Source organism: Talpa europaea (genome assembly GCF_964194135.1).
Source record: "Talpa europaea genome assembly, chromosome: 10".
Taxonomy (NCBI): domain Eukaryota; kingdom Metazoa; phylum Chordata; class Mammalia; order Eulipotyphla; family Talpidae; genus Talpa; species Talpa europaea.
Genome location: NC_140077.1, coordinates 10422747 through 10494835, shown reverse-complemented (window position 1 = coordinate 10494835; position 72089 = coordinate 10422747). Strand labels below are relative to the sequence as shown.

Here is a 72089-nt window from a genome sequence, read left to right as displayed (position 1 = left end):
ATATTTTCATAAAAGATTAATCACTCTATCAGTGCCAGTGGTTGACTATCCAGCCATTCCCTTACATGCTGTTGAGATAAACAGAATGAATCAAATAAGCTTCACAAGAATCTTCAAAAGCTATTAAAAACAATTGCATCCAACTTAAATAGGCTGCAAAAATGGATGGCAAAGTCCACTGTGTATTGTTGTAAATTTTATTAATAAAAAAAAGAAACAAGATTTTGGTCAATGCGGAAATTTGTTGAATAGGTCAACTTTCATATATCCCAGTTGCTTCTTTTTGCCTTAAAAAAATCTGAACTCTGTGGAGTAAATGGAACCCATATACACTGGGAATGTGAGTTGGTATAGTCATTATGGAAAGCAGTATAGCTATTCCTCAAAAAAAAAAAAGAAGAAAAACAGAATTTCAAATATTCCAGTTACCCCACTTCTACTATTTACCTCCGAAATACAAAAACACTAAGAGATATTTGCACTCCTATGCTTATTGACACATTAGTTCTAATTGTCAAGAGCTGGAAGCAATCTAAGTGTCCATCACCTGATGAATGGACAAAGAAGATGTGGGATAGATACCCAATGGAATATTACTCAACTATGAAAAACAGATGAAATCTTGCCCCTGTACCGTATGGGGGGACTGGAAGGTGTTGCGCTTTGTCAAACAAGACAGACAGAGAAAGACAAACACCATGTGATTTCACTCATAAGCAGTATACAGAGAAAACAAGCAGTCGAACTAAATAAAAAATAAAACTTTAGACTATAAGCTGTAGACTATGATTACCCTATATAAAGATTTTTTCCCCAGTCACCCTCCAATTATCCTATTTATTTCTTTCAAACAAAACCTTGCACTACTGGAAACTACTGGGTTGGTTTGAGTCTTTGTTTGCTTATTATCTCTTCCTCACTAGAATGCAAATTCTATAATAGAAGTTACACCTTAGACCTAATACCTTTTCCTGTCACAGTAGACAGAATTAAATATTTGTTGAATATTTAATTGTATATTAAATAAATTTTTCTTTGAGAACAAACTTATTTCAAAAAAAAAAAAAATCACTTGACTGGCGCCTCCCCCTTAAGTCTCAGCACTATGAAACTATCAGCAGCCACTGCTGCACTAGTTTGATCCCAGACAGGAGCAACCCACATTGCACAGCAGACCTCTCCTGTCTCACCCGCTGCTCCCCTCAGCAGTGTATTTCAGTAGATCTGCCTGTTCTGCTCCCCACTCTGTCTCTGGTGAATCCTATCACCCTCATGCACCTCTGGCCTGCACCCCAGCTCTTGTATGCATAAATAAAATAAATCTTTTTTAAAAAATCCCTTGGCTGGATCTTTTAGTAATATGAAAATAGAAGAGAGAACTTCTTTTGGAATGGAGACTTCTGAGATACTTTGTCTTTTACCAGTCATCCTTATCTTGTGTTCCAGTGACTATAAGATTCCCTTCCCACCTGAGGAATGTTTCCTCACCCAATGGAAAAGTATTTGACTTCAGAATACACTGACTGCAGGGATTTGGAAGAATCAATCATAGGTTGTCTATGAAGAGTCCGTGTAAGAGTACTCATCTTGTAAGGGTTGTCATCGAAGATAAATCCGCGAGCAGGTAGATGCCTGGATCAGCATAAATCAAGCAATGGCCCATCTGGGAATTTCATTTGCTTGTATTTATCAATACCTTCTTGGGGAGACTTGGTTCAGAAAGATACTTTAAAGACAACAATAGTAATCCCTGGAATTGATTCAGACAAAGAGATGAAAGGCGTCCCATTACTTTTGCAACCTGTGTGCCCCAAGGCAACCTCTCCACATTCCACTTTTCACTGAACTCTTGTTATTGAAGAAAAGCTAATTAGAAGTTAGAAGGAGGTTAAAGTTCCCCCAAAGACAGAATTTCAGACACAAGATGGGGAAAAGTTTTCCAAGCTTGACAATAAGGTTTTGATAGCTATTAAGGTGACCTCAAGTTCACCTTCAAGTAAAATTTTGAGGAAACTGGTGTAAGCCTTGATCTATTTTTATTCAATGAACTGAAAGGAAAAGGGAAAGAATCTAGACATCATATTGCCTGTCCTGGGTAAATCAATAAGTAGCTCTTTTTGGAAGGCTTGGGTTTAATGATCCCCAAATTCTGAGTAAAGAATGCAAAATATGGAGGTATATAATTATTGCAAATCTCACTCAGGAATACTAGTTTAAAATAAAAGACTCAATGAAAATGCATGTGGAATGCTGATTATAAATTATCATACACATTATCATCATCTATTCAAATATTTATCTTTTCTGGGTACTATATGCCTAGGGGGATTGGTAATGAGATATTGAGCCTTTTGTCATTAATATTCTGATTCAAATTGAGCCCAGCTTTACAAGGAAAAAAGCCCATCCTTGTCATCTCAGTTTTCACTGGCTGCTCTTTGTAAAGGGGTAGGAGGAAACTGTCAGAATTGGCTCCAGGGGAAAGTTGCAAAGTTGAGGTTGGCTTTCAATCTAGTTTGTCTCTCATTTCCATGGGGTCTTCCTCTTAACTGTCTCCCCCCCCAACCCCCCCACACACACACCCCAACCCCCCCACCACCACATTGGGACTTTTACCTTCTTCATTTTGATCCATCAGAAAATACTTTACTTTTTTGAAGGCAAAGAAGTTAAAGAAAAACAGTCTCTAGTGTGGCTGTTGTTGTGTCCCTCAAAACCGTGGAAATGAAGTTGCTTTCATAGGGTGAAACTATAAATGAGACCCTAATGATAGAGCAGATTTTAAGTACCTTAAAGGGACCAAATAGTTCCCAAGGCAGTAAGAATGGACATGAATCAGACTGAAAATAGTCAAGTGTATCTGAATACTGAGGACTGGCGAGGGTTTGGTCAGCCAAGGAGGTAGAAATCATTTGCCAGAGATGAAATGAGCAGTGGCCATCGCAACACTGACCACAGATGGGGGCCTTCTAACTGCCTTCTTATTGTCATCCTGGGTGGATGCCACTAACTGTCCAAGTTGTAGAACTCCTGTCCCCCACTCCCCCACTTCCAGCTTGTTCCATTCTTTCTAAAGAAATGTCTGAAAACTTGCTTATATGGGAAAAATGCATTGATCAAGTCAACACAAACATTCAGCAAGTCTAATGATTGTTTTTCATATTGAAAAATTCATCAACAGGTGCATAAGCAGGTGACTATATGGCAGTATGGAGTAATCTGCCAAGGTTTATCACTTCTGGATCCCCACAAAATTTCTCAGGCTAAGACTAGTATGGAATGAATGCTCCAGTGGGACCAGTCCACCATGATCCACTGTGGGTGGCAGCTAGAAAAATTCCAGAGATGTCACAGGGTCTACAGTGAAAAGAAATGCAAAAATTGAACACTATTATGGGTTGAATTATGTCCCCCCCTGAAAAGGACCTCAAAATGTGATCTTATTTGGAAATAAGAACCACTGCAGATATAGTTACAGTGAACTCTGGAAAAATGTGGGTTAGAACTTCTTGGGTCTACTTTGACATAGATTGTTTTTCTATCTAAATGTTCCCCATTTGCAGATTCAACTAATGTTACATGTTGGTTTTAGTATCCAAGATGGGGAGGTAAGGAGGTGGGAGTGGCCCAGAAACCAGTGCCCTATAGATACCAAGGCACAACTATAGTTACACTTGACTGTGCATGGGTCTGCACTTCTAACCCATGAATTGTTTAAGGGTTTCACGGAGAAAAAACTCCCATCTTTACACAATGGCTTAGTTGCCGCTCTCTCCACTGTTCCCTTGGTTCCAGTTACACTATTCTTCCTTCAATTGTCTCTACCTGGCACTTTTTCCACCACAGGGCCTTTGCACTTGCTATTTCATTTAGTTGGAATATTCTACCCACAGTAGCATGAGTAATTACTTTCTATCCTTAGTTTCATACTAACGAACTCCTTGGAGAGGCCTTCCTTGGTGGACCACCCATGTCTAGTAATATTTCAGCACCTCATTTATTCCTTCATAATTGGTATTATAATTTCCACTTTCTTGATCTCTCTAAAATGTAAAAACCATAAAATTAGTGAACCATGATGGTTTTATCCACAACTATGTGCACAGAACCATACTGGATGCTCAATAAATATTGTTGGAATGAATAAATATTTGGTGTAGGCACAGTTAAACGACATCTCAGGGCAGATGGTCTGGGGGTTAGAACCAGTTGCTGAAAAGAGAATTTTTTGAATGTGCATGTGATAATTAACTGTATGTATCAACTTGAGTAGATCAGGGGATACTTAGTTATCTGGTTAAATATTATTTCTGGATGTGTTTGTGAGAATGTTTCTGGATATTAGTGAACTCAGTAAAGTAGATGGCCCTCCCAATGCACCTGGGCGCTGTCCAGTTGTTACAGGGCAGGGAGAGGGGCAGCCCAGACCCCGCAAACCTGCCTGGGTCTATGTGCCTCCTCCAGGTCTCTTTCTGGCTCTCCATCCTGCTTCCTTCCTTCCTCAGTCTCCTCTGCAGCTTCTCCTCTCCTGCTCAGTTCCACCCTCCCTTGGGTGGGGCAGGGAATCTGGGACCTCCCCCTTTTCTGGGTCCCAGCCTGTTATAATCCCCCCTTTTAATTTTTATTCCCCCATATCTATGGTGGCACAGATCTCAGGGAGTAGTCTTAGCAGACAGTCTTTTTTCAGGGTTACAATGTGTGTAAGAGAAGCAACAATTAGTCAGCAGCATTGTCCATGAATGTCCAGTATGACAGTTTTCCATTACTGGAAAATAGTCCATTATCCAAGCCAAAAGAAAAAAAAAAAAGTCTGGAGCGTTAGCTAAAACAAGACAGTAAATATATCAAAACCACAGGAAAAAAAATCTTAAAATTGGTTCAACTTACATAAAAACAAGTTCTCTCAACCTTGATCCCAAATTGTTTTAACAGCATAGCAAAAGTTTGCAAACTAAATCTACTTTTAAACCATTTTACCTATTTTTGCATACAATCACAGGGCAGAATAACTAAAAGCAATTTTAGCTGGCTTTGTTGGAATACTCCTTATAGGATCAGAATGAACTCTTGACATCCGGTCCACGTAGGCTTCAAGAACAAAGTTGGTCTCATCAGACTCCACCTGGGCTTTCCTCTTCTCGAGGGTACTTTTTCGTTTGCTGGGTTGTCCAGTCCTGCCAATGGAGGCAAGCTTCCTCACCTTCTTTGGAGGTCTCTGGAACATTACGAACCGAGCAACAGGGTCTCCTCTTCTTGGTTCAGCTCTGTTTCAATTTCCTGGAAGATTCCATTCACAGCCACACAATGACACTCATGTCCAATTTTTAGTTTAAGCAGACAAAATCCCTATGGAAGTTATGCAAAAACAGGCTCTGAGATAAGTAGTAAAAAAATTACTACCACTATTTTTATGCTGTGTTGGTAATAAGGAGAGAGAAAATGTGAACCCAAGTTAGCGCTGCTGAGAAAAAAAATTCAACATTGCTGCAGGTCCTAGTCAGTCGAAACAAGAAAATTTTGTGGATTCAGAACAAAGTGCAAAAAAAAAAAAAAATTACCAGTATTATGTCAAAGAAAACTTAGTAAAAATCAGGTGTATTTTCAGGTCTATTCAGTCCTTTGTAGGAAATTTTTACTCTCAACAGTTCCATTAATAGGAATCTGTTGAGGCCTTTTCCCCCCATTTTCTCCAGAAACAATTTCTATAGATATTAAACAATTGAAGCATATAATATTACAAGGTGACAATCACCATTGACAATTTACATACATATCAGGTCAAGGTGTTACCCGTTTTCCCAAGTGACAATGCTTCCCTTCTGGTTTTACTCTACTAGGTGAGCCAAATAGGACAAATTCATCCAATGCCTTTTCCATGAAGAAAGGGAGAAACTTTGTGGAGTGTCTCAGGAGCTCTACTGAGGTTCCACAGAATTTCCTTGCATCAGCCAAATGACAGGCTATCAAATTTTTACTTGAATTTAGATTTCTGGGAAGCTTTGCCATAAATATAAAAAAAACAGCAGAAACATCAATATTCAATCTCTATGAAGGTACCAGCTTAGTTCATTATTGCAATGTTGGCAATCAAACCATAACCTTTATTTTTTTTCAATGTCTATAGGCACCATGTATACCATTTTGTCAACCTCTAGAGGCCAAGACAGACACAAGGACACACAGACATACAAAGACAGTTTTTTTAGTTATGCCACATGGAATATCTTATGTAACTACAGTTTAACACCATAGGCTCAGAAAAAAATCTCAAGCTCCAAAAAAAATGTCGAGTGTTGATGGCAGAAATCAGTTTCCAGTTGTCATCCTACAAAACTAAGGCTTTGGAAATAGGAAGAAAAAGTTTTATTAATTACAAGAGTTACATGACCTTGTTTATCACTTCAGGGTTTTCAGTGTTCAAGCCTTTTTATTAGAAACCAATCCTGGGGTATCCTGTACAGAAGCTGAAAGAGCAAAATCAACAGTTAACTTTTAAGCAAAAGGAGTCATCTCTTGTTAGCTACCAAGCAGGCAATCCTTGGGTTTCCTGGAATAGAACCTGAAAAAGCAAAATCAAAATACCGGCAATTAGGGCCTCCCTGGTGGCGCAGCGGTTGAGCGCTGGGTTGCGAAGCTGCCCGCGGCCTCTGCAGCAGCGGTTCGATCCCCGGCTGCTCCCCGGCCACCAGAGGAGGGTCCCACATGGCGCGCGGACCTCTCCTGCCGCCTGCTGCTCCCCTCAGCAGTGTACTTTGGTCCTTCTGCCTGCTCTGCTCCCCGCTCTGGCTCTGGTGAATTCTCTCACCCTCCCGCACTTCTGACTGTACCCAGTGCTTGTATAAATAAATAAATAAATCTTTAAAAAAAAATACCGGCAATTAACTTTCAATAAAAAGGAATCATCTCCTTACTTCTGTTAGCCACTCTGAGACAGAAGCTGAAAGAGCACATTTAACATCAAAGCACAGATTACACCTCCCCCACACTAGGGAGGGCAACAATAGCAACAACCAACAACACAGGTATGAAAATCTGGTACAGTTACATGATGCACCATAAAGAGTGCTTTCCACAACAGACCTTCCTCAGTAGGAAGCAGAAACTTAGAATTTTGTCTTACACCAGCAATTAAATCTAGAATTCAAATGGCAAACATGCCCAAAACAAGTTGTGTAGACAAAATTCACAGCAGCAAATCCTTTCAGACTCAGACAAAATCTTCTTAATTTTTCTGATGCAGACTTTGCAAAAATTCAAGTTACCTCCAAGAATCCATCAAGGCTACCAGCAATTACCAGTTACTGCTTAAGGCTACTCTTTTCTTAACACCCAGGCAAATATTTGCTAATTTAAACACCACTGCTCCACAGTTGGCTTGCAAAACCTCTCAGGCAGAGGTCAGGAAGTAGTCCAAGACAAAGCTGAAGAATCATTATTGCCTTTAGAAATGCTAATGAGACAGCAGAGATCACAAAAAGAAAAAAGGTCCAAAGTCCTAGCAACAAGAACCTGAGTTTTACAAGAGCCTGCCAAGTGGCCTCAGACGCCATCTTTGATCTGGCCACATGGCCCAAACTACTACCTAATCTTTTGAGTAAAACTCTTGTACAGAACAATTTCCACAAAATCAAATCTCTTAGCAAGTCACTATAAACAAATTACACACAGACACACAGAATCTTCACAAAGCCCAAGCCAGTTTTCCAACAGCAAATCTACATATGAAACAAACACACTAGAGGAAACGAAAAATCACATTTGGGCTATGGTAACCATTGCCATAGGGAAGTCCAATTTCCCCATGGGGCTGACTAACCACGGATGGCTCTGTCCTCAATCACGTTGGGCGCCAAATCTGTTATAGGGCAGGGAGAGGGGCAGCCCAGACTCCACAAACCTGCCTGCTCTATGTGCCTCCTCCAGGTCTCCTTCTGGCTCCATCCTGCTTCCTTCCTTCCTCAGTCTCCTCAGCAGCTTCTTCTCTCCTGCTCAGCTCCACCCTCCCTTGGGTGGGGCAGGGAGCCTGGAAATTCCCCCTTTCCTGGGGACCACCCTGTTACACAATCTGTTGAGAAACTGATAGAACAAAAGTTGGAGGAAGGACAGCTTTGTCCCTTTATTCTGTCTCACTGCTAGAGCTGGCTCTCTCACCTCCTTCCTCACAGATAGGATTTACACCACTCCCTTGGTTTTCAAGCCCTCAGACTCAGGCTGAATTACTCACTGGAGTTCCTGCCTTTCCATGTTTACAGATGGTAGATGGTGAGACTTTGCCACGATAGCATGAACTAATTCCTTATAACAAATCTTTTCTTTTATAATTTTTTCCAACTTTTTACATCAAGGTAACTTTGGTGTACAACACTGTATATGATTAAGGAAAATAGGTCTATAGCTCTTCAGGCTCATATTGTCCTGTGTTTTTTACACTTGATTGTTTCTGTTTCTCTGGAGAACACAAGCTAATACAGTACATGAAGGATAATTTCACTCAGTATAACATTAGTTGTATTTGCAATTCAAATTCTGGAATAAAATAAACTTAAATATGTTCATTGAAGCATTATTTATGATGGAAAAACTTACTCTCTTGAGTCAAGTGGTGAAAAGGGCATATTTACTAATTGTCACCATATGTAACTTTTAAAACTGTCAAAGAAGATATGCACAAGCAACTCTCAATGTTAATTTGTCAAATAAAGGGGTCAAGTTTTTTGTGGTTGTTTTTGTTGGTTGTAGTTGAATGGAATGACAAATTAATCTTTGGTTAACAACAATGTACAAAAATCCTGGTGAAACCTCGAGTGTGGAAGTATCTTTCACAAAAATTCAAGTGAATTTGGAGTTTTTAGAAAACTGGTAGTGTCCAAAAGCTTTGCATTCTAAATGAGAGGATACAGTAGTTTTTCTAAGACGGCCTGAAGCGGGTTTTCAAAATGTGCCTCTCAAATGAACAGCAGCAGTAAATTCTCAGACCCCTCCTCAGATCTATTAACTCAGAAATTCGGGAGGTGGGAGAGTGGAGGCCTGCAGTCTGCTTTTGAACAGTCCCTCTAAGTCATTGTGATGCAAGCTACCTTTCCAGAACAGTCCAGTCACCAGTTCTGTGCTTACTGAGACCTGCTAAGAGAACAAAACTCTGCTTCAAGGAAAGAAGGAAACAGTTTCCTCATAGATCCGATAACAGCACAGCCCACACCTCTTCACCTTGAGCATGTCCCTGACCCTGCCAAGTGGATGGAGATTCTGTACCCCTAAACCTTCTCCCTGGTCAAGGATTTACTCCTTTCTTCCCCACTGGGTCTTTGTTTTGCTGATCCCCCTTCTGTGAATTTGTGCCTCTGGGTAAAAAGATACTTATTTAGGGTGTGAAGGTTTTTAACATCTGCTCTGGAACTCAGAAACTAGTTCTAATCTAATACTCCCCACACACATACTTGGATGAGACTGCACAAAACCAGCTCCGGAATTACCCAGAGGTGAGAAAGGCTCAACACACACGGTGAGAGGAATAACCCTGAGGCAAAACGGGAAGTGTTCCAGACTCCACCCATTGCCTTCTGAACTGGGGCAGAGAGAGAGGAGCTACCCTGGGTACCTTAAAAGAGCACAGGCTCACTATGCTTTTCTACTGGCTTCCAATTGTGCCCTGGTCGTTTTGTTAGGGGGAAAAGGCTGTCCTAAAACTAATTCCATACAGGCTTTGTGGACTCCACCCCCACCCCAGGCCAAAGCCAAAGACACTGGGAACTCCACATCCCATCCCCACCAAAGGGAAGGTAGCTGGGACCTGAGGGTGGGGTTAAGCAGCCAGGTTGATATAAAAGGCAGACACGTGGGCTTTGGGGGTCCCCCATTTTGGCTCTCCGCCAGCTCGCAGCGTCTGGCCAGCTCTGAGAGTGACTTTGGGTTTCCAGGTCGGCGGATCGGGTAGGACGCATTAAAGACTTTATTTCCCTATTTTCTCCCTGAGTTGTACATTTTCCTTATTTCCTTTTCCCTTGTAAATAAACCTTTTATTAACCTTTTGTGTGTGCCTGTAGTGGAGTATTCATAAGTCCCTTTTAAGCGCGCGGGTGAGGACCCACAGCCAGGAACCCGTTCAATATCGGGGCTGCCCAATAACAGGTTCACACCCCATGTGGGTAGGACAGACAGCACCTGCCACACAAGGACCAATTTGCTTGCTTCTTTTCTCCCTTTCTCTCTTATCTATATGTAAATAAACCCTTGGAAATAAATATTTATTTATTTATGCATACAAGAACTGGGGTACAGGCCAGAGGTGCAGAGGGGTGAGAGGATTCACCAGAACATACGTCTGCTTTTGACTCCTGTCCTGTATTCTCAAGGGCGTGAGAACTCAAACCGCGTCATCTCTCTTACTCTCTCCCTCCTCCCCACTTTCTGACCCTAGCCTGCTTTTGCCCTGTAACATTACCCAATATGCTTTTTAATAAACGGGGTGCAGAGAGATCAAACATGAGTCACTCTATTTGTTAATGACAGCTCAAACTAAGAACCCATTGGCTGCTTCTAATTCAGTACGTTAGTGGTTCTAGCTGATTCAGTTCCCCTCCTACTTCCAGACTGGGTCTAAGGTTCTCTTCCCACACAGATGGGTAGGTCCTTGAGGACAGGGTCACTGTGAATACTCAAGCAGTTTTGTAGTGATCAAAACAGCCCTGCTGTGGGGCGGGGTGGGCAGAGCACAGCCTGAGCCAAACCTGACGCCTGGCTTGGGGCTGCTTCTGCCAGCAGGAGAGACCCCTTTACAAAACTGGAGAATTGCCTGGAAGAATCTTCAAACGCTGACATCTGAGCCACACAGAGACCAATTAGATCAAAACCTCTGGGGACTAGCATTTATATTTTTTCTTTATTTTTATGTTTTTAATGCTCATCAGTTGCTTTGAAAATGCAGCCAGATTGAGAACCACCAAAATGAGTCCCAAGTTTGCTTTGCCACACTTTTATTTAAGTGTCTATTCTTAACCTTATCAGCAAGAAACACTGGAGATTTAATTAGTAATTTAAATAAATATAATCTGGCCCTCTACACACACACACACACACACACGTAGTGGTTGATGACGTTAAATACTTTATCCAACCCTGTCTGAACTATCAATATGATAGTGTACCTCAAAGGGCTTAAAAGCAAACTATTTTAAGGGTAAAGTGTGTTCTCTTCCTAGGTCTAAAGACTGATACTGAAAACTGAAGTCATGTCCCTTGTTTTGCAAAGCAATGGGAAGCATGGGTGGGGGCAGTGGGTCATTTTCTCCCCCTGGTTTTCCAGCCTTGACTCATAAAGTAGAAACTTCTAGTCCCTTTGTTACAGAGCAGGGAGAGGGGCAGCCCAGACCTTGCAAACCTGCCTGCTCTAAATAGGTTCTGCCATCCGCCGCATCAACACAAAACATATGAGACTTTACTGGGAAGGAACTTTAATACAATTAGGAAACAATACAGGAAAGGCAAAGAATCTAGTTTCTAAATGAAGCACCCAAAGTTACCCATCCCCTCGTGGGTAAAAGTCCATCCAAATGGGATTGGCCCAGAGCAAGGCCCCAAAGTCTGCCACAAGTCTAAAGCATCTTCCAGTGGGGACCCTCAAAAAAGGATCAGAAACGGCCAGGCAAGTCTGGAAGGAAAAGAGCAAAATCACAATCAAGACAAAAACCACATTGTCACCTCCCTGCGGGTCTCTCACCCACATCTCTGTCACCCAGTCCATGACCACAAGGCAGTGCAGCTTCTCCACGTCTCTCTGCTCTACGCACCTCCTCCAGGTCTCCTTCTGGCTCCATTCTGCTTCCTTCCTTCCTCAGTCTCCCCTGCAGCTTCTCTCCCTGCTTAGCTCCATCCTCCCTTGGGTGGGGCAGGAAACCTGGAACCTCCCCCTTTCCTGGGGACCACCCTGTTACACCTTGAAAGTGAGTATTTTTTTTTTTTTTTATAGAGGCATGTTTTTATTTATTTATTTGCTTGCTTGTTTTGTTTATACATGCACTGGGTACAGTCAGAAGCGCGGGAGAGTGAGAGAATTCACCAGAGCCAGAGCGGGGAGCAGAACAGGCAGAAGGACCGAAGTACACTGCTGAGGGGAGCAGCGGGCGGCAGGAGAGGTCTGCGCGCCATGTGGGACCCTCCTCCGGTGGCCGGGGAGCAGCCGGGGATCGAACCGGCGCCGCCGAGGCCGCAGGCAGCTTCGCAACCCAGCGCTCAACCGCTGCGCCACCGGGGAGGCCCGAAAGTGAGTATTCAATCGAAGCTTCTACTTCCTTCTTTGGATGGTTCCTTCCTGTAGTGGAATTTCTAGAGGAGTATTGTGCTGTTGGCATCTCACTTTTCTAAATAGCCTGTCCACACACACACACATCCAGCCTACCTTGGAGGGCCTCAGCCTGCATTTCAGGAAAGAACAGAGCCATGGTTCAAGCAACTTATTCTTGTCCAGATCTCCTAGTAAATTCCACTTTTTGGTCTCCATTTAACATTTGGGTCTATTGCTCAACTAATTCAGCAGATTCAGGCTGATCAGCCCAGACTCATTAGCTGATGACTTAATCTACATGCCCCAAATGACTGGTTTGTCCACGAGCGCCATGCTACAAACACTCACTGCAGCTTCTTTACTCCAGCTTTCAGTCAGACCAATTGGTTTTGGCTGGGAGAAAGGATGACGGGGTGAGGAGAGCCGGGGAAGTATTGATCACCCTCACCGTGCCCCTGGGCTCTGGAGTGAGGCTGATTAACTCAGTAGAACACTTCTTTTGTATGATTCTAGGCTGAACGCATGAACACAGTCTGAATTGATTTTTAGCTCCCATAAATTGACAGAAATTAGTTTGTTGGGTTTGGTATGGGGTGGTTTTAATATCTGACTGGTAGAGTCAGGATTATATACGAGTCTTCACAACTTTTACAGTCTGATTTTTTTGTGACTATTCTTGCTCTACTGAAAATAGCTAGTTTTTAAAAATAGCCATTTTAAAATGAGGACTGGAAACAGAGGTTTTAGGTTCATTGACTAGAACAATGAATTTAATCATTTTTGAACTGAGATGTTTCCAATTATAAAAAAAACTTTCACTGGCCGGGTAATCCTATAATCATTGCTACCACGGGACTGAGATTACTCAATAGCTGCATACCTAGTAAATTGTTCATGAAAATCCATAAGATGAGAATCTACAAACAATACATGTCAAGCTTAGATGATCCAGGTACAGAAATGGCTTGGATTAAAGATATTACACCTTGATTCCTGAAGCCACAAATTGATATACAAAATAATGATTCACTTTATTTCTTAGGCAACTGATGTGATTATAGTGCTGCTTAACAGTAGGATCAAGTTTGAATCTTATAATGAGGCTCCCTTTCTCAGAATTTTTGAATTCTGAGAACTTCACCGAAGAAAATTGCATGTTTTCAGCCACAAGAATTGGTTAAAAGAAATTTCTGGGCAGAGGATGTATTGGTAGAAATTATGTAGTAAAAGATTTAGGTAAATTTATGGGCAAAAGACTCTTGAATGTTCTCAGCCTACATGATTAATAATTTAGAGCCAAATTTAGGGGCACTCCACCCAGAAAGAATTACATTATCCAATTTCTGTTATGTTATCTTGAAGTGTAAGCGGCAAGCTCATTAAAAATTAATGAGGTAATCAGACAAATTCTATGACTATGCGTGAGCTTCTCATTAATGTTTCACTAGACAGCATTAAGAAAGACTAAATAGACTGCACTAGATTTAGAAGTAATAAATTGACTTCAAAAGCAAAGCAACTTAATGACCTTCCAGTAAACACAAAGACTTGAACACAAAGGATGAAGGATGCTGTACTTTCTGGTTGTATCTACAATGGAAAAAGTGAAATAGAGTGTGATCAATTACCTGCTTAATTTGATGAATCAAGAGGCAAGTTTAAATGTTACTTTGCAGCTTGGAGTAACAGATTGGACTGTCATTCACAGGTTAAAGTGCCTCATTCTCTCTTGACTAAGCACTGTTTGACTAGAGCATGGTTTCTCAAAAACCACACCATTGACATTGTGGCCTGAATAAGTCTGTGCATTGCAGACTATCTGCCAGCATCCTTGGCCTCCACACAGTAGGTGCCTGTAACAAAGCCCAGTTGTGACAACCGAAAAGGTCTCCAGATATTGCCAGATATCTCCACACTGGTGAAAAGGGGTGACATAGAAGCTGAGAACTCCAAGAAAACAAATAGCACATTTCCAATCTGAGCGAGAGGATCTACACAGCGTTAATGAAAGGATTAACTTGCAATTATTTGGTCAATTTGTATTTCGCAGACAATTAAACTAGTTAATTCAGATCAAAATTTCTACTTTGGGATTTGACTTATCAGGATTGGCATCTACATTAACTCAATTAGTGTTCTAACACTGGGCATATTTTCTATCTTGACTTCAGGTTTCAAGCTTAGAAATACATCAAATACAATGATTAGTGCTAAAATGTGATGACACAGTACTCATCAGTATGGTTATATTTCCTGGGCCTTGTGATTGTGTGCACACACACTCTTTCACACACACTCCTCCAACTGTTCTTCCTACTGGTTTCTGGTTACCTGGCTCTTGTGTTGTCATCTACATTGCCCCTCCACCACCTCTCCTAAGCTGGTCTTTGCTAGCCTGACTTACTAGATAGCTTGATATTTTAAAATATGTGCATAGAGCCAGATGAAACTGTTTGAATTCTGACTCCCTGACTCATGGGTCCCTCATTAGGTATAAAAATGGGGCCATTAATAATAATGCATCAAAGTTTGTTGTGAAAATTAATTGAATTGGCTAGGAAGGTAATGTTTTGCTAACAAGAGATCAACTACAATGCTAAAATAAACAAGGGCTCATTTCTCTTGTAGAATTCTGATGGAAGAGCCGGTATGGATGTTCCAGGAAGTCTTTGGGAATAGACAAAATTCCTTTATTCCTGCGCTGCAATTGTTGGCTAGTGGTTTCCATCCTGCAGGTTAAAAGAGGGCTGTTGTTTCTCCAGATATGATCCCTCATTCCCCAAAGGGAGAAGGGACAAACTAAAAGTGTTTCTCAATGATTTCTTATTATTTTCATTGGCCACACATTTGAGAAAGACTAGCTACCATAGTTGCTAACAGGAACAACTGCCACCAATAACATAGCATAGCAGTTTCGTTAGGTAGAAAGAATGGATATTGGAGGTAGATACTAGCTGTATCTGTCACTGTGAGACTTCACTCCTGTCTCCACTGGATCACAAATATCTAAGAAATTGCTTGGCTCTAGGAAAATGAAGTGGTCTCTAATGCCATGATGCAGGCAAGTGATTTAATCAGGCTTTTTACACCACTAGCCTCTGTGGCTATCACTTGTTGCCTTGATCATGTTAACATAGAGGCACATGGTTGTGGGACACGCGTGCCTGATTATGGACACCTGGAGTATGGTGTGGACATGCGGAAGCGAGCACATCTGAGCCTAGAGGCCAGGGATAAAAGGGCTTTGTCACTCAGAGACGGGCAGGGGGCTATGGGAGGACAGCTACAGGAAGATGAGTGACTACAGAAGAGGTAAGACCACAAAAGAGAGCCCAGAGAAAGAGCAAAAAGATTCTGGGGGAAGAGGGGGCTTGGTTGCTGCCAGCCTTCTGGCCACTGCACCCCCCCACCCCTGCCCGCTCTAAGCCTGGTTGTCCCACTACACATGATGATTGTCATCTTTTCTGATGCTTCAACTACAAACTCTGCTACTAGGCACCAGTATTTCAGGTGGGCTCTAAGAATAGAGCCGTGGAAATCCAAGGACCAGAGGCTGCTCTCAAGCAGAGGTGCTACAGGTTTAGTCTCTATAGCAGCATCCGTGCTGACATTCCATCAGGTGACCAGTCACCTGCAGAGTACTGAGTGGGAGTGAATTGCACACCTGTACAACTTGCCTCCATGCCATACCATCCTGCTCAGTTCAAAGAATTAAACTCTCCCACATGGGTTTACTCATATCTCCCTTAATGCCCAGAAACACCTTCCCCCTAATCCATGTCTGAAATCCAGTGGGTCTAGGTTTTGAATTCAGATCAAGTATTTTTTTCTAGGAGCTAAGGAAATTCAACTCTTCCACATACAAGATTGGGTTACTTTATTTGAGGCAGACACATAGAATAGGGCCCAGAAACAAAGCTAGTGTTAGGGTAACACAAAATAGAACTTTACATTGATCAGTTAATGTCTTTAGCAGTTTAAGCAGGACAGCCAATAAAAATATTTTTTCACTTATGTGGGAGAAATGCAAATCATTTGATTATTATTTTAATTTTAGAATATTTGTTGCTTTTTTTTTCAACTTCCCCGATGCTATAGTAACGTTAGAAGTCTAACTCTTAATGAGTTCTGATTCTCTTCCTCAAAGGGTAACTTTCTTTTATGTTTCCACAACTACAGAAAGCGAAGTCTGTGCCTGTGTGTTATGCTTAATGTTTTGTCATCTGAGCTCAGGTTTGTATTTTGCCTTTTTGAAAGAAAATGCTATTTAAGTAGTGAGAGAGGTATTGTGGGATTTCCTAAGTACATACTACCCTGGATAACAGTTGTAAATCTGTGTTTTATAAAACTTAAAATGTAAAGACATGAGTGATTATCTACTGTAGGGTAAATAGATTCAGGCTTTTCTGCCCACCCCCCACCCCCATTAGGATTGATGATGGATCCCTGCGGTCCTGAATGCATGCCTCATGCATGCACCTGGAGTGGGGTGTGGGCATGCATAAGTGGGTACACCTGGGCTGAGAGACAGCGCTTACAAGGGTGGCGTCATGGGGATGTCAGTAGAGCAGAGAGCAGAACCATGAGAGAAGCAGAGAGAACACAAGAGAAGGCCGGAGAGCCCAGAAAGAGTGAAGACTTGCTGGGGGCTGGGAGGCCTGCCAGTCTCCTGTCCCCCAGCACCCCTGCCTGCTGTATACCTGGTAAATCCCAATAAAAGCCTGAAAAGCCACTGAGGGCTCCGGGACTCCTCTTTCACCCGTCTGCTCGGGTCATAGAAAACCTGCACTGTCCCTTCCTGCCCATTACATCTACCCAAAAGCCTTTCTCCCCTCAGCGCTGACCACCCCGTTTTCCCTTGGTGACTGAGTCCTGATTTCATTCAAGTGTTTGCTTTTCCAGATACTCAGCTCTAGGAGGGGATCACTGATTAGTCGCTGTAAACCAATTATAGTTCCATTACTCCTGGCAATGATTAGATTAAGTGTGGACATGTGAGGCCCAATGAGTCAGTGGGAAGAACTTCGGGGAAGGTTTCTTCCCTGAAGGAACACGTCTGAGAACTTGACCTTTCCAATATTTGGGCCATGTGACATGAAGGAACATTGTAGCCATTTTTTGTCTATAAGGAAAGATGTTGATATATTATGAATGGCAGAGCAAAAAGAAGGTTCCTGAGGCTTTACAACATCCCTGATTTCAGAACCAGCCCTGAACCACCCTGACTTTATTGAGTGCAATTTACCATGTACAGCACTCATTAGTAGATGTTTTGTTATTTTCAGTCAAAAAAAATCTTAACAAATGAAATAAGAGAATTTGCTGTGGAAGAAGAGAGTGTTAATATATCCGTTGCCCTTTTTTTTCTTATTAATAGAACTCTGACTAAATTCTTAGTTACAATGGACCACATTCCAGCTTCTCAACTAAGACACAAACAGAAATTGGTGGTCATGACTTTTGTGATTACTCAGTAAAGGGCACTAACTCCATCAAGATGCTCTTCCCCTTCTCTCCTTCCTCCTTTTTTTTACCTGGAATATGGATGTAAAAGATGGTTCTCCAACAACTGTACTTTTTTTTTTTTTTAAAGATTTTATTTATGCATACAAGAGCTGGGTACAGGCCAGAGATGGGTGTGTGTGTGTGTGTGAGAGAGAGGATTGACCAGAGACAGAGTGGGGAGCAGAACAGGCAGACTGAATGAAATACACTGCTGAGGGGAGCAGCGGACGAGGCAGGAGAGGTCTGCAGCGCCATGTGGGCAGCTCCCTGGCCAGCCGGGGATTGAACTCGTGCTGCAGAGGCTGCAGACAGCTTCATAGTGCGGTGCTTAGCCCCTTGCACCACCAGGGAGGCCCTGCTTTTGTTTTTTTAATTTATTATTTTCTTACATCATGGGTCACCTTTCTATAGTTATTGTTGGCCTTAGGTGTGGCCTTCCCACCAGTAATCGACCCATATACCTCTTTTTCCCTGCCGGGGTCTCTCTCCCCTGCTCCCTTCACTCCTACTCCTCCCCTGCTGCAAGACATTGATAGATGGTTGACCCACGGGCCTGTCTTTTACTGGAACCTTGCCCTTTTCCTGACCAAGGACCTGGGCTTCTGGACCACAGCAGACCAGGTTGCTCTAATTCCTAGGAGCAACTGGGAGGCAGGTGACAAGGCAGAGCACTTCAGAAACCTCTTGTAGGGCAGATGTGTGGAGTGGTTCTCCGGACTCCTTGATTTTGGAGCTTCCCGTGGTGTAGGAGACTATCCCCCTTTGTCCGGGCCTGTGTGGTCTTTGGGTTCTGTGCCTCCTCATCCACACTGATTGTATCATCCATTCTGGTGACTGGCATGTGATGCTGTGCCTGCTGCGTCTTATATTCTGGTCTTGAGAACCCTGATCCCCGCCAGTGCCAGTGGAGTTTCCCAGTGGGACAGACTCTTGGTCCAACTCCTCTCATCTCCTTTCATGGTTTCCAGCCCTGCCCTGGGTCCCCAGTCACATCTCTGATGTTTTCCTCCCCAGCTGGAAAAGGAGGAAGCCTCACTCACGAACAACTACATTTAACTGTGAGTATACTTTCAGGATGGAAGACACTCACGAAAGATTCTAGAGCAGAAAGGTAGGGGTTTAGCTCTTTGATTGACCGTGAACCCCATGCCAGCCCTGGACTCTCTCTGTTTGGACTTGTTCTTGTTTAAGCTGCTGTTATTTGTAACTACTGATATATGCAACCATCCCCAAAACCATCTGTTGCAGCTGCTGAATCACATCAAAAGTGGTAATTTTTGGAAAAAAGTAATACAGAAGCAGAAGTCAAATCTTAGAGGACAGATTATTTTCCAAATTTCAAATTTGACATTTAGTTATTTTGAAAGAGCAAAAGGCTATTCAAATTGTATTTCATAATACTATTTTATAATTTTTACACAATTGCCCCAAGAGAATTATTATCTTTTGAAACTAATTGAGAAGGCAAGGAGTTGAAATCATCATAATACTTGTCACTGTGCTTCTGTGAATATCCAGAAAGAAGCCCATATTCATTCAGTGTGTGTATCTTTATTGGGCACATAACATCGAACATTAGAGGGTGTGTGTGTGTGTGTGTGTGTGTGTGTGTGTATATGAGAGACATAGAGAAAGAGACTCAGATATAGACTCTACATATATATGAAAAAGATAAGGCCAATTTTTTCCTAAAAAAATCCAAACTTAAAAAATTACAAATGCCTCCCTGGTGGCGCAAAGGGTTAAGACACAACCTATGAAGCAGTCCTCAGCCACCACAGCATGAGTTTGATCCCCTGTTGGCCAGGGAGTAACCCACATGGGGCAGCAGACCTCTCCTGTCTTGCCTGCTGCTCCCCTCAGCAGTGTATTTCAGTCAATCTGCCTGTTCTGTTCCCCACTCTGTCTCTGGTGAATCCTCTCACCCTCCCGCGCTCTGACTGTACCCAGTGCTTGTATAAATAAATAAATCTTTAAAAAAAAATTTTATTGTTTGAAAAAATGTAGCAAGGAATGTGGAGCTAAAGTCCTCCATCCATTAAATCCTGGGAATTCTGCAGTTTTCCAAAGCTGCTTAAAATTCTTCAGTTTATTATAAGTGACTTTAGTTGCAGGTTGAACTTAATAGTTGAACCTATTAAGGTGCAGATCCAATGGAAAGTTGGTAATTCTTAGTCAGAAATGCTCACGGGCTTTTACAAATTAAAATTCCGGTAGCAATTCAGAGTCAGTAAGTGTGGGACAGAACCAAAGTGTGTAAATCTTTACTCCCCATGGGATTCTGACGTGCACCCTATGTCTACAACTATTTTTGTAGGCTATCAGTCATTTGAACCTTAGTATAAATGAGCTTGACAGAGAATGAAGTGACATAAAAGGGCATTAGCACCTAACATTGAGGATCTTGCCTGCAGAGATGGTAAAAGAACAAAAGGTATAAAAATATTTACTTCATGGTATTTCAGCATATTGAGGCCATGAAACAGATCCAAGTCTCAGAGACATAGTACATGATGAAGAGAAAGAGAGAAATTGTTCCGATCTTCTGATGTACAATGTAAAATTGTCTTGAACCCATTTCATTTTTGAAGAGTTCCATCAGGACTAAAGACCAGCAAGGGTCACTGAAGACACATCCGTGGGGTTTGATCTTAGAGTCTCTGGATAATTATGAAAAAATTGGGAGATGGTGTTAAACTTAGAACATTGCATTCTTTGGCAATTTAAGGGACCCAGCTGAGGTTCATCATGGTTTCAGTACCGAGCCAAATTCTGCTGCAAGGTTTTCATAAATGACTCTTGCTAGGAATGGTATGTCTACATGCCAGATAGGTCCTAATCTCTACCTTTGTTTATCATTGACAAGGGGAGATAACTATAGGAAACATTTTTCTCGCATATCTTGCCAGAACAAAATATCCATCATCTGCCCTAAATAACCCGTTGTTTATGTTAGTAATTTTTTGAAGCTCTTTAAGCCCTACATTCCATTGTGTTACTGTAATTTCATCCTCGATTCTTAATTAGAATATTACTACTTGAAAAATGAGCATATTTTTATTGCAACTAGAATGATAATAAATCTTATAAATTTAAACCAGGAATCAAAGCCCTACTGAGTTAGGAGGAAATCAAAGAACTCTAAAACGTATTTCATTCATTTTCCTCTGGGCGGTCTGATTCTTCTAATGTCAGGCTCTGCCTGCTGTCTTGTCATAATGGGCTGAACTAGGCAGGTATTCCAGATGAGACATTACATTGTACATTGCTAATTATACACACAGAATTCTGATGCTGACAAATGTTTAATGCATTGAAGGGGGTAGGCCCTTATTAAACACCTCTTCATTTATATACTTTTGGGTTTAGTTGGAAGATTTATCCAACCGAAGAATTGATTTTACTAAAAAAAAATCAAAAGAAACTGAAGAACTTTCTAAACTCAACAGGGTGAAAATAGAATTTCCTGTAGGAATAGAGACTGATTCCTTCTTGTCATGGTAAGCCCACATGTTTTCCTTTACTCATCCCCAGAAAAAAAAGAGGATGACTTTAGAGAAAAGCAGCCATTAACAAGTCTATACAGAGAAGTAATTACCACACTAAGTATTCTCACAGCATAGAGCCTTGCATTATTGCTGATAGGTGAATATTTTACATTAACTTTGGTGAAAACTTTTACTGAAAGCACCAAGTTAAGCACTTAAAACAATCACAGAACCATCTTTCCCCATAAGTGCAAAAGGAGAGCATTGTCTTATATACTACAAGGGAATATTGAAAGAGTAAAATGTGATTTCTTGGAAAAATGAAACACAGTTTCTCCAATGGCAATTCTTCCCTATAAGAGAAAAATGAAGCAAAGGCTGCAGTCTTAAAATGAACCATTGAACACTAATACCTAGTTACAGTTTTTATTACTGTAATCACAAAAGGCCAAAGACCAACACCATTTCCAATCACAGTGGCGACAAGTTAACAATTTTTTAGAAAAGACCATGTTGCAAGAACATACACCAAATAACCTGATGTCATCTGCAAAAGGAAACAGGACTCACAGTGTCCATCAACAACCCTGATCTGTGGCAGCTTATAAATAACCTCACTTGGTCTATATGTTCACTGCTATCTGCAAAGCAAGCTCTGCTCTGCTACATAGACCTTCTGAATAATGATACCCAACTTCAGTTACTCATTAGAAATCAATGATGCACTACCTTTATATTTGTTCATAAAAACTGCTAAGTATGTCTCTTTTTGAAGCTATGGACAATTTGTAGTTTCAAGATGATATCAAGTTATGTACTGTTCCCCCCTCAGTTAAATGGCTGTGTCCCAAGTCCTGCTATCTCCAGCTCTGCGTGCGCCTAGAGCAGCGCTGGCTGATAAGAACATGCATTGACACAGTGTGGATTAGCCAGAGTGGGCGTCCAACACCAAATGAAAGCTAGTGACCCTACCTTGAACCTTCATTGGCAGCTAACTAAGAAATTTATGTCTCATCCATACCAATTTCTGCAAGTTTTATTGAAGCGCTTTCTGAAACTCATTTAAAGTAGAAACACTTTGATTTATCACTCCCAGCATTGTCTTTCTCCTTTGCTTTCTTTTTTCTTCGCTTCCTTCTATACTCCCCTCCCCTTCCTTCTGTATGCCCTTTAGCATTTATCGAGGTACTGAGCTAGGAGTTGGGGCATTTACAAAGAAAAAGATGTGATTTTCCTCCACAACTGCCTCAAAGATGCTCCTTGTCCTTGAACTACCATTTATAGTAATGGTTACTCCATTTATTGCACACTTACTTCACTGCAGATTCATTTTCTACATTACAGCATTTTATCTTCATAACAAGCTTGGGAGGAAGTCATCTGGCCACCCCCATTAAAAAAAAAAAAAACAACAGGGCCTCCTCGGTGGCGCAGCGGTTGAGCGCCAGGTTGCGAAGCTGTCCGCAGCCTCTGCAGCACCAGTTCAATCCCTGGCTGCTCCCCGGATACCAGAGGAGGGTCCCACCTGGCGTGCAGACCTCTCCTGCCGCCCGCTGCTCCCCTCAGCAGTGTACTTCGGTCCTTCTGCCTGCTCTGCTCCCCGCTCTGGCTCTGGTGAATTCTCTCACCCTCCCACGCTTCTGACTGTACCCAGTGCTTGTATAATTAAATAAATGAATAAATAAATAATTAAATAAATAAATAAATCTTAAAAAAAAAAACAAAAACGACAAAAGCTCAGAGTGTTCAGTTAACTTATCAGAGGTAACACAGCTAATCATGGCACATCTGGGATTCAAACCTGGCTGTTGAATCCAAAGTCATTGTTTATTTCATTATAATATTCTGCTCTTAGAAAGGAAAAGAGAGCTCCAGATTGGGGGATATTTTCTATCAAAGTAACAGAGGATCTTTCCTCCTTTGAGAGAAGGTTTCCTCTGAAAATGTATCTTGGTTTATTTATCCTTTATAAAGGTACACACTTAAGGATATAAAAATCACAAAAGGTTGTGGTTTAGTTCCTTGCTACTTACAGCCTGATTTACAGACCAGTGCCTGTCAGTGAGTGTTGGATTAGCGTCTGTAGTGAGATGCAAATAGAAATTGAGAGTAAGCATTTAGGATCAGGCATTTAGAAAAGCAGGTCCTTCACCACAAATACTTTGAGAAACATTGGTTTAGGTCATTCTATAAATATGTAAAATTTACATCATATTAACAAGAACTCAATATGATTTCCATATTTTCCATATTTCCAGACCAGACCTTTTCCTGCACTGGTAAATTGCCTGTCCCTCTGGGGTTTGGGAACACTGTCTGCTCCCATCCTCCCTGAACGCCTCTGGAAGGTGCCTGGACAAAGGGAGTTTTCAGGAGGTACTGAATGAATGTGGAATGGAACAATTAGAGACCAGTGATCCATGAGGTGAAAGTGTCTTCTGAATTTTAAATCATATTTCTTGGTGAGAAAAGAATTAAGTGTGGATGTATCATTGTCCAGTAATTTTGATCATAGGACTTAGCGACAGACATTGAAGATGTTTTGAAGTGCTGTAATTGACATGCTAGGTCAGTGGAGAGTTGTGTTCTTTACTTTACCTTGATGGAGTATTTCAGGGAATTATACAAGGCTGTAGGTGACCTCAGACCTTTTCTGTGGGCAGAATATAGACATATAATTTGGTACTCAGAGGAGACAACCTGGACAATTTATGTACCCAGGAATCAGAATTGGCTTATTCATGACTTCTAAAGGAAGCCATGCATTTAAGGAACTAGTTATGGCAACTGGTTATAAAATGCTGCTGCTGGCAGAAAATATTATTTTTTGAAAGCTTTTAAGAGAAATCTTTCCCCAATCCCCAAATGATAATATATTTAAGCTCTCAATTGCATGTGTCATTTCCTTATTTTCAGAGCTGTGTCCTAGCTGTGAAAACATCTTCTGCTTATAGCAACACCTAAGCTGATGTTGATAGGGCTGATTTTCAGCAGGTTGGTGACAAGCCTGAATCCTTCATGGATAAATTCGAATTGTGTGGCTGGCCCTGCCCCCAGAGACCAGCAGTGAGAGCACAAGACTGCTCTTTTATCTGTGACTAAAGAAGCTAACAGGATGACTCAGAGGCCAGGGAAAATATGCTTGAGGGATTTCTTCCTTCAGACCCCTAAAATGGGAGAAAGATTAATGGCTGGCAAAGTCACACTGCAGATTATAATTCTCTTCAGGCAGGTCACAAAGGTGCACTGACAAACTCTGTGAGGTGAGGAAAGGGGAAGGCTGTGCAGCTGCTTTCAAAGCTATTTCTCAGAAAAGAAAATCTCTCTCTCAAAAAATGACACCAGGTCTAAGCATTCTCGCCTGGCACCCTGTTTTATGTTGATGAGTGAACTAAATGTGCTTCATAATAATCAGAGAATGGAATTTATGCACATGAAATATGTAAATATTAGATACATATGTTTAATAAAACATGCTGGCTTGTTTTAAGCTCAGAAATGAATCAAGGCTAAAATTTCATATATGGGTTTGCTCTTCTGTTTGATGAATTACACAGACTGGCAGCTTTATGAATGCCATAACCACCCCAGCTTTCTGATAAACTGTGTAATTTTTATTTTATAACAGATAGCAGAATCTCAATATTCTAAAAACTATAGGAGAGAGAGAGAAAGAGAGAGAGAGACCCTTCTGGAATATGTAATTACTATCAAAGATAAATATGTGGGGTGTGATGGAGTTCAGAAGATGCTACCCCAAATATTGTTTCCTTGACATATTAAATATCTTAAACTGAAGGACTATAGGAAAAAGGCAGAAGCAGGAAGGGTACCCTGACCTTCGCCTCTTTCCTCTTCTTCCCTGAAAGCAAGAGATAAATCTCCCATGTGAAACTAACCTCTTTGCGCCAGCGGGAAGGAAGACATTCTTTTCAACAGAAATGGTGAATTTGGGACTGAGAAATCTGTACCAGCCTTGTTAAACTCATCCTTATCTTCCTTTTTATTTCTTTACCAATCTACCCCAGGCCCAAATCCTTTGTTTTGTCAATTATTCCTAAATTCATTGTTTCTTTGTCTGAAAGGTATAGCAGCTTCCTGCTCCAGCCACTTCTTTGGGTCTTCATTTTCTGACAAGAGCTTAGAGTAAAAATTTGTTAACAGTTGTACGTTTTTCTTCTGTTGGTCTGTCTTTGTCAGTTTAATTTTTAGATCTAGCTAGGAACCCTAAGAGGTAGGGGGAAACCTTTTCCTTCCCTACATGTGGGATCCTTTAGCAGTATAAGCTAAAAATAAATCATTTCAGCTATGGACTGAGGCATTAGGGTCAATTCACAAACCAGATACAAATTCTGACTTCCCATTTTAGAGTTTAAGAAAGTGATCGAAGTCCAGCCACAATAACTTTGAGTATGATCTTAACAGAATTATATCAGAATGCCTTTCTTTCCCTTCAGGATCTTTGTAGGCAGAAGTAAATTTTACTTCTGGGGAAATGATCAGGTTACTCACAGTCAATTAGTGTTTGTTCAAAAATGGGAGAGTGGAATGGAAAAGAAATTCTTATTAAAAAGTCTATAGAGTAATAAATGTATAATATATGTAATTTCAATGGTAAATGGTAAAAAGTGATTTTAAGATTTCATTCTCAAGCTTTGTTTTTTTCTGAAATGTTTTTTCATACATAATCACGAGAATCAAGATGTTTTCAGAGCCAAAGCATATCTGCATAATCAAGAAACTTATGCAGCTAAGCCTTGGCTCCAATAATGAGAACATATTTTTATTTTCTAACTTGGCCAAAACATTCAGATTTTTTAAAAAATTGTGAAATAGATACTAAATCACAGATTAGGAGGAATGTATCTAAATCTTCTCCAGGCCAAAAAAAAAAAATCAATCTTATATTTAAAAACCTGTAAAATATTTAAAAGAAAGATCATGATTTTCTAAATTCAATTAAGTAGTAATAGGAAAGGTTGAAGCCTTCAGGAGTTTTGAGATAACAAATGGACAGGGGGATAAAGCCTTCTTCCTCTGTACCCTCCAGGCACAGTCCATGCTAAATAAGAGGCTTTTCATTCAAGCTGATAATGGGAAACATCCATCACCTCTGTCTCTGAGTCCAGCCTTAAACCCTTCCTCAAGTGGAGAACATTATTAAACGTTTAAAGAAAACTGAAGTCACAGAACCACATTTCCCCAGCTTATGATAGCAGAGATTAATCAATGAAGACAATTTGTACATTATCTTTGGAATGTGAATGTAGAATGGATTTAAATATTCCAAATCCTTCCAGCCTGCTTAAAAACTGGCATTGATAACACATTCTCCAAGCTGTTTATAAATGGCTTTATTTGTTGCAATGGTCTATGTGAAAGTTATTTTAGGTGTCTATGACAGAGCAAGTGCATAATAAGCATTTGTTCTACAAATGAATGAAGAAATGGATGTTAAAGAACATAAAAACAACTTTGACAACATTTGACTAGTCTCAGAATACTCTGTACTACTGTATTTGCCATCTAGCTATCCATTCATCCATCCATGCATCCATCCATCCCACATATTTAGTTGATAGTTAACTATGAGTATATGACAAGTACCATTTGATAAAAATTCAATATTTATAATTTTATATACCAGTTTCATTTGGGAATTTATAAAATATCCTGGGTGCTCCTTGATAACATGTGCACATTATAAGGTATCAGTGGTGCCCTTTGAATGAACATTCTGAGAGCTCAGGGGTAATTATAAGGGATCTCTTTTTGGACCCCCAAAGCAAATATGTCAAGTATTCACACACATTATGAAACATCTTTATTACCCAGATCTTTCTGCATCATGTCCCTTCCCCTGTCCACCTTTTTACCACCTTTTCCACATTTATTTAACCTGAAGTTCTACATTGGGGGAGGGTAGGCATACTGCTTCATTTACTTATTTCTGTGAAAATGTGGTTTTTACTTTTTTGATAGAGAGGTCATGAGAGCCAACTAATGCTTTGGCAGGTGAACTTGCTTTAACTGCCAAATGAGTCAGATGAGATGGGAACATTAATTTATTTGAATGGACATGACTTGACAATGCCATAAAGAGGTATTGGTATAGCTTAATGGAACAAACTGTCAAGAAAACGGAGATTGGGTATGGAGTGATTTGGCAAACATCAGGATGTTTTCATGTTCACAAATATCTCCTGTCCCTAATCTGGACTCTAGTTTCTTGGACTTCTCTATTGAAATGTAAATACCCCTAGAGAAGCAGAACCTTAAACTATTATCAGATGTTAAGATTAGATTAAAGTTGCTGAGATTCAAATGTTTTGATCTATACAGGCAGTAGTTTTATTTTGCTTACATCATATCTGCCTGGGCATAATCCATCAGATTGCCTTCTTATAGAACTGAGGAAAGAGAACAAAATCATTGTGACAGGGAAAGAACTGGAACAGGAAGTATTGCCTAGAGCTAGGCTTGTTGTCATAACACCTCCCTCATTGTAGACATGATAATTTTGTTATTGCTTCCAAGATTACGTTAGCTGGTCTAGTGGCCAATTTATATTCAAATAAAATTTGTGTTGCACTCATGCAAGGCTCAATACAGACTTTTTCTCTTAGGATGATTCTAAACCACATTTTTTGTGACCAGCTCTTAAAAATTAGTGTAGAGCATCCATATTCTAAGACTTAATGTTCATTTCCGTAAAAAGTCAAATGCAGCTAAACTCTCTAACCAATCCATATTGGTTAATGGTTACCATGCCCTGGTTAAAATAATAGACTTTGGAGTCAGGCAAACCCTGATTCCACTAAATCTACTGCCATTAATAGTTACTGGATCTTCAGCTTAATCTTTTTGCCTTTCAATGTTTCTGTTTTACCCAGTAAAAATACAGTCAAGGGCCTCCCCGGTGGCGCAGCGGTTGAGCGCTGGGTTGCGATGCTGCCCGCGGCCTCTGCGGCGCCGGTTCGATCCCCGGCTGCTCCCCGGCCACCAGAGGAGGGTCCCACATGGCGTGCAGACCTCTCCTGCCGCCCGCTGCTCCCTTCAGCAGTGTACTTCGGTCCTTCTGCCTGCTCTGCTCCCCGCTCTGGCTCTGGTGAATTCTCTCACCCTCCCGCGCTTCTGAATGTACCCAGTGCATGTATAAACAAAACAAACAAACAAGCCAGCAAACAAATAAATAAAGCATGCCTCTATTAAAAAAAAAAAAATACAGTCAAGTGTTGCTTAACAATAGGGGTAGTAGATACATTCTGAGAAAGGCATTATCAGGTGACTTCATTGTGCAAACATCACAGCCTTTACTCACACAATCCTGGATGGCAAAGTCTACTACACACAGGTAGGTTGTAGAGCGGGACCACTGTATTATGTGTGTTCTGCCATTGGCCAAAGAAGTTATGTGACACATGACTGCACTTCTCAGGATTGGTAGACAAGTAACATGTGGGTTGGATGAGTTATTGTACTGATCCTGTGAGTTCCTAGGATTAAGACTAGTTCTTGAATAGCTCCTGGGAGATAGCCTCTGAGCCCTTGATATATATCCTGCTCATAAGATTGTTTCAGTTTTCTTGAAGTCTTGGCCACACTGTATCAATTAATTAACATAGTTTATGACACCCCCCTCCCCCCACCAAGGACTTAAAGTAAACACTTGATTTTTGTCTGCCTGAGGCCCTGGACCACATGGTTTCAGTTGGATCTGTTAAACACAGGAGATTGAGTAACTAAGGTCAGTCATGCCCATGCTGTATGTCTTACATGACTGATTCCCAGTGAAAACCCTGGATAGCAACATTCAGGTGAAAGTCCCTGATTGGCAACACTTTACAGATATTGTTGCATTTCATTGCTGGGAGAATTAGGTGTTACTCTTGTGACTGCACTGAGAGAAGATGCTGGAAGCTGTGCCTGGTTCTCCTGGTGTCTTCAGCCCATGTACCTTCTCTTTGGCTGATATTAATCTGTATCTTTTTGCTACAGTAAACTGTAACCATGAGTATTACAGTTGTTTTTAATTCTGTGAGTTCTTCTGGGGAATCCACGTTGAGAATGGTTTGGGGTACTCCTGACATACCCATTGACTCTATAGCCATATTCCCTTGGTGTGATTCCCTAACTTCATTCACTTTGTTTTTGTGACTCAGGAATAATGCTAATAAAAATATCCACCTTGAAATGAAATTCTGGCATGAAACTACAATTTAGTTTCTCCACAAGCATGTCTTGAAAGTTTCTATAGAAATTTCAGGAAAATGTAAAACACTAGTAACCAGATCATTTGGACTTCAGCTTTTCTGAACGTATCCTACATGCGTGTGATTATTTTTTTAAAGTTCACCTTTAATTATCTATACTTCCTTAAAACAAAACAAAACAAAACACTCTGCTTAATTAAAAAAAATTGCAAGGGCCTCCCCAGTGGCGCAGCGGTTGAGCGCTGGGTTGCAAAGCTGCCCGCAGCCTCTGCAGCGCCGGTTCGATCCCTGGAGGCTCCCCGGCCACCGGAGGAGGGTCCCACATGGCGCGCAGACCTCTCCTGCCGCCCGCTGCTCCCCTCAGCAGTGTACTTCGGTCCTTCTGCCTGCTCTGCTCCCTGCTCTGGCTCTGGTGAATTCTCTCACCCTCCTGTGCTTCTGACTGTACCCAGTGCTTGTATAAATAAATAAATAAATAAATCTTTAAAAAAAAAATTGCCATACCCTTTTCCTAACCACAAAGGAAATGTATGGTCTACTTTAAGACGTTAAGAATATTTACATCTTAGTAAAACTTTCTTAGACATTTACCTCTAAAGAAATCACAACATATTTTCTTTAGATACCTTAGTTCACAGCAGTTTCTGATATGATCATTAATTTCTTTCATTACCTTATCATTCCTTCTCTTTTAAGATAATCCTCAATGGCATAGAAATTTTTACCTTTTTTGAGCTTTTCAGCTCTAAAAAGCTGGAAACTTTATCTTCCTGTTTATCGGGAGCACATTTTATGCTCCCATTTTTAAATGAGGGCCTTAAATTTCATGGTCTGTAAGTTCTCATTAAGCACTATTTTCTGATTCTATCATCTATAGGAAGTTGCACAGATGAGCAATAATTGAGAAACTTTTTAAAGAATGGATTTCTCAGGCATACATGTCTATGGCATGGGTCAGAGACGTGCCCTAGGAAAGCAAACAAACACAGGGGAGCCAGCGACATAGGGGAACCTGAGTCTTGAGTTTTATTAATGACTCTTGGAAGCACATGATTAGCTAAAGACAGTATGGAAGCTGATTTAGAAAGCTGGAGCCTTATAGTGGAACATTATTAAGGTAGTAGTCTTGTCCTCCATACAAATTACAATGGAGACAAAGCATTTGGGGTCACTTGAGTTAAACAACAACCGTTGTTTAATATACAGCTGCTATTTCATGTGTTCAGTCTGCAATGTTTCTGGGAATTGGTACTTCCCTCTACATGGCTTCTGCTGGAATTGGCATGTTTATTTGCCCATTTATTCAACAACTATTTATTGACTGTTATATCTGACACTATTGTAGGCCTTGGAGATAAGGCAATGAATAAAGCATGCAAAAATTCCTCATAGACCTTATATTCTGACGGAAGGAATGAGACATTAAGCAAAATAAGTAAATATTTAGTACTCGGATGAACAGTGTGGAGAAAAATCAAGCAAGAAAGCAAGCAAAGAAAGTGCTTGGGTTGAGGGATAAAATGAGGTAAACACTCTGTTCTGTAGGTGGTCTGGAGGGACTTCAAGTGGAATATTTTTGAGACTGGACCAATACAGGATGGATTACATCAAGAATGTGGAATGAGAGGCAGAAAAAGGAGCCTACTAGAAGCAAAAGAGAAGGATGAAGAGGACACAAGAAAGTAGTATTAAAATAAATAATTTGGGGAGAGAGGAAGATGGAGAGGAAAATGGGGTGTATGTGGGGGAAGGACTAAGGAAAGGGAGAGAAAAAGAGAAAGAGAAAGACTCCCAAAGTCTGTACAATATTCTGGTATAATTCTGATAAATCTTTTTTCCCCCTACACTGGTATAAATCAGTTTCTGTCACTCCCAGCCAAGGAATCTTATTAACTCATAAATAAGATAACCTGTAAATTCAAGGTATGTCTAATGTGGGAGATAGAGGACACCCCAGAAAACTAGACCTTGATGCATCTGATTTCAAGATTACAGATTTGATAGCAGAGTAGAACTTGATGCATGTGTTCTCACAAACTTGAGTTTGTGTTCTCCAGCATCCAGGAAATAAAATATACAAGAAATGTCCATTTCTTTGTTTTCTTAAAATTCAATGAACTGACTCTGCACTGAACTGTGGAAAATTCCAATGGAAACATTATTTTTCACCCTTGGTTATGCCCTCCTTCCACCCTGGAATCAACAGAATTTGGAAAGTTTACTGATGTCTAGACAACTGGAAAAAAGACTCTTAATTATCAAGTCATCATTGTTCCAGTCTGCTTTAAACCTTCTTAAAGTTCCCAACTCTCTGCTTCTACACCAGGAGAGCACAGAAATCTTTGCTGAGGCTAAAGTTTGCCTTGCTCTGTAAGATGTAGCCATCCCTTGTGAAGTCACACTGGCTTCACAGAAAAGAGAAAATCTTAAAGCAGACTCTATATTCACTAATCCCAGGGCTTGCCAACTTTTCAGTTTCTCTCCCCCAATTCTCAAAATAATGGCCTCCATGACAGTGACATGTATAGTGCTTTTTAGTGAGTTTCAGCTTTTTCTGACAGACCATGAAAATAAGTGGCTTCTTTCCAGGAATTTCAGCTTTTGTCCATGCAAAACCTTCCCAGACAAAGATTTTTTTGCCTGTACCACATAAAATTTCCCATTTAAATATTTTTAAGTGTATAGTTGTGTGGAAATAAATACATTCACATTGTTGTGAGCCCCAAAGATTTAATGAGTGATCTGGTTGAAATGTGAAAGGGCAGAATATAGGAATAAATAAATACTGTGTTTAAAACAATTGTCTCTCCTATGTTTGTTGAACAATGGGGGCAAGTTCAACTGGGGACTCATAATTGGTGATTCTGAGAAGCTAAGAGGTGTCATTAAGGTACTAGATACTAATATGCAAGAGGATAAGGAGGAGAAAAATGTGACTGTAGGGAACAATGAAGATGAACTTTATCTGTCTCACAGTACTCACAGTACCCTGTAATGTACTTGGGGTGGAAGTAAAACAAGGACTTCTTCACTCTGCTTATGCTAGGATCAGAACAGGTTTCTGAATTTTGTTGGCAATGAATAACTTTGAGAGAGATCTCAAGTTGAAAGTTTAATTTTATGAATGATGATAATGGCTTTGAATAGCTAAGGAACCTGTCACTAAGGGATGCAGTGTACAAAAGAGTATTAGAAATCTTAGAATTTGGCCTCCCTGGTGGTGCAGGAGGTTGAGCGTCTCACTGTGAAGCTGTCTGCAGCCTCTGCAGCGCGGGTTCCATCCCAGCCGGCCAGTGAGAATCCCACATGGCACAGCAGACCTCTCTGTCTCGCCTGCTGCTCCCCTCAGCGGTGTATTTCGTCAGTCTGCCTGTTCTGTTCCTCTCTCTGTCTCCGGTGAATCCTCTCACTCTCCCATGCCTCTGGCCTGTACCTTGGTTCCTGTATAAAAATAAATAAATCTTGGGCCTCCCCGGTGGCGCAGCGGTTGAGCGCTGGGTTGCGAAGCTACCCGCGGCCTCTGCGGCGCCAGTTCGATCCCTGGCTGCTCCCCGGCCACCGGAGGAGGATCCCACATGGTGCGCAGACCTCTCCTGCCGCCCGCTGCTGCCCTCAGCAGTGTACTTCGGTCCTTCTGCCTGCTCTGCTCCCCACTCTGGCTCTGGTGAATTCTCTCACCGTCCCGCGCTTCTGACTGTACCCAGTGCATGTATAAACAAAACAAACAAACAAATGTAATAAATAAATAAATAAACATGCCTCTATTTAAAAAAAAAAGTTTAAAAATAAATAAATAAATAAATCTTTAAAAAAAAATAAAGAAATCTTAGAATCATTAAGAATTTCAGAAGCTGTAGGAGAGGTGAAAAACCAGACCAATGAGTGGCAGCACCCCAAGGCAATGCAAGATCCTGGCAGCTTGAAGTGCTTTTGCATATTCCAGCCGCAAATTTCATGATAGCTGGTTGGTCTCTCTACCTCTTTTCAGCCTTGGGCTCCACTGCCTTCCTACTCATGAGAAAGGTGCCCCGACTTTGCAGCAGTCTCCTGGCGCAACTTTTTGACTGCAAAGAAGTAGAGATCCACTGTGATGTGAAAGAACCACAGATTCATCATCAATGTACAAGCAACATCTTCATGTTTAGTGGTCAGTGCACTTCTTTTCTTCTCATGAACCTGCTTTACATCACACTGCAGAGGGTCGCAGATGACAGCCAGCCCCCTCTGTATATCGGTGCTGAGTCCATTAAGTACTTCAAGGATTGATGAAGAGCTGCAGTGGGGATTAGAGGAGTACTAGGATTGTGGGGTTTTTTTGGCCCATTATTTGCTCCAATCTACACTGACCTCTCCCTCAATGACAACCGCAAAGGGCTAAATTTTGGGATGGTGGACCTTGGGCGCTGCTCTGAGAGTACATGGTACAAAGTGTATCCTCCTCATCAACAACTCCCTACCCTGATCCTATTCCAAGATGGGAAGTAATTTAGGACAAGAAAGGGTGCGCAGTCTTTTGAACCTTCTGAGAATATGATCTGAGAATTCAACTAGAATAGGCTGTCCCAAAAGGCCATGAAGTTATCAAAGGTTGGTGATAATATCCTTGAGGAGGAGCCTGTGACTCCACCCACACTGCAGTGCCATACTTAAGGTTGGGTATATTTTAATTCTGATAAATTGAATGAAGCACTGAACTAAAGGAGTCATGGTTCCACCCATGCCACATCACAGGCCTGTATTTTAAGTTTTCTATTCATGGATGTTGAGTCCTTTTATTTATTAATTTTTAAAGATTTATTTATTTATGCATACACTAACTGGGGTACAGGCCAGAGGTGCAGGGGGTGAGAGGATTCGCCAGAGACAGAGTGGGGAGCAGAACAGGCAGATCTACTGAAATACACTGCTGAGGGGAGCAGCAGGTGAGACAGGAGAGGTCTGCTACCCCTTGTGGGTAGCTCCCTGGCCGGCCGGGAATTGAACCCGTGCTGCAACAGCCTCACAGCGCGGAGCTCAACCCGCTGAGCCACAGGGGAGGCCCTATTGAGCCCTTCTAGTTGCAGACTATAGGTGGTTGGTGGGATCGGGAGAGATTTCCCGCCAACTAGATAGATAGATAGATAGATAGATAGATAGATAGATAGATAGATAGATAGATAGATAGATAGATAGATAGAAAAAGGTGACTGTAGGGAATAGATACAGACAGACAGACATGGTGTTTGGGTTCTGCAGTTTAGCACCTAAACTCCAAATTACATCTGCAGCACAGCATTACCCTCACCTAAGGAGATAGAATTATAGGAGAAAATGACAACACCCAAGTCCTTAGCAGGCAAAGCCACCACTCAGCCTGCGCCCGAAGCCGAGAACTACAATTCCCACAAGCCCTTGCGACACCCGACGCTAGCGAAGCAGCTGAGCGGCGGAATGAAGCCGGGTGGGGAGGCGGGTTACAGCGGGCGCGCTCGTGGTGCGTCATCAACGTGCGACTCCACGCTACAAAACGGGTTTGGGCTACAAAACGGGTTTGGGCTACAAAAGTATGGCAGCTGCTGAGGCGGCCGAGCTGTCGTCATCTTTGAACACAGACCCAGTCCCGGTCCCCGACACTGCAAGAACGGCCGCAGCCACTGCCGCCAGCTCCTCGGCGGCGGCCGCAGCCGCAGCGGCGGCGGCCAGGGCGGGGCCCGAAGCCGGGGTCTCCAAGGCCGCTTTGGCTACTAAGCTGCTGTCTCTGAGCGGCGTGTTCGCCGTGCACAAGCCCAAGGGGCCCACCTCAGCCGAGCTGCTGAACCGGCTGAAGGAGAAGCTGCTGGCAGGTACGGCAGCCCGGGTGGGGACAGGCCGAGCGGTCGCCGCGAGAGCGGAGCCGTCGAGAGCGCCCCGGGGAAGGGAGAAGGCGCCCCTGAATTAGCTCTGGACGGACCTCTAGGGCATCTCCACCCGGACTTGCCCCGACGTGCACGCCTAGAGCCTGGTTGGCAGTTGTTCTCAAGGGTAAACAAACCAAACAAACCAAACCCTACACAAACACAAATAAACGCCTGCCTGCTCTTGGTATACAGACCGATTTTTCTGTGCTCATCCCTCAGGAGCCTTGTTTGGTTCACGTGGATGAACCCCCATCCCAAGGAAGCGTTAGCTCTGCACCCTCCAAGCTGCCTTCTTGAGAATCTGTTGGAAATGCAGATAGTGCTTCGTTAAGAAAGACATAATGCAGCGATATTCACGTGGTGGAATTAAACAGCAAAGCCCCTCTTACAGGAGCAGAGTCATACTCCCTGCCCGCACGGAGATTGTGATTCTGAAGGTGTGGGGCATTTTTAGGAAATTGCTTTTTTAAACTGAAAGATACTCTTTTTTTTTTTCTTTAAAGATTGATTTATTTATGCATACAAGAGCTGGGGTACAGGCCAGAGGTGCAGGGGGTGAGAGGATTCACCAGAGACAGAGTGGGGAACAGAACAGGCAGATCTACTGAAATACACTGCTGAGGGGAGCAGCAGGATACAGGAGAGTTCTACTGCGCCATGTGGGTATCTCCCAGGCTGGGGATTGAACTTGTGCTGCAGTGGCAGCGGACAGCTTCACAGGTTGCGTCTCAAACCCTTGCGCCACCAGGGAGGCACCAGACTGAGAGATACTCTTAACTTAGATGGTGGTATAGTCGTTTCTGCATCCTTTGGTGGTAACACTAGCTAGATGTTCAAGATCCCCTAGAGTTTGGCTCTCAACTTTCCATTAAACCAGCACAGGAACTTTCTTACATTGTTTATTGTCCCCTTGTAAACTTGACCCTTTTTTTAAAGTGTAAAGACAAATTATTGGATAGGAGCTTATTACCGTGTGCACAATACAGATTCAATGTTTAATAGGTACTCTCTTTCTAATGTTTTATTGCAGTGTCTGTCTACTCAGTTGTTACAATTTACTTGTACTTTGTTACTTGTAAGGATGTATCACATAGGGGATGTTGAAGGAAGGCATTCCATCAAGGGCAAACTTTGTGGTGTCCTCACAGTGTTCTTTCGTACAAATTGCTGCTTTTGTTTGGCCTGGTTTATTAGCTAAGCTAGGGTCTTTTCTGACCCAGGATGGAAAGGTCACCATTCTTCAGAAAGGTTTCTGGGAAGATCACAGCAATATCCTGGCCTTATGGTGACTCTGCTTCCAAGGACTGAAGTTTAAAACTGATTTGAAGGCCTTTGCTGGACCATCTTCGGGAAGCCACTCAGATGTTGACATTCTTACTACTTTCTGTTTCTGTCTTGCTTGCACTGTGCTGTACTATACTTAGGTGAGCTAGAGCAGGGCTTCCCAGATGCCATTCTGAAGGAATTGCCTGGGAATGCCATTCTGAAGGAATTGCCTGGGAATGCTCATTTTTAAATTGTATTGTTTACTATCGAGATAACCTTGGTTTACCGCACTGTATATATGATTTAGGGATCTAGGATCTAGATTCACAATTCTTCAGACATGTTACCTCACCACACCTCCCACCAAAGGACCCATAACCCTCCCCCACAGCCTATTGCACTCCCTCCCTCTTGGCTTCCCACTCTCCCCAAACTCTGATAGCTTCCATTGAGATTTCAAGGGTTTGTTTTGGTTCAATTTTGTCTGTTCTTTTGTTTCTTTATACTCCACATATGAATGAAATTATCTGGTGTTTGTCTTTCTTCTGATTTATTTCCACTTAGTATAATCCCTTCCAGTTTCTGAGAAGGTTCTTCAAGATACAGATTCCAAAGCACACTCTAAAGCCAACCAGGAGGACAGTCATGATTTTGGCCACAGTCAGTGGTTGTGTCGTCTATTAATGGTCACTTGATCTTTAGGAATATGAGCTAGGCTGGGTTGTATCGTCTTTTTTTTTTGATTTCCAATCTAAACACTTTGGACGTTAAGAGACAGCCTCCAGAGTTGCTTCCAACTTTTTGCTGAGGTTAGTTTTTCTTTGCTAGGAAATTGGGAATTTTGATTTGGAGAGGAGGGCAAGGAATATAGGTGGTTGAAAACTTCATGTTCTTAGAAGTAACCCTGTGTGAGATGTACTCCTCACGTAGGAGAGCCGGGACGTCCCTAAAGAACACCAGGAAAAGAAAAGATTTAGAAGTGAAATCCATGACTTTAAAAACCAGGCGCTTATATTAAAAGCTAAGTTCATCACTCTCAACCTAAAAACCCACTACTACCAGGAATTTATTATATCTCTGTGGGTTAGCCTGGATAGTTAACCACTTAAAATTTTTTTTTTTGTGTGTGTGTGTGTGGGACCCTCGCCAGCGGCCGGGGAACGAACTGGCGCTGCAGAGGCTGCGTGCAGCATTGCAGCCCAGCGCTCAACCGCTGTGCCACCAGGGGAGGCCCCCACTTAAACATTTTTTTAAATATATATTTAAAAATTTTATTTTATACATTTTAAACATAATTTTTCCTTTTTGCTCAATGTGTGCATTTTCATTGGTTATAGTCCCCATGCAATTCCCACCCTCCTTGTTTTGATGCTACCTCCTCCCTCCCTTCCCTGGTTTATAAGTTGCCTGTTGATTTTGATTTTTACTTTATTAGAATTAGGTTTTTTCCTGGCCCCTTATTTAGGTTTTCTAAATTCCTGCTATGTGTGAGACTATCCGGTATTTTTCTGTCTGGCTTATTTTGCTGAGCATGATCCCTTCCAGCTCCATCCATGTTGCTGCAAATTGCATGTGTTTACCTTTTTGATTGCTGAGTAATATTCCATTGTGTACATGTACCACATCTTCTTGACCCAGTTATCTATTTTTGGGCATTTGGGTTGTCTCCATAGCCTAGCTATTGTAAACAGTGCTGCTATAAACATAGGGGTGCTGGTTCCTTTTTGACAAAACTACAATGAGATACCTAATCTTATACCAGTGAGAATGGCACATATTAAAAAAACTAGCAACAGCAAATGTTGGCGAGGTTGTGGAGAAAAAGGAACTCTCCTGCACTGCTGGTGGGAGTGCAAACTGGTCCAGCCACTATGGAAAGCTGTGTGGTGATTCCTCAGTCTACTAAAGATAGAGCTTCCATATGATCCAGCAATTCCACTCCTAGGTATTTACCCAAAGAACAAAGAAACATTAATTTTTTTTTATTATTATTGAAGAAGCACTGATTTATAACATAGATTTCAGGTGTACATTAAAATTTTTTTTCCTTAGAAAATGAATACTATTATCTAGAATGACTAACTTCGGAATACTATTTCTTTGTGATTTAGCAAGTGTCTATAAATTTTAAAATCTGTTTTTTTATAGTAATATCATAATATTACTAATGTTTATACCAAGTATTCCATATGCCTCTCCTGATATTTATGAGATCTAACTTCATTTGTCTTGGTAATTTTCATTTTTCTATTCCATTTACTAGAAGCTGGAATGCCTTCTCCAGAATGGACCAAGAGGAAAAAGCAGACTTTGAAAATTGGGCATGGAGGGACTCTAGACAGTGCAGCTCGAGGAGTTTTGGGTAAGAGATATGAATAAAAGTTTAATGTAACTGTCAATATCAGAAAGAAATATTGATTGAAAACAGATAAGATTGATTCAAGTCATGTGGTATTTTCAGTCTATGGAATTTTTTAGATCTATTGCATTTATAGGTCTAAAACAGCCACTTTTAGGTGGTACATTGGAGAACGAATTGTATTTACAGAACAGGGTTAATATAGCAGGCTAGAAATTGCTGTCTTCAGAAGGGCCTCTTGCAAATCCTGACCATTGGCTGGCGTCTGGGAAGTAGGTTTTGGGTGATATCCCTACCTTTCCCTATCTGATAAGGGTGGCAGGCTGTGCTTTGACTGTTTGTACTGAGCACTGCCTTCATAGCAGGAGCTGGAGCTTTATTCTACCACATAGGCAGAGGCAGGCTGGGTGACCGTCCTTCTCATCTCCTCCAGTAAAAACTTTGGGTGCTGAGTTGCTAATGGTCTTTTCCAAGCAGGAGCCTGGCATACATTACTGCTTTTTTCATTATTGGAGAATCCTTAAGTGTACGGTCATACACACCCCAGCCCGCCCCCGCATCGTGGGCAAGAGAGAGCATCAGGAAGCCTGAGCATGGATTTCTTTACTGCCTTTTTCCCTGATGACCAGTTGTGCAACATTACAATGTCACAGTAGTAAATCTTCGCCATGTATGAATCTTCCAATGTGGGATGGACTTGGGGACTCTGAACAAGGTGAAATGGCTCTTTTTTCTGCCAATATAGAATTTAATCTCTGACAACAGCTCTCTTGAGAAGGTAAACCTAACAGTTCCTGAGAGGAAGTCACTCTCTTTTGGAGACATAGTATTCGTGTTTTATTGCTTGTGGAGAAAAATTGATAGAATTGATTGAGGGGAGAAAAATCACTTTTTCTCCTCCTCCCCCTTTTTTCTGCATCTGGTAGAGGTTCTGCAGTTTGTCTTTATAGACTGCGAAAGTGTGTACCTAGTAAAAACTAGGGTATATCTTACAATTTTTTTCTGTAACTGTCACAAAATTATTTGTTGGGCTTGCACCCAAATCCACCTTCCCCTCATTTTAGAAAAAAACTTTTATGGAACAATACTTACCTTTTTACATGTCTGCTGTTTTCATTCTGTTTCAATTTTTTAAAATGTTCATCATAATCAACTAAATTGATTTCATGACACACTAATGGGTTGTGCTTATGGTTTGTAAATTACTGTGCTACAGTATCCAATCCATTTTATTAAAGCTAAAATTAAACACAAACAGCAAATCTGATCTAAGCTCTCCAAAGGAAATGAGTGCTTATTTAGAAGAAAAGGATAAAATTGGTAAGTTATATTTTTCAAGAAAATTAGAAACAATGCATGATTGTACTTTTTTTAAATTACGGAAGTTGAGGTTAAATTAGGGAAAAAAAGGCAAGTTAATGTTCCTCCACTAGGATACTTGAATAGGCAAATTCTGATAAAGTTCTGTTTCTTACCATATGAATGATAACCGTTTTTTGAGTACCTACTGTATGCGAGGTCCTTGGCTCATTCATAAATTATGTTTTAATCCTCATTGTAACCTATAAGAAGAACCCTATTTTACAGAAGAAGAAATAAAGACCCAGACAGATAGAGTAACATGTGCCTTATGATAGTGAGTGGCACAGTCAGGATTTGAACCCAGAACAGATCTGCTTACTTCCAAAGCCTCTGCCCCAAAATGGAATGGCAAATACCTGGCAATCCTGCCATTGTTTCCTCCTCCTCAGACTGATCACAGGAATTACTAAGCAGTGCTCCTTGCCGTTGGCCCTGAAGTGGCTTCATGATTCTTACCAGTTCAGCACTGCTTTAGTTGAAGCCTGTTTGTCATAACTATTCTGTTGTTTTTCAAGGCATAGTACTATAAATATAAGAAAAGAGAGGATAAGGTCTGCTGCTTGTATATAAATATACCATTTATATTAATCTCTTGTTGTTGTTGTTACTCATTGTTTTGCAGAAAGTAGTGATAGTCAAAGCAATGAGTAAAATAAGTTTATTTTTTATCCTAAACATAAGGGATCTTGTTCAAGCTTCCATGTTAGTATTATGAAGGGGAGACATTTAGCTAAGATTTGTGAGTGGAAGAAATTGTATTGGAAATAATTTTCCATTGGAGGTTTAAGTTATATTTTCCCACACAAGGAATTTATAATATGTTCATATGTAAAACTTATTAATTTTTCTTATACAGATGAGGAATAAAGCTTCCAATAAAGAATAAGGTTTTTTTTTTTTTTCCTTTCTTTTTTAAAGTAGGCAGTAAGTCACAGAATAAGAGATAGTTGGAGTCTAGGTTAGCAGTTCTGGAGACTGTTAAGAGAAACTGATGTTTGTTGTTTGGTAAAAAAATTGCCAGGCTCTGATCATATGTGAGTTTAAATACTGCCTGCTTTATTTACTAACTACACACACCTTGGGTAAATTCCCAAACTTCTTTGAATTTCAGTTTCTCTCTTAAAGGGGGGTAATATCTACTATAATTCTATGGAGAGTTATTGAAATATCTGTAGATTGTGCCCTGTGAATTACTTGATAAACCTTTTTTTTTTTTTTTAAACAAAGCTGAATCTATGTGAAAAGATATGCCCTTAATTTCAGCATTTTAGACTCTCTTTTCTGGCTTTTTTCCTTTCTAATATTAATGGGTACTGATTTGTACTGATTTGAGAATTTTAGCTGACACTCTTGATGTAATCGGAAACTCAGGTTTATAATTCTATTAACCTTAACCTATATAATATATAAAATGTATATATTTCTATACAGTGGGCTTACAGAATTCTCAAAAATCCCATGTTAGGCAGAATAATGTCCCCTTGAAGATGTTTACCTGTGAATATGTTAGGCTACATCACAAGGGGGAATGCAGTTTGCACGTGGAATTAATGTTGTCAATTAGCTGCATTTAAGTAGATTATCCTGGAACATCCATGTGGACCCAGAGTGATCACAAAGGTCTTTAAAAGTGGAATTAGTGGCAGAAGAGAGTCAGAGAAGAGGTGGCAATGGAAGCAAGGGTTAGAGTGATGGAATTGTTGGCTTGAATAAGAAAGGAGGCCATGAGCCTTCTCAGGAGCTAAAGGGGATTATACTAAGCAAAATAAATCAGGAGAAAGATAAACACTAGGTAATTTCACTCATATGTAGAGTATGAAGGAATGTGAGTGGCCTCTAGAAGCAGGAAAGGCAAGGAAACTCCCCTTTGTCTGGAGATTCTCCCAAGCACATCCAGAAAAGAATGAGCCATATTGACACCTTGAATTTTAGCCTATTGAAACCCATCTCAGACTTCTAACCTCCATAAGTGTAAGATAATAGGTTTATGTTGTTTTAAATCACTGAGTTGATAATTTGTTATGATTAATTTAGTATAACTCACTTAAACTGGAAATTTTCTATATACCATTTTAAAATTATTTTTTAACTTTAGAGACTATAAAGTTATAGTGGAAAACTTTAGAAAATGCATAAAAAGCAAAGGTCAAAATAAAAATTACCTCTTTCTATCCTCCAGCAATAATTATTGTTAACGTATATGCTAAACTTTTAAGCTGAGCTGTTTTATTGTGTGTGTTTAAATAAGTGTATATATTTAAAGTGTTGAAATCATATCAGGTGTTTTCGCCAACCACAATAGTATGAAACTTGAAATCAGTAATAGGAGAAAGCTGGAAAATTCACAAATACATGGAAATTAAACCACATACTTCTGAACAACCAATTGGTCAAAGAAGAAATTAAAAAAAAATGTTGAGACAAGTGAAAATGGGAATGCAACATAACAAAACTTACAAGATGTAGCAAAAACAATTCTAAGAGGGAAGTAATTTTTAATGGCAGCATGAATGTTGGATAAAGTATAATTTATTTAAACATTTGCCTAGTTGAGGTGATTGATATTATCAGAGAACATGAGTAGAACTGAACATCTTTTTAAAAATTTCTTAGATACATTTGATGTGTAATGTGTGGATTTAAGGTGTGCAGCATATTTGATATATTTATATATTGTAATATGGTTGCCTTTGTAGCAATAGTTACCACATTAAATACTATACAGTATTTTACCCATATTCATTATACTGCAAATGATAATGATCTCTGAGGCTTATTTACTACTCAATACAAACTTGTACCCTTAAGCACCATCAAGCTTATCCCCCATTCCTATGTCCTGGTAACCACCATTTTGTTCTTTTTTTTAAAGAGCAGGTTTGACTCTTCTAGATTCTACATATAAGCGATGTGTTACTTATATTTGAGAAACATCTTTATGAATAAAACTTTACTTTTTTTGGATTATTTTGATCCCTAAATATGGAGAGAGACAGGTGTTTTAAGATGATTGTAAGGAAGGTCTAGAATGAGATAAATGGCTGTAGAAACTTCCAACTGCAAAAAGCTTTGGAATTACATGTGTAATATTCTGCCTGTCCTAAAGTGGTTCTCATCATAAATAAATTCTGTCTTTATGATTTGAGAGTAGAATACTTTATGATTTGGATTGGTTTGGAGACGTGGGGTTTTTTCTAAGAGAAAAATATTTGAGCACAGAGCATTTGGGAGATCAAGGGAGAATAGTAATTTGGAGACAGTACTTGAAAAAGCCTGTTATTTATTCATCCTAATTCTTCACACTTTTCCACACTGCACTTATACTTTTCTTTCATATAAACTGCTCTTCTCTGTGTTTGTTAATTGTAGAAATCCAACTGACCTTTCCAGATTGTTGGCTGAAATCTTCTCTCCTAATGTGAAGCCTGTCCACTGCTCTTTTATATTGCTAGTGTAAAACGTCATTCTAGTCTTAGTTTTGTTAATTCACTAAGGACTAAAACCAGGTCTTATTAATTTTTACATCTATACAATTAGTACTGAATAAAGTTTTGAATGATTGAATGGGGAAAAGTATAAAAATTCTGCCCCATAAACTGTCCTTTGAATGAAAAGCTGCAGGTTGACTGGGTCTCAACTCCAGGTGATTTTTCTGTACAGTCTTCCTAAAATTCTGCTTTCTGAAAATCACCTAACTTCATTGGGCTTTGATATTCTTGGGTGCAAAATGAGAGGGTTCAGCCAGGAAACTGAAAGATGATTTTTTGTTTAAAATCTGTTATTTTGGATCATGTAACTAGCAGAGAAATCATATCAGTTCAACATATCGATCATGATAAAATCAAATCTGTCAGTCTGCCTTTTTTTTTTTTAATAGAGGCATGTTTTATTTATTTATTTATTTGTTTGTTTGCTTGTTCGTTTATACATGCACTGGGTACAGTCAGAAGCGCGGGAGGGTGAGAGAATTCACCAGAGCCAGAGCAGGTTGCAGAGCAGGCAGAATGACCGAAGTACACTGCTGAGGGGAGCAGTGGGCGGCAGGAGAGGTCTGCGCGCCATGTGGGACCCTCCTCTGGTGGCCGGGGAGCAGCCGGGGATCGAACTGGCGCCACAGAGGCCGCGGGCAGCTTTGCAACCCAGCGCTCAACCGCTGCGCCACCGGGGAGGCCCTGTCAGTCTGTTTTTAAGACAGCATGTGCTCTGGTTGATAAACCCATAGTGCTCGTATTACGTTTGAGAATGTGTTTATTCCTTTTTGTATATGCTTCTCTCTTTAAATCCTGTACATTCGGGCCTCCCCGGTGGCACAGCGGTTGAGCGCTGGGTTGCGAAACTGCGCGCGGCCTCTGCGGCGCCGGTTCGATCCCCGGCTGCTCCCTGGCCACCAGAGGAGGGTCCCACATGGCGTGCAGACCTCTCCTGCCGCCTGCTGCTCCCCTCAGCAATGTACTTCGGTCCTTCTGCCTGCTCTGCTCCCCTCTCTGGCTCTGGTGAATTCTCTCACCCTCCCTCCCGCACTTCTGACTGTACCCAGTGCATGTATAAACAAAACAAACAAACCAGCAAAACAAATAAATAAAGCATGCCTCTATTAAAAAAAAAATTAAAAAAAATAAATAAATCCTGTACATTCTTTTTTTTTTTTTGTGGGACCCTTGCCAGCGGCCAGGGAACTAACTGGTGCTGCAGAGGCTGCGGGCAGCCTCGCAGCCCAGCACTCAACCACAGCGCCACCAGGGGAGGCCCAAATCCTGTACATTCTTTAGGACTAACACAAATTGTTTGAAATGTTTGAATGAAGCTTTCTCTGACTTCTTTAGCCATTTAGCATGCTCCCTCCTGTGATCTCCTACAACAGTTATTCTCTGTGTTCATTTTGACAATCACATATTGCCATCATATTGTTTATTCACACATTAATTTAGACAACCTTTTTTTGAGCACTTGTCTGTAGACTCTTGTCTCCATGAGATAATATGCCCATTCAAAGTCAGGAAATGTGTTGTCCCATTAAAAGTATTCTCGGCAGCTTCTTGTGCATAGAAGTTGCTCTCAAAAAACACTGATTGGGGATGGATTTGATTGGAGTAACATTGCCCTGAATATTTGCTGTTGTTATTATACAAAGTTTTTGCCTCTGCAGCAGGAGCTGCCATTTGAAGAATTCTGTACTCTGCAGAAAATAGTGAAGGCAGAGATTTTTTTTTACCTTATTCCTTGAACTATGAACTAATATTGACTATTTAATGGTGAATGATCTAAATGAATGAGTGTCATATCTTAGAGAGGGCTTGGGTAGACTTTATGAAGGTGTCAGGATTTGAGCTGGGTTTCAAAGAGTGGACTTGAAATACTTTACTTGGGAGTTGATATTGTAGACAGGGGGATCCTGTTGAAGATTGTTGGTTGTCTGTGTAGTGTGCCACACAGGTTTTCAGAAATGGTTATGCGTTGATATGAATTGAATAAAGAAGGGACAGGATGCAGAGAGCAAAGTTTGCAGTGGTTTGGGCTAGCAGGTGGGTGGCAATGAAAAGCCTGGTGGCAGGAGATGATGATAACGGAAGGGGGTCTGTTGTTAAGACAGTCTGGTTTGAATTTTAACTCTACCATATACTTCATTTTGAGATGTCAGCAGAATTCATAGTCTCTCATTGCCTTAGTTTCTTATAATAAGAGTAATAACTGTGTTACCTTTTAGGGTTGATATAAGGATTAAATGAGCTAATGCATAAAGACATTCACAGTGGAGCTTTATATATAATAAACTCAATGAATGACATTTACTGTAGATGTTGATTATAATTCTTTCAGCTTGCCAGTCATTTGTCCTTGTTTATTCTAAGTTGTGGTTATGTTGTGTTTTTATACAAAATTGAATTTATTGATGAGAAATACTTTAATTCTTACAAAAATTTGCCTACTAGTAAGTGATGAAATGATTATCTCCTCTCATCCTGACCTGGTGAATTGTGTCATCATGAGGATAAAAAATGTTTGAAATTGAAGAGGCATTATGTATAGAATTCTATCAACATCTTTTTATGAAGCTGCTAGTGTTCTTCCAACCAGCACTACACACACACACACACACACACACACACACACACACGTACGTGGTATATGTTAACATACATTCTCCAGGCTCTTATTTTACCCTCTTCTGTTTTTCTTGTGTTAGGTTGACTTGTTATGAATGTTTTCTTGATTGTCTACTGCTGAAAGATTACTTTAAATGGTTCATTAGCTATGTTGATGGCATCTGCTTTGTTTGATAATAAACTTTGTCAAAATACTTTATCATATCATGGTTAATTGTTTCATGTATTTTTCAGTGATGCCTATGTAAACTTCCAATGTGTCCTTTGAGATTTTTCTAACACTTTTCATTCTTCAATTGTCTAGATTGAGGTTTCTCCATGTTTATGTTTGACACTTTGAGAAAGAAAGAAAAAGTCACCTATTCCTTCTTTGGAATTTCTTAAGTTGCATGACAAGTTCAACTGATTGGAGTAGGAGCCTTTAATTAAGCTAAATAGATGCTTTTTCTAACTTTGCTTTACATTTGCCAGGAAATTGTGACCAAAATATGTTGATATTTTAAGACCTAGTTTTTTGACTAGAATGTCATAATATTTCTTTCTTTGATTTGTAGTGGTTGGAATTGGACGGGGAACAAAAATGTTGACCAGTATGTTGTCAGGGTCCAAGGTAAGAAAACTGTAAAAGTTCTGTTTCTTTCTTCTGGTATGCTTTACTTAATGACCTAAGTATTAGATTTTATCAGTTGAAAAATAAGCTGTGCAAATTTCATGAATGCATGTTAATCCTGTATATAATTTACAGTGTTTATAATCATAAACAGATTCAAAATAGTGAGACTATCAATTGGAAATTCTTAATTGAAACCAAGTTTGACTTACAAGAGCCAAAACTGTACTGCCCATAATTTTTTAGTTTTTTAATGTAATCATAGTTTTTAGGTTAAAAGGGAAGTTATAGATCATAAATTCTACCACAGATTATTTTCAGCCTCAGAATTTTTATAGAAACATTGTCATTTTGTAAACCATTCACTTTTTAGCAAAAGACACGCTTCGTTCAATGGTTATTAAGTGTTTACTAAAGAAAAGAGTGAGGCTTCCTTAAGTTACATCATTGATCTGTAGGAGTTGCCTTGATGAGATCCAGAAGCACTTGGTAAAGAGAGAGGAGAGTTATGCAGAGGCTGAAGAGGCTATAAGCCAGGGTATGGCTTTAGGTGTGCAGCGAGTAGCCCTCATGTGCAGGGACCACTGCAACAGCAGTCAACTGTCAAAACAGTTCACCTTTTAGTTTTAGGAAAAATGATTTGACCCCTCCATGATCTCTTCCAACTCTAAGAGAGATAATAAAGTCTATATTTTAATTAGTAACCAGGTGCGGGTCATCATAACTGGGGTTCGGGCCAGTGAACATGCCTATGGGAGAAAGATTAATTTGCTATTAAATGAAAGAGAATTTCAGCAACTTTCTGATTAAAACATATTCTTTGTTTTCAAACCCTTGCTTGAAGTGGTATATAAATAGTTGGTAAAGTGATTTTGTCTAAATTTTTTTCTTAAAAAATTTTAGTCAGAGACCATTTAAAATTTTTCCCAGTTGATTGCAAACTGATGACTTATAAAATATAGTTCCAGTGATATGGTAACATCAAGTTGCTAGGTTAGTTTCTGAACCCCCTTATTTTTGGCACTTATGTTTTCATGGATAGTGGCCCGTAGACTGCATTTTGAGTGGGAGTAGTCTAAATAAGCTTTTCTTTGAAATAAAAAGTCCAAAAGTGCTTATTGCCTTTGACATTCCAGTCTCGTTATCAACTGGCATTGAAAACCTGTGTCTTTTAGTTGGCGATGACATTACTGTCTTAGCTAAATTGAAAATTCTCAACATGTCTTTCTCTGCAATCTTCAAATTACTGTTGAAAGTCCCAGGATATAAAAATTGTATTAGATTGGAAGAGTTTGTTTTATAGTGAATTTGTACAAGGTATTTAAATACTGACACACAGAGTTTATAATCTGTTTCTCATATGGATCTCTGCCTGTTGTTTAATATTTGTTTCTTAACTTTAAAACATAACAATGGTTACTTTGACACAGGATTATGGATGATTTTTATGTTCATCTTACACATTACTTGATATTTCCCAAGACCTTTACAATGAATAAGATACTTTTACAGTAGTAACCAAAAAGATATATTTACATTAGAGACTGGGTTTTCTTCCCCACGATAAAATATGTTGAATCATTGTAATATTCATTATCCACATCTCCCCAACAAAATCACAAATATACACAACACACTGTGTGTTATTGAAATACTTGATGTGTAAATTCCAGGCATATTTGCAAAAGTATGATGACTAGAAATGTCAATACATCATTGATTCTTTATTTGTCACAAACCATTTTGGTATTCATCTAGGAAAGCTGAATGTCATACAGTGAAATCACTGATCCTCGGATAACTATGACTTAAATAGAAAATCTCAGGTGCCTTTTATCATAGAAGCCTAGTTCTTGAGTGCTTCGCATTTCAAAAATAGGCATTGTTGTCTTGCTAGTTATTTGTATTTTTATACTTTTAACTTTAAAGTTAGTATTTGCTGAAAAAATTAAATCACTGTTTACTACTAAGTATATATTTTTTTAAAATCACAAGTAGTTAATAAGTATTAGGATTTTTAAAAATAGATTTTGTTTTTAGCACTGGAAATAATCTTAGAGACCTCTTTTTTTGGAACAAGACCCATAGTAAGAATATCATTTTAGTTTTTTTAAAATAACTGAAAGACTTTCTAACAGCTGTATGAAACAAGACCATCAACCAATGCCTTCAAAATTACAAAGGAAAACAATTTCCAACCTAGTAGTCTAAAAAAAAAAAAAAGAATATCATTTTATATCATTTTTACATGTGTATACAAGTACATGTATAAAAAACAAAAATTTCATCAAGCAACTGTAATGTTATGTACAATGTTCTCTTAATATTTTTCCTTATTTCATTAAAATAAAAATTAGTAACTGCAGCCTTCTAATTGGGCACAAATCTAATATTTGCTCTTGTCTCTACTGTCATAGATGATTTTTTATTTGTGTCACAGTACTGCTAGGAAAACTAGACTTGTGTATGTATTGGGTGGAGTTGCCTCAGAGTAGAAATATTCAGTTTTAGGAACGCAGATATTCAGTAGCTCTATCACAAAGTGCACTTACCCCGGCATCAGTCCTAGTTAGAGACTTTGTTAATTGAACATGGCTTAACACCCTTTCCTGCTCAAGCAAGAAACATCCTTAGAATTCTTTTAACATGATGCCATTCGTACAACCGCTATCGATTAATGGGTAAAGTGCTGACCTTTTAAAAGTAAAATCTTCAGTCCTCAGATTATTTCATTTTCATTCTGTGAACAACAGAGAGTATCTAGACCACCTAACTCCTTTCTTCTATTCCTTGTCTTTCAGATTAGAGTAAGATTTAAGAGTCCTTATGTTTGTTCTCCAGTTACTTGCTTTCCTGTCTTAATAGGAAGCGTTACTTTACCAGTGATCATGTTTCTCAAGTCATCTTATTTCAGAGTATGTTTTTTGGGGGATTATATGTGTAATGTATATTTAAAACATCTAGATTTTATGTATAATGCTTTATATATAGAAGTTGCTCAATAAATACTAGCATTACTGTTTCCAAGTTTTTCACCTATACCCAGATTTCTCTAAGATTTCAGAACTGTTGGATCTTTCTAACTATGTAGATACATGACATTTTTTCAGTTAAGTTCTGTTGGAAATTTTTAATGCAGTTAATTTAATTTCTCATTTCGGTTTGCGATTTCTGGTGACCTAGGCAAAACATAACACTCATCAGAAGGAGGAAGCGTGCCATTTCTTTCAGGGAGAGACAGAGTTTCTCTGTGCATAAAGCTAAAAAGAAATTTCTTACAGCAAAGGATATTAAATTTTACAAGTGTAGAAGTGGAGCTACATAAAAATATAACTTAGGTAAAATGATTCTGACCCTCTCTTGGTCTTAAGTTTGGAATGTAGATTATCTAGAAGGAGGCAGTGGATGCATTGTCCCTGTACTACCTTCCCTAAATTACTCTTTCTTTGACCCGATCATTCAGCACACACTGTTTAGCAGATGTCCTTTGAAGTGACAGGCTTTGATGAGGTTTTGGAGTACTGTTTCTATTAGCCCTCTATATTATGCTAGTTAAAGTTAGTTTCTCATCCATTCATGCTTTAGATCCAGATGAGCAGTTGGAAAGGTTGATGTTCTATTATGAAATCACAGTTGGCATATAAAGACAAACTAGCATTTTCCAGATGTAGGGCTAACCCCATGTCTATGTAGAGACAAACCATAGTAGGACCTGTATGCAAAGCCAGTATTTCCTCAGAAAGCACTTTGTATTCCTTCCAGCAATCGAACAAGTGTTATCATTGGGATTTCCAAACCCTTTCACTCTGGATGCTTTCGTGACATATATATTTCTCCCCAAGTATATAGTAGCATTTTCAGATTAACCAGTCACTGTTAACTCTGAAGTATGACTTAAAAAATGCTTCTGTGAAAGTTAGCTCTCTTAAGATTTGCGCATTTCCACACCATTTTCTGCAGAGGCTAGTCCAACATGTACCTTTTCTTTTACACGCTTATCAATATTCATACATTTCAAAAGCACTATGTTGAAAATTTGAAGGACTTATCCTTATGAACTATATAAAGCTATTCCTTTTTAGTGAGGACATTCAAAGCCACATGCTTTTGGTTTGGTAGGGTTTTTTCCCCCCAGAATGTCCTTCCACTTTTTAAATAATATCCATTTGTTAAATTTTGAATCATAAACTCTCGAGATGGAAATGATTATGTTCACTTTCTATAATAAAAACATTGTCCTTTCTCCTGAAGAATACTGAAGCCGATTTGCTTTTAGAGTTGTCTAGTTGATGTCTGTGGGCTTCAGCTTGAAGAAGAGTGAAGTGGAGAGGGGGGTGGTGTTCCTTTCTGTGAGAAACCATGAATCCCCAAAAGCACACAATTCAATGGAAACTTCTTTTAAAATTCTACAGGACCTCCATTTGTCTCATTGTTTAGAACTATATTGTCAGAATACCTTAGGGCATCCCTGGTGATGCAGGAGTTAAGGACACAGGCTATCAAGTTATCACCAGCCATTGCAGCATGAGTTCAATCCCCAGCCAGGGAGCTAACCCACAAGGCACAGTAGACCTCTCCTCTCTTGCCTGCTGCTCCCCTCAGCAGTGTATTTCAGTACATTTGTCTGCTCTGCTCCCCACTCTGCCTCTGGTGGATCCCCTTACCTCCTGCATCTCTGGCCTGCACCCCAGCTCTTGTATGCGTAAATAACTAAATCTTAAAGAAAAAAAAAACCTTAATAGAATCCACAATTCTTCAATAGTTTGAAGAATAAAATCCTGTCTCTCTGCAGAATTTCTATCCATGAAAAGAGTTACTTTAGACCCACATGATAAAATCATGGGGTTATAACGTATACATTTCTATGTCTTTTTTTCATCTGTCCCATATATGAAGTTCTGTTTTAGTTGGAAGCTTCACAGCCTGTATGGACTTTTCTAAGTAGTTTGTGGATCACTGAATAAAAATCAAAGATAATTATTACTAGATGCAGGACAAAGAAAAGTGAGACAACAACTGTGATTCTAACCAGCTGCTCACAGTGTAGTCCATTGACTTTTTTTTTAAAAAAAAGATTTATTTATTTATTTATACAAGCACTGGGTACAGTCAGAAGCGCGGGAGGGTGAGAGAATTCACCAGAGCCAGAGCAGGGAGCAGAACAGGCAGACTGATGATATACTGCTGAGGGAGCAGCGGGCGGCAGGAGAGGTCTGCGCGCCATGTGGGACCCTCGCCTGGTGGCCGGGGATCGAACCTGCGCTGCAGAGGCTGTGGGCAGCTTTGCAACCCAGCGCTCAACCGCTACGCCACCGGGGAGGCCCAAGTCCATTGACTTATAAGGTTTGTTTAGGGCGACTGTTGCAGTCAAAACTACTTTCATAGTTTTGCCATTTTCACTTGCAATCTCACAATTGTACAATGGAGTTTGTTAAAGGCTAACTGAAGAACAGTGATGTAACCAAAGGCTAATGGAACGCACACACTCATTAGTGTTTAAAATTTTTTTTTAATTTTAATTGCTAATATAATAAATTCTTGCACCTACAACCCATATAAAAAAAAATATGCCAGGGTTTTCAGTAACTGTCAAATTGTTATAGGGGTTCTGAAAACACAATGTTTGAGAACTGTTTAGGCAATGTTTCCCCTAAAAGAAATCTAGCATGTAGACAAGACAAATACCACATAACTGCAGGATTGGGAATGATTGAAATTTGGCAGGTACCATCTGGATGTCCAAAACCATGGTGGAATGTAAAGGATTGCACACACAGGAACTTCTCTAGCATGTATATAATTCTGTGACCACCTTTTCATTGAGCTGCTACTGTGCTTCCAACTAGTAAGGAAAACAGCGAGGCAAAAGCCAAGCTAACAAGAGTTTGCAATTTGGGGATGATGAGTCAGTACGCAAAATGTGCTTGGCAAACAATGGGATCTACCTCTAGGTAGTCATTTGCTGACCAGCATGGCATGAGAGGTCAGTGAAACAAACCACTGGGAGCAGACACTTGTCTGTCATTGCCACAATACTCATTCCCCTTTGTAGGCTTTCTGTGTAGATGCTCTATCATGTTACTCTGTAACCTAGTGGCAGAAGATTCTTTATATTCTTAGTGTCTCTCACAATCACCTAGGAGAAAGCTTTGTACATTCAGTCTTTAGGAAACAGAATGAATGAATGAATGAACGAACATACAAATGAATGAATATGTGATGTCATTTTAATAAGGGCCTTCACTGTTTATATGTTAGAAACTTGTACTGAGTACCTACTCAGCCATAACCTTGGAGGTAGGTGATTGAGAGTTGGGATGGGCTAATAGGGAAGCTTTGAAAGATGAACCGGGTTGGGCCCCAAGAGAAGAGAGGGTGCTTGCTCAAAGCTAGGGGAGCAGCATGTGTCTCTTGGGACACCAGAGTCCAGAGACTAGAATCAGCTGATGTAGGGTAAATGGTTTTCAGGCTTTTCTGCCCTCCTGCCATTAGGATTGCCCTGCCTGATGGGGGTAACTGCATTTGTTACGTTGTTATAGTTGTGTTGTTTACTTCTGTGGGCCATGACTATAGTATTGAGATATTCACCAAGAGAAGCAGAGGCAGGAGAAAGAACAGGAGAGAGAAGGGGAGAAAGGATGTCAGAGAACCCAGAGTGAAGACTTGTCCAGGGCTTGGAGACCTCCCGGCCTCCTGCCTCCCACCCCCCATCCCTGCCTGCCATGTACCTGGTTGCTGCACTGCATGTAGAAGCTCAATAAAAGCCTGAGAAAGCCACTGAGGGCTCCAGGACTTCTCCTTTACCTGCCTGTCTGCTGGAATCATGGAAATCCTGCTCCTTCCCATCCTGCCCCTACAGCGGTTAAGTTCCTGGTTTAAACTTGTTACATTGCAGAATAGAGCAAATCCATGCAAGGCACTGTATACATGACTGCATGTGTTTTTCTTACGAAACTAGACAGATTGTTAAGAAAAAATCAAGAGCATTTTCTTGCTTTACTATTCTTTATGGGCACTTACTGTGACTGGATGAGTTACCGTGAATCACCTGCATCTTTTTCATTTTTTATAGTAACGAAAACAGTATTGTTTTCCATTGCTTGCCCAGGTCACAAACTGTTGTTCTAAACTGCTGCTTCTCCTGAGGTACTACAGTTACTTTCCCCATTAAGATAAGGAAATGAGGCTCCAGCAGGAAAGACTAACTTAACCTACTTTACCAGTTGGGGTGGAGTCAGGATTCAGACCTTTGAGTCTGTGCTTCTGCCACTTACCTGCTGTATTTCTCCCTGTGGATGCTTAATCAAGGTTGATTATTCCAAAATATAGAAACAGTATTGAGGCATCGCAGGTGATGAGACTCTTTAGTTAAATTCATTTTTGTCCATTCTAATGAAATTTTTAAAAATGAAATTCAAATGATTGGAACATTCCCTCCTGTATTTGGAGAAAAAATGTTCAGAGCTATATCATAGAAGGTGATTTCATCAAAGGGCACTTAGTCTGATATAAAATGTCTGCCCATGTATAGGAATTTGAGTTTTTAATATTCTTACTTTTATCTTTGGTCCCTTTACTGCAAAGTACTTTGAGCTCCCTCTTTAAAAAATTGCTCACACAACCACAAATTATTTTCAGTGGAAATTATATTACTTGCATTTTTCTCACTACTTCTAGTGATGTGCCAAATGAAAATTGAATTTGATCAAAAGAGAGGAGTATAAAGAAAATGGATACAAGTATATATAGCCTCAAATGAGAAGTAAAACAATCCTTTGTTAATTGAGAATGATTTAATTCTTCGCTTGTGAAGAATGATGTAGAGTAAATGGTTTTCAGGCTTTTCTGCCCTCCCACCATCAGGATTGCCCTGCCTGTTGAGGCACCTGCAGTTGGTACATTGTTGTGTTGTTTACTTCTGTGGGCCATGGGAGGAATACTGAGATCATCTCCAGGAGAAGCAGAAGCAGGAGAAGAGGAAGCAGGAGAGAGGCAGGAGAGAGAAGGGGAGAAAAGAAGCCAGAGAAACCCAGAGTGAAAACTTGCTGGGGGCCTGGAGGCCTGTTGGCCTCCTGGCCCCCCAGTACCCCTGCCTGTTGTGTACCTGTTTGCCACACTACATGCAAAGCTCAGTAAAAGCCTGAGAAAGCCACGGAGGGCTCCAGGACTCCTCCTTCTCTGCCGAATGATAGACACCTGCTCTGTGCCATTCTGCCCCTACAAATGATCAATTTCTTAGAAGAGACCTTTCAGAAAGCAATTTCCCTTTATTAAGAAAACACATGTGATAGTTAAGCACACTACTTCTACTATACTAGTTTTGCTCATTTTTTATATATTTAACTTGTTTAAATGCATAATTAGGTTTTAGAATTAGTCTCACTATTTCATATAAGAAATAATAAATTGATTTATTTTAAAATTAAGATACATGTGTGGCAAAATTGTTGAATCTTTTGGTAACCCTGTAGCAATTTATTATACCTTTCTCTCTACTCCTGGATACACTGGACAATTTTCCTTCAGTATCAAAACTGCCTAGTGTAAAACTGGCTTGAGTGGTGTGCTTGTAGTAACAGTGTATGTCATGATTATAAAAAAAAAAATCAGGCTCTTTGTCCTGTTGACTGGTGTGGGAGTTTGTGAATGTTTCTCAGTTTGCACAAATGCTTCCCACGTATCAAAGCTAATAAAACAATTGCAATTTATTATATTTGTCTTTATGGTGTATCAAGTTGGTAGCATTAGTAAAATCCTATGTGAACTTTAGTTTATTTTGACCTTGTGGCCTGTTTTTCTCCCCTATTTCTCTTCCTTCAGAGGTACATTGCCATTGGGGAACTGGGGAAGGCTACGGACACCCTGGATTCCACGGGGAAAATAACAGAGGAGAAACCTTACGGTATGAAGTTCACTTAATGTAGCTCTTTTATTTTCATCATTTAAAGAAAAGTTTTATGAATTCAGAATTTAAAATTTTTTAAATTTTACATCTTTTACCTGCTATTACCAATGATTTTGGTTTTCACTACATTTCCTTGGGTTATGAAGATTGGAAATTGCTTATCACATTGTTATTTACTTTGTGTGAGTTTGTTAATATTATAATTGCCTCATCCTAGAATCAGTTTTTTAAATGTTCAGTATTCTTCCAAATATCTCCCTTACCAAAAGTCATTTATAGCTAGTATCTAGGACATTTTTCCTAGTACATGAGAAACAAAGCAGAGAGAGTCTCTGTTAGATTTACCTGTGTCTTACCATTATTTTTATTTTTTGTTTTATATTTCTTATCTGTGAAAATGAATGTACCATGTTTAATACTTTAAAATTAATCATGTTTCTGTGCTTTCAGAGTATGTAATGAGATAATGACAGAAAGCAAGCTATTTTTCTGGCAGTAGAGCAGAACTCAATGGGGCCCACCTTAGTTTTTCTACCATTCCTTCCTTCACTACTTTAAGAAAGGATAGATAAATGAAGTGGTTTCCTAGCAACTCTTACAGTGCTTATGCTATTTATAATTCAGTGGTTGCTGTTTTGTGCAGTCAGCTCACCTACATTATTGTGTGTCATCAATTGTGAGTTATGGACTTCCTGGGGGTGGGGCTTGGCCTGTCTTCAGTGTTACCTATTCTTAATGCACCTGTAGGCAGTCCAGCCTCTGGCTTCCCTGTGTTTTTGTCTTCTTAATATGTATAATATATTGCCCCAGCAGTTAAGAACAAGCTTTCTTGTTTATGAGAAAGGTTAGCCTTTATATGTAGCTTATTATCTTGCTTGATTAACCAAGCAACATAATGATGATTAAAAAGTAGATGTTAAATTATCCTTGGAATTATTATTATTAGGAAATAATAGCACTTATGGAAACCTAACAATGGAAACCTAACCATACTATTCAGTCAGAAAGCTTCTAGATTACAAAGGTGTGGGGAGGGCCACCGGAAGATTGCAGATTTCCAGAGTATATTACAGTTTACATCTGTACACATATTGTTAGAAGAATGGCAAGGAAGTAAAATAGGGAGACACGTTGACCAGATGGGTGTAATTAGTGGGAGGAGGTGAACCATGACCTAGGTTTTTGGGTTTTAAAACCGGCCACATGGCTGTGCTTCCTTGGAGGAGGGGATACAACAAGGGGACCAGGGTGATGAAAGTACTAAGCATACCCTTCCATTCTGGCCTTCAGCATTATGAAATTTCTTAAAACTCTACTTTTTGTTGTATATTTTATAACCTTATCTACTTACATTAAAGAAAGCCTACTTTGTTATAATGATGCAATAAATCATGAAAAAATTATTTTCTTCCGATCCTACAAATATAATTTACTGAGTAGTATTTGTAGTCCCAGAAAACAAGAGCTCAGTTTTGCCAATTGACATGGTTTTTTCTATCATCAATAAATCAATAACTGTTTACCATCTGGAAAAGCTGCTCTAGCATTTACCAAGGGAAAGGAAAATAAATGTAAGACCTAACCTGTGCCCTTAAGGAACTTCTGTCTAATGGAGAACTCGCCCCAATGTTCTCACCAACTGAGCCCTGTTCTGAGACTTGTGCCAGATGATGCCCTCTTTACTATCCTGAAATAAAGAAATACTCCAGTACTCCATCCTGTCTACACATTTGAAAAAGTCAATACAGTAAACAAACTATAAAGAAGAAATAAAAATAATTTATTATAAAATAGGCACATCAATTTGTAAGTGCACAATTTCTGCACTAAAAGTTTTAGCAAAATAGCTATTGAAATGTACATCTTAATCACTGAAAGCCACAAGTGCAAATGCAGATTGATGTGGGTGTGTTGTATTGATGACTCAGTACCGGAAAACTCACTATATCTGAAACTATAAAAAAGAAATACTTTGTGTTTAAATGGAAAATGGAATTAGGTTCTAGCCTCTGGTAATTGCAGACAGATACCCTGAAGTCCCAGTACAATGGGCACTTCATGGAGCCACGGCACCCTGCCCCCCGCAGGACACCCAGCATTCCTGAGCCCCACCTGTTCAGTGCTGCCAACGCCACACCCCACCTGATCATTATAACTGCCAGAAATGCAGATCTTAGTTGACCTGTTGAGAATAATGACATTTGGATACAGTAAGACAGCACACAGTAATAGAAATGAATGTTACGAAGTCATTTTGTCCTAACGAGACTATTTTTAGTCATTGTTTCCAAGAGATAAAAGTTCGCTCAGAGGAATTAAAAAACAAATCTGTGGCTTAGTAGACTCAACTTTCAAACCATAGTAAGAGCCCTTCTCTTTATTTTTATCCTCATATCTGTTTTGCCTAAATAATGTTTTCACTGTTTATAAATATATATTTACTTGTTAATCCCTAAGCTATAGGGCTGAGATCATGATTCTTTGATTCTTGGTGTCTAGAACAATGTGCAGTATATAGAATAAAGCCTTTAGTGATAAACTAAATAATAAGTAAATAAATTGAATATTAATAAGGCAGGTGATAGAAGCATTTATGAAGATTACCACAGTAAGTCAGAGGGGAGGCAATGCATCTTCGTACCTTCTCTGCTCTTTCCCCTCCCACAATTTAGTTATTAAGTCAGGCAGTTGCTGCTCTTTGAAGAGACAGGGCTTTGTTGTCCTTACCTGTCCCCACTAAGCTCATAACACTGGAGCTGTTGTGGCTTTCTGGGCTGTTTTAGATGTGCACCAACCTTCTGGGAAGGCCTAACTGCTCCTGCAATGGGAATCCTTTTTCCCTATTCCTTCTCTGCCTTTATTTTATTGTGAAGCAAGAAATGTGGAAGGAAAGGGATATAGCATGCCTATACTGTGTGCTAAACACCACCACCCCTTAGTTCCAAGATAGGGTGTCAGACCTTGGTTATATCGAGTAGGAGTGACTCCTCCTGGACTGTGGTTTGCTTGCCCACTCTTCCTGGAGGAAGCTAGAGGGTTGACTTGGTTCTCAATTATGATTTGAGCAAATAGAGCAGATCTAGTATGTAGCCGGCTATCAGTCATCTTGTAGCTGCTTGGTATACTTTATATTTAAACTTTTTTATTGCAAAGTATTACATAAATGAGGAAAAAATGAGCAAAGCATAAATTTATAGCTCAATGAACTATCACAAAACGAGTATCATGCAGGCTGCCACTACAGCCAAGACATAGAAACCCAGTATCAGCCCCCACTCAGTCACTACCCCTATCTCTCATTTCCAAATTACACCACAGTGTGTGAATCAATAGATGTGTGTGTTTTCATTTATGCATATTACACATATGAATGTGTACACTTATACTGTAGACATACACACTCTTCTGTTGGTAGGCATTGGGGTTGACCCCGTTTGAGGCCTTATGAATAAAGCCTCACAGTGTATTTTGTGTCTGTCTTTTGCTGGACACGTATACTTATTTCTCTTGGATATGTGCTTAAGTAGAATTACTGGGTCAGAGGGTAAGTATATATTTTTTGTTGCTGGAAGTTGTCAAGCAGTTTTCAAAGTGGTTGTCCAACTTTGTTTCCACTAGCAGTGTATAAGAGTTCCAGTTGTTCCACATCCTTGGCAACAGATGGGATTAACAATATTTTTAATTTTGGTCATTGTGTTAAATGTATTGTGGTATTTTGATTGACTTCAGTTTTATTACTGATGAGAGTAAGCATTTGTTTATCATATGTTGTTGGCGCCTTCACCCTCTTCTTTGGTAGACTGTCCAGGTTTCATGTCCATTTTCTGCTTTTCTCTTTTCCTGTTGAGTTTCTCCCCTTTTAAAATCAATATATATGAACTCCTTACATAATCTTCTTTTGGTGACATGTGTTGCAGATACTGTCTTCTCTGTGACTTGCCTTTTACCTCTCTTAGTTATGTCTTTTGGAAAGCAGAAGTTCTTAATTTAGTCCAGTTTACCAAGTCTTTTCCTTTGTGGTTAGTCCTTTTGGTGTCCTGTTTAAGAAAACCTTTCCCGCTCCAAAAGCACAAGGATATTTTTCTATATTCTCGAAGCTTTATTGCTCTGTCTTTCACTTTACATATCCAACTTATTATTTTTTTCTGTGTAGATATCCAGTTGGCCCAGCACTTCTCTCCGATACTTTGCCTCCTTGGTGCAAACCAAGTACCACGTAGGCGTGCGTTTGTTTGGAATCTGTTTTTTGGATCCTTGTACTAACACCCAGCTATCTTAATTGCTATAGTTTTAGAATAAGTCTTGATTTCTGGGAGAACATATCTTCCTACTTTATTTCTTACAGATTTTTTTCTGTAAGTTTTTTATAGACATAAGGAAGTTGCTTTCTATTTCTAATTTATTAGTTTTTTTAAAAAACATAAACCAGACACCTAATATTATCAAATGTTTTTTTCTTTATATATTGATTTTTCTCCTTGTTCAAATATTAAACTAGCTTTACATCATAGGAATAAGCACAACTTGATCATGATGTGTTATCCTTCATACAAATTGCTGGATTTAGTTTGCTAATATTTAGTTAAGGCTTTTCATCTTTGCCTATGGGTGAGATTTCCCTGTATTTTTCTTCTCTTGATGTCCTTGACTGGTTTTGATACCAAGGTTAGGGTGGGCATCATAAAAATGGATCGGGGAGTAATATCTTTTTTCCTGTACTCTGGAAGAATTTGATTCCGTTTGGCATTATTTCTTTAAAAAAAAAAAAATAGTCGGTAGAATTTACTGGTTGATATCTGGAGTTCTTTTTGTTAGGAAGACTTTTAATCATGGATTGGATTTCTATTGAATTTAATATTTTTAATTCTTATGTCATTTTAGATCTTATTTTGCCTAGAAATTTGTCCATTTCATCTACATTTTCAGACTTACTGGTAAGAATTGTTCATAATCCTTTATGACCTTTCTTTTTATTTTGAAATAATATTAAACTTAGAGAAAATTTGCAAAAATAGAGCCATAGTTTTATAGTTTTCAGTTTTGTATATGAAATCCCTAAGTAATTCATATTTTTGATTCTATTATAAATTGGATTTTAAATTTTTCAATTTCTGATACTTTGTTGCTGATATATAATAATGGAGTTGGTTTTTTTAAATTGATCTTATTCTTTTAATCTTGCTAAAACTCACTTATTAGGGCCTCCCGGGTGGCACAGCAGTTGAGCGCTGGGTTGCAAAGCTGCCTGCAGCCTCTGCAGCGCCGGTTCGATCCCCTGCTGCGGGGCGAGGGCCCCACATGGTGCGCAGACCTCTCCTGCTGCCCGCTGCTTCCCTTAGCAGTGTACTTCGTCAGTCTGCCTGCTCTGCTCTCCCCTCTGGCTCTGGTGAATTCTCTCACCCTCCTGTGCTTCTGACTGTATCCAGTGCTTGTATAAATAAATAAATAAATAAATCTTTTTTAAAAATAAAAAAATAAATAAATTAGGCATTTCTGGGGCTTCTATAAAATGCCCTAGATACTTAGCAGTTTCTTCATTCAGCATGGGTTGGATGGAATTCGAACATCTTCCAGTTTTTTTTAAGAGCTCTAGTAGTAGTAGTTCTTTGGTTAATTTTGCGGTGAGTGTGTGAGAGTGTGTGTGTGTGTGTGTGTGTGTGTGTGTTGGAATTTAGCCAAAGTCTGAAGCCGACCCAAGAGACATCTTTCTCTGTTTAATTCTATCAAATTTTACTTGCTGTTGTTTCCCCAAATCATGATCTCTGGTCAGTGAGGTCCCAGTGCTTTGTTTGAGATTCCCCTCCTGCATCACCGTTCAGGAGGCACCAGCAACCAGAAGCAGGTGATTGTGGGCCTTAACTTATTTTCCCTTCTTACAGGGACTGCAGTTCTGGCTACCTGTTGTCCTTTGTTCACAGTAGTTGTTTATTGTCTTTTCCCCAAATTAATAACTGCTCATGGTGGCAGAACTTGTCCAATAACAGTTACTATTGTGGTCGAATTTTGTCTTTAATCCATACTTCAGTTAAGTACCAACTACCCTGTTGTAACTTCACTGGAAGAGTTAATAAATTTTAAGCAAATATAACATGTAATATGATCTTGTATATATTAATTTTATGAGAATGATGCTCAGGATTAATTGCAAATGTATAATGTCACATTGATGATTTATTAATTTACTGAACAGAAAATAATTACTCAGGTCCACCTTTTTTTTTCACATGTACATCTTTAGGCTAGTTACTGGAAATACTTGCTTTAGAGATTTTAGTCTCCATTTTTTTAAAAATCCGTTGGCGGTAGTCTTTATTCTTACAAAGATAATATTATTACTTGGATTGGACCAATGCCATGTTTTCAAATATAGCCAGCGTGCTTCACTACACTACATGTAATGAATGTAATAAATATTCACGTTTATTCTAAAATACTACATTTGCTTTTGTATGGGCTTTCTGTCTTATGATTTAAACATCAGATGAAGAATTGGTCTATGTGACTTTTAAATGCCCTTTGACCTTGAAATTCTATTGTTCTTCAGCAAATTAAATTCAGCAAGAATGTCTCAGTGCCATCTTAATTTTGTACATGTTATATAAGAAAATATACTGGCCTTGCCTTTGAGGAGCTTAGCATTTCATTGGTGAACTAATATATGGTAGGTAACAGAAACTAAGATTTTATTGCAGAATGAAAATACAAACCATGATGCATAAGTTGTTTAGTCAGAGAGAGACACCATGTAAAAGTGGAATGAAAAAGAACACATCTTGTCATCTTGTGTGGGGGAATATCACTAAGAGAGTCACCCAAGCAGGACAAAGGAGTTCACATTTGCAGGAATGTCAGTAAGGCAACCAGCCTAGCAGAAGTAGAGAGCTGCCGGGTCTTATTTTTAAAATGTGTGGCTAGATTATGAGCTATTGCAGTTTTATCAACAATGGCATTTCTTTCAGCAATTGCCAGCCTGGTGGTAGCATTGGCTGTCTAGATTTAGAAGTTTTGAATAACTCAGGTGCCACTAGTAGTTATGTTTTAATGTTGTAGTGGAACAAGAATTTTTGTGGAATATTCTCATCTATATCATGAAATCCATCTGTTCGAAAACAGTATAGCCATCTGACATCTGCCTTTTTGGAACTGCTAGTTGTTGGAGAAATCCTTTTGAGTTCTGTATTTCCTTCTTTGAGTCTAGTAGATTCTGGTCTTTTGTTCAAGTTTAGCATAGGAGGGGGATCAAGTGTTTAGCTTATGAGGATCAAGGGCACATTGAGGTTAAAACAGTCTTGCTGTGTTGATAGTGAAATGTAGGCCAATATTCCATGTTGTCTTTAAATTTTTATTCTGGTGTTAGAATAGTAATTCAAAGCACATTGATTAGTTTTGTTTAATATTACTCAGTTAAAATAAAATGTCATCAGTATATATCAGGATAAGAAGTTAAATGGGTTTCCTTCAAAGCACTGTTACTTCTTTCCATGATTATTCTCTAAATAAGTTGAAGACTCATCTGTTAGTATTCAATCCCAAATAGTAAGTATTTGCTTGATAAAACTATAGAGCTGTAGTTTAACATTACATCATTTTGTTAGAAAGAATATCAAAGATGAACACATGACTAAGTAATACATTTTGAAACCTTTCTGTTTTTCTAAATTTCCTAAGATTATTGTTTAGGAATACTTAGATATGCTAAAATCCTTGCTGTGTAATAATCTTTTTGCACTGGGTGAAAGTCAGACTTCTAAGAGTACTCTTTAAAAGAACAATATTTCAAGAGCAGCGAACAGAGGGAAGGAGACAGATAAATACGACTTTGCTTGGGGACAAAATTTCATGTAAGTGTATAAAATTTATTTGATACCAGAGAATAGTTTTGAAGTCTGTCAGTTAAAATTTAAAATGTGTTGATACGTGAAGATGTTCAGTACCACAATTGCTATTTACAATATTTTGAAGTCTGGAGAAATTTAGAAAATAACTCATGGGTATTTTTCTACTTGCTCTCTGCTCACCTCATTTTTGATCATCACAGGACCACTTCTGTAGCTAATGAAGTACTTCCTCAGGTCTTCTAAAAGCCATATTAAGAACCAACTAAATGCATGCAAGATGATTTGATCATTTCTGTTGGAGAAAAAAATTGATGTAAAGGAAATTTAGTCTTAATATTGAACAATGGAAGATTTTTCTCCCCCTCTTTCCATATGAATGTATTTTTATCTGCTTCAACAAGGTAAAATTTGACCTGCAAAACATATGCTAGAGTATAAACCTTGTTGGAAAAATTTTTAAATGTATTTTCAGAACCATTGGTGCTTTGAAAAAAGTGTACGCAAAACTAGTTGTTTCAGTATCACATTTTTGTTCATTTTTGGCAGATAAAATAACACAAGAAGATATCGAAGGTATTCTACAGAAATTTACTGGAAATATAATGCAAGTACCTCCACTGTAAGTTCAATTATATTTGAATAAACATTTAATTTTATTTTCCAATGCCCAATGTCATTTTAATGATAGAGGGGGGATTTCCTTTAACTATGGCAAGGCAGGTATTAAATCTAATATAGCAGATGACATCCTCACTTGAAGGGGAACCTGATTTAGACAGAATGCTGAGCTTCTGACAGTGGGAGCTAGTGCCATGTGGTCTGCCTCTGTCCCTGGACATTGCCATAGTCTGACATCCATGCTGTTCCAGCATTTATCATTTTTTCTGATTCCACCTACATACACAGGGCAGTTCTGGATCCCAAATATGTCACTTCTCCTAGAGTTGCTGTGAAGGGACCAGTCTAGTCTGATATAGGTGTCAGAATTGTGATTGAGTCCAATTGTCACTGCCTGTTGGGTGTTAGGAACCATTTCTTTTGAGCCTGGAATCTTTGCTTCACAATTCTTGTAACAAATGAAACAGGTGAAAGTATCATTTATTGAAAGTGTGTGTGTTTTGCCCTACTACTTAACCATGATTTTTGGGCCTATCACTCTTTCAAGCAAACTGTTTATTTTTTAAATGACTGAATGGTTATCAGATATATCAGGATAAGTCACTGATGATTCTATTAGAATTTAATAACAGTATTTTAAAATCTTGGATTTTTGCAAAAACACTGAAATGAATGGAGAAATATTTCTTTGTAATTTTCCTTCAACTGTAAAGATTTAAATATTTTAGCAGGCTCTGAATAAACCTTGTTTTGGATCATTATTGTTAAAATATACTCAAGATGTTTATATGTATTTATAAGAACTGTTTTAGAATTTTCTTCTCTGGCATTGTTCCAAGGATTTTGTAATCTAGTAAAATTTGATCATACAAAGCTAAGATCTGTTAAGTAGATTATTTGCTTTTCAGAAACATTGTGGTAACTTTTATATGAAAAATGCATTTTATTATAATGGAAGTTGTTTTAAGGAAATATTAGCAGGATCACTGTGACCTCGTGTCCTTGACACGGGAGCAGGGCTAACGAGGACGCAGAAGACCCTGTCCAGGAAGATGGCTGGAGAATGAAGTTGGCGTAGTGCTCGTTGAGTGCCAGCATGAGCTAGATTAGCCCAAAAGATGTTTAGGAACTCTGTCCCTGGCACCATTTTGGAGCAGATTAGAAGAAAAATTAGTTCATTTTTTTAGATTTTTCAACTGAAAGGGCTGCTAGTCATCCTTTCGTTCATCTGGAGTTATTGTCCTCAGTTCTTCCTTTTCCTTCTCTCCCTTTCTTCTCTTTCAAGCTATTCTGCTTTAAAGAAAGATGGACAGAGACTTTCCACTTTGATGAAAAGAGGTGAAGTAGTAGAAGCCAAACCTGCCAGGCCTGTTACTGTATACAGCCTCTCCCTTCAAAAATTTCAGCCACCGTTTTTCACATTAGGTAAGATGGAGACATTTGAAGTCATTTATATTTACATGTACCTTTAGTTTGTGTTTGGCTGCATTTTTAGAATTGTAATGATCCCCAGGATATTAGAGATTTTTAAAATTTTGAAATTAAGGCAGGTTAGAATTTGTTAATACCTTTTTGATAACACATTTAATAAAAACATGATTGCTATATGGAAGTTCAAAAATGCCCTTGTAAGTACACTGGCCTTCATGTATTGTGTTCTTTTACTGTGATGGTGGAAATAACATTTTAAATCTCTGTGAAGAACAGCAAGTGTATGTAGGGAGTGTGTATTTTTTAAAACTTTATATTTGATATTTTATTATCTCATGGATACGTGTTTCCCCATATGAATAGTTGTAACCTAGTAGTTTACATTCAGCTTTAAAATTAACATGAGTTTAAATTAAAATTTAATTCAGGTTATCCATTCGAATGTGCCTGGAATTTATATTTGAAATAAATTTAAAAATCAAAAAGTTTGTTTCTCTTGTTTGGAAATTTTATGATCTGCTTGAAGTAAGAGGCATGAACCTACAGGAACTGCGAAGAACCAAAAACTATAGTTCTGGCTCCTTTAATTCATCCTACTCTTAATTTCATAGTGCATAATAAATAGGATTCCTTTTAGAAATACTTTCCTAAAACCTTTTTCATAAACTTTGTTGCTTTTTTCCTTTGGTGTTATTATTATCTAATGTGTTTTAAGCTCATGTAGAGTGTGGTTTTTATACAATTAAAAGAGCTCATACTTTGCCCAGGTTTCCTGATTCTAAAATGTTTGACAAATATTGAAAACAAAAACCACTAAAAATATTTCACTCATATCCATGGTAATGCAACAACTTGACCGGCAGAGTAGATATTACCTATGCAAGTAAAGACTCAAAATTTTCCAATTTCATGTAAGTTGTTAGGACTTTATTTTGTTCTTTGGAAATTGTGATACTCCAAAAAGGGCTGTCAAAAATAGTGCAAGAATGTTAGCTTTATTTTTTTTAAATCTCAACAGTAGTCCCCAACCTTGAACTTACAGAGAGGGATAAAAAATTAAGATTTCCAGGTGGCGAGTTTTGATTAATTCCCCAAATAGCTTTATGTGTATGATAAAACTAGAAACAGCTGGGATAAGGTCGTTTTGTGTGGAAATTTTCAGAATGTCTTGTGGATGAATAAAAATAATCCAGAGCCCAGCTTCACCAATAAACTTGTATCGTACTGTATTAAGATGTTTAGATATGCATTCAGTTCTGGGACATTGTGTGATCTTAAGTTATTTTTTCTTTAAAGATTTATTTATTTATTTATTTATACAAGCACTGGGTACAGTCAGAAGCACGGGAGGGTGAGAAAATTCACCAGAGCCAGAGGGAAGAGCAGAACAGGCAGACTGACGAAGTACACTGCTGAGGGGAGCAGCGGGCAGCAGGAGAGGTCTGCGCGCCATGTGGGACCCTCGCCTGGTGGCCGGGATCGAACCAGCGCTGCAGAGGCTGCGGGCAGCTGCACAACACAGTGCTCAACCGCTGTGCCACTGGGGAGGCCCCATCTTAAGTTATTTTATGATTTCTATTTTTTAAGTGTACAAATCAGAAAATATTATAAAAATCTATAGTTTGTGATAGCAAAACTGAAATGTTTAATCATTTAAAACCTATTAAATGAACAAGGCATATAATTCTGAAGGTTTTTTTTTTTTAAATCTACAGCTCATGTTAGCAAAGCTGAGATTTCTAACTATTTAAAACCTATTAAATGAACAAGGATGAAGTATTAAAATGGTATGACTTGCCAGTTAATTTAAAATGTGTTCATGAGTCTCTGCTGTTTGCTTTCTCCACACTCTGACTTTTCAATCTCACAAACGCATATGCTACTGGATGAATAATTTATGTTTTAGCACATAAATATTTTATCACTCAATTGTTTGCATAGTGCATTTCTACATTTGTTTAGGGGCATCATTTCTATGTAAAGTGGATTTCATAGGAGGTTAGCAATTTACCATGTCACTGTTAACATTCCAGATGTTGAATGTGGAGGAGGTTTTTATATCAGAAGCTTGGTCAGTGACATTGGCAAAGGTAAGCATAAAGCCGCATTAGGGATTATCATTTAGAGGGTAATATTCCTTTTTTATGAGTAGAAAAATTTTCTGTGTTTTTGGCTTTTTGGTTTTGTTTTGTTTTGTTTTGAATCTGAGTACTGGCCTTAGGAATTGTACTCTTGCTGCCTTCAGCTTTAGCAGCATTGTAGGTTTATAGCATACAATTATCAACATCACAGCTGCAATGAAATGATTATAATGGGAGAAAAGAGAAAGAGCAACAAAAAGATGAAGAGGGTAATAACGAATGTAAGGGCCATCATTTTTTCAACTACAAAATATTTTAACTCTAAGAAGGAACAAGAAAGCCAGATTTATCCATTTGAAAGTTATTTTCATTGATACAAGTTAGATTTTTTTCAAAACTGAAAGCTACTGTCTTACAAGGAGCACACAGTTGCAGCCCTTTCTCTGCCATTTGCTGGCATTTGCTGGGCAGGTCATGAGAGCTCATCTGCAAAGTGAAGTAATAGTTACCACGTGGGGTGGCTTCATGGGTTAAATAAGGGAAGTGGATGCAAATTCCTTGTAGACTTTGAAGCAGCTTACAAGGTGAGTTATTAAATAATGTTTGCAAACAGGATTTGCTAAATATTATTTTGCTCCTTAGTTATCTCACTGCCAAGGCTCTTGGTTCTTAGATCATTGCAGTTTTAACCTTTGAGACACTTTTGAAAGGTTTCAATTGAGTTCTTCGGTCATTAGAAAAATCACGGACTAAATATTGAATCAGTTATCTCTGGACTTTTCTTTTTTGTCTTTCGATGCCATAGAACTTTCTTCATGTGCCAATGTCCTAGAACTGACCCGAACCAAACAAGGACCATTTACCCTTGAAGAGCATGCCCTTCCTGAAGACAAATGGACGATCGATGACATTGCACAGTCTCTTGAGCATTGCTCGTCTCTTCTTCCAGCAGAGCTCGCGCTTAAAAAATCAAAACCTGAAGAGGCTAATGAACAAGTTTTGAGCTGTGAATACATCACTCTAAATGAGACCAAGGGAGATGATGATGGAATTAAGACAGTTTAAGATTGGCTTGGGGTCATCATCATTTCCTTAGTTGACATTTGAATCGTGAGTGCAGAATGCCAAGCTACATGCAAAAGATAAGCAACTTTTTTTTGCATGAAGAAAAAGTGCCCATTGTTTACAGTTTCTATAGTATACAGTTACCTGCTCTATACTGAAAGCCTCGCAGTTGTTTAGTTCTTTGCTGTACTGTGAAATATTCTCTTTTGATGTTATTATGCTGTTAGAGTGGATTCAGGAAAATCAACTTTCTGATTTTAACTCTTTTCAAAGTCTTCCTGTGAAAAGTTGGACCTATTTTCTAATCAAAAAAGAAATGTGAGCTACATGTTTCTTTGGTGCCTCAAAAGTGAATGTACGTCAGTGATACTCTGACTTTATTTTGGCTTCCTGCTGGCTCTGTTGTAGTGAAATCCTTTAACTGTGTTTGAAAAGGCCATGATTTAACACTTTCCTATATTTGGGAGGATTTATGATTATTACAAACATTTCTTTGATAAAACTGCATTTGTCTGGTGATAGCTGTGTTTGGAAACTAATAAACTTTTATAATAAATATTTATAAATGAACCAAATTATTACAGCTGCTTTTAATGTGATATAAATAGAAGACTTAATGTTTAATTAAATTCACCTTTATTCAACTGCTAGTGCTCCTGTGACTTATATTTTGGCAGCTGTGAGATCTTTTTCCCCCGGTAGTTTCATCAGTGCAGTGCTACTCTGTACCAAGTTACTAAATAGTATAATTTTTAAAAGTCGAACTACAGAATGTGTCTTCAATTAAAAATTTCTACTCTCTATCCTTTAATATTTATACCTTTTTATAGGGCATTCATCCCCATGACATTTTTTTTTTTGTTTAGTTTGCTCTTTCAAGTGATATTTATAGATGCTAAGATAGCTGGCCTGCAGCTCCAGTTAATCTCCTCTGCTCTAAATATTTAAAAACAGTTTTTCTCAAACATTTTCACTCAAATAGCTTACTGAATATTCCCCTCTCCTTTACTATAATTTGGAAAATATAGTCACCTTACAAAATAGCAGACTTCATATGAAATGACTGCTGGCATATTTTTGTTACAGGAAAGCAGTTTATTATGCAGCCAGTCTGTAGAAATGTTCAAATTCCACTTCATTTATTAAAAAAATAAAAAGTTTCAAAAGGAAGAATGATTAAAAATTTCATAAAATACAAGTTCTTAAATTTTTATGAATTACCTTTCTTTAAGACGTGGTTGATTTTAAAATTTTTAAAAACTATTTGAAATATGTAAAGTGATTTTATTTGTGGTTAACCTAATACAAACTCAGTATAAAATGTTATATGTCTCAGTGGAGCATTTTCAGTATATTGGGAACATTTTAAATGAAAATACTAAAACTAATTTTTGTCATGACAGAATTGTAAGGAAAGGACTTGGATATCTTGATGCATTAAATAAAATACCAAACACATAAAGTTGTAACGTATGGTTACAATTTTAGTTATTTATGTCTAGTTCCCTGTAGTTTGCACCAACCACAGGGGGCAGGGCTGCCTCTTTCTGCTGGGATACCCAGGATATCATATCTTCATTCACTGCCACTTGAGGTACAAATAGAGGAACACAACTTAAAACTAACATACATAATTTACCAGCGGGCAAGAGAAGAGATTATTTGGAAAGACAAATAACTTTTTTAAATGGTAACCAACTTTCATAGTGAAAACATTGAAGAGAATTTTGCCAAATGGAAATATTACCCATAACCCTCATCATCCTGGTACAGTGATATCAGAACTTTCATTTTTGAGTTAATATTTTCCCTTTTCTTATTATTTGTTCACATAATTATAGTCTTAAGACAACTATACTTTTTAATTGGTTTTCCCCATTTTTAATTATCTGACTCCATTTGTATTTAGTTTTACTAATGTTAATTTTAATCACATTCAGTTTATTTAAATTATTTCCCTATTGCTAAATGCTTAAGTTATTTTAAAATATTTTAGGATAAATTCCTGGGAGTGCAATTATTATGTGGAATAATATGAACCATTTTATGGTTCTTAATATGTTTGCCTTATGCTTTCCCAAAGAGTTGTAACATTTTACAGTGTCAAAATTGGAGTATATCAGTTCAGTAAAAGTTTACAGCTTTCTGTGGGGGTTTTATATGTTGTTGCTAATTTAGTAGGTGTAACAGTTCAACATGGCTCTATTTGCTTTTGTAGTCTTTTGTGGACTTTTCTGTATACTTTTTTCATTTATATAAATAAATGCCCTAATGGTTTCCTAATGCATTTGTATGAATTATTTATTCAGTAGAATCTTGGTAGAAGTATTTTCATGGCTATTGTCTAGTTTTATTTTTCATTTTTGTTAACTGAATTTACTAATTTTAACAGTTCTTACCCTTTTATAATGGACAGATTTATAAGTGTGAATAGTTAAAATTTATTGAAACTGAAATATGCTTCGTTCTCATAGCTGCTGAAATTGATCAAGGTTTTTGAAAAGTTAAAGAATCATTCATAAAATGTTTTCTCCTGAGAGTCTGGTATTTAGTTACCAACTGTTTTGTCTTCATTTTAACCAAAATATTAGATATCTATGCCTTTTATATTTCTCCATTTAAAGCTTCAAAGCATAATAAAATTGACTTTCAGAAAAGAAAAGGATGCATTAGAAATTCCTAAAAAGTGGGGGGTGGGGAGGGATCAGCAGGGGGTGGAGTGGGGAAGTTCCAGCAGAGATGGCCATGGTCAGGAGCTGTTTAGTCAGTGACAAGGAGACTATGGATGGAGAAGAGGATGTATGTGGCTATATGGTTGGAAAGGCAGACACACGTTAACATCATTTAGTGCCTCAAGCAGAGTGGAGTAAAACTTCGGAGGTGGGACTGGTTCTTATGGAAACTTTATGTTCAAGAGATTAATCTGGCATTGATGTGCAGCAACAAATGAAGAGGGAGAACCAGGCAGACTGCTCTCTAGAACTGAGTCTAGTGTGGTACTCCAAAATGAGGGGAATGACAAACTCCAGGAGTATTATTAGATAATGGGTTATCAGATAACCCATAATTGAACGGACAATTTAAAGTA

General features: G+C 39.0%; 1 protein-coding gene across 1 annotated transcript; it reads left to right on the top strand.

Annotated features, from left to right (window-relative positions):
• Window positions 1-35031: 35031 nt before the first annotated feature.
• On the top strand, window positions 35032-69001 carry TRUB1 (TruB pseudouridine synthase family member 1; the record flags this gene model as incomplete). Its single annotated transcript, XM_084244547.1, has 8 exons — window positions 35032-35308; window positions 38892-38990; window positions 47008-47063; window positions 55884-55965; window positions 64353-64425; window positions 65710-65849; window positions 67889-67945; window positions 68742-69001. 8 exons carry the CDS (start codon window positions 35032-35034, stop codon window positions 68999-69001), a joined length of 1044 nt encoding a protein of 347 aa, XP_084100673.1.
• Between the last annotated feature and the right edge of the window lie 3088 nt (window positions 69002-72089).